The sequence below is a fragment of the Zea mays genome, chromosome 1 (assembly GCF_902167145.1).
Source record: "Zea mays cultivar B73 chromosome 1, Zm-B73-REFERENCE-NAM-5.0, whole genome shotgun sequence".
Taxonomy (NCBI): Eukaryota; Viridiplantae; Streptophyta; class Magnoliopsida; order Poales; family Poaceae; genus Zea; species Zea mays.
Window position 1 is genome coordinate 19,281,560 of NC_050096.1, and position 72,089 is coordinate 19,353,648.

The 72,089-nt window shown below is 44.0% G+C and overlaps 2 protein-coding genes and 2 long non-coding RNA genes across 4 annotated transcripts; 1 reads left to right on the forward strand and 3 right to left on the reverse strand.

Moving 5' to 3' along the window:
• Nucleotides 1-9,548: 9,548 nt before the first annotated feature.
• Nucleotides 9,549-10,224, reverse strand: LOC111590581 (uncharacterized). Its single transcript, XR_002749716.2, has 2 exons — nt 9,983-10,224; nt 9,549-9,887 (listed from the first exon to the last, which is right to left on the reverse strand). It is a non-coding gene; the product is annotated as an uncharacterized lncRNA (long non-coding RNA).
• A 5,424-nt stretch (nt 10,225-15,648) lies between these two features.
• On the reverse strand, nt 15,649-21,993 carry LOC109942806 (uncharacterized). The gene is made up of 2 exons (XR_002265514.3): nt 21,735-21,993; nt 15,649-16,112 (listed from the first exon to the last, which is right to left on the reverse strand). It is a non-coding gene; the product is annotated as an uncharacterized lncRNA (long non-coding RNA).
• Nucleotides 21,994-27,719: 5,726 nt separating this feature from the next.
• Nucleotides 27,720-30,470, forward strand: LOC103631833 (transcription factor bHLH96). The gene is made up of 3 exons (XM_008653611.4): nt 27,720-28,579; nt 28,717-29,133; nt 29,388-30,470. Exons 1-3 carry the CDS (start codon nt 28,121-28,123, stop codon nt 29,505-29,507), a joined length of 996 nt encoding a protein of 331 aa, XP_008651833.1. The 5' UTR covers nt 27,720-28,120; the 3' UTR covers nt 29,508-30,470.
• Nucleotides 30,471-32,057: 1,587 nt separating this feature from the next.
• On the reverse strand, nt 32,058-32,801 carry LOC100274829 (uncharacterized). The gene has a single exon (NM_001149097.1). The coding sequence runs from the start codon at nt 32,667-32,669 to the stop codon at nt 32,274-32,276; it is 396 nt and encodes a 131-aa protein (NP_001142569.1). The 5' UTR covers nt 32,670-32,801; the 3' UTR covers nt 32,058-32,273.
• Nucleotides 32,802-72,089: the final 39,288 nt, after the last annotated feature.

Genomic DNA, 72,089 nt, shown 5'->3' on the forward strand with positions numbered 1-72,089 from the left:
TGGATATGTTCAACTCTAATCGAGTGTGTGTTTGGTTTCACTTGTAATATATTTATAGATTAGAAAATAAACAAAAATCACACCAAATGTCGAAAATATAAATTAGTATAAAACTTGAATCACAAATTATAAGTTAGTACAAAACTAGATCCACGAGAGTGAGAATGAGAGAAGTTCTTGCGCTTGGTTGTTGCTCACAAGATTACAGAATTAACTTGAGCAGTATTATAAGTGAAGAATAAAGCAAGACCTTGAGAAAAGAGAGGAAGTGCAAATCGCAAAGAATTAATCACACAAGACACATCGATTTTTATTGTCGTTCAAACAATCCTCAAATGCTTGTCTACTCCACGTTGTGGTGTGACAAATGACGAGGATTGCAACCAACTCTTTTCAAGTGATCAAATGATAAACTTGAGACCGCAATTCTTCCTTATATTCTCTCTTCACAAGGATCTCCACAACTTGGAGTCTCGTAGTTGTACACGATATCCTCGCTGACACGGACAAGGAACTCGCCAAAGCCACACCATCAACGTAACGTGACAAGTAGCAGCAGTAGGGTACTTGTTTTATCTCGTAGCCTTGTTTCATCGACGTGTCATGTTTAGTTACCACTAGACTAATCCAAATTACTACCGCTAACCTCCCCAAGATTATTGTTGTTATGGGTATAGAATGCATTTTAGAGAACACTTGTTTGCATGTCGTGATTCCTTACTTCTTGGTTCGTACAGTACGTATCAACTTCTGAGAAAATTTGGCGATGATTGATGGTACATTCGCGCGAAGAACCACCTAGATTCCACACATGCTGGTCCGATCGGGGCACCATGGTAATCAAGCCATCTGGATAATCATTATTCGTGACTTTGTCCTAGATATGTTCAACTCTAATCGAGGGTATGTTTGGTTTCGCCTATAATATATTTATAGATAAAAAAATGAACGAAAATCACACCAAATGTCGAGATTATTTTCGTTTTGCACATAATATACAGTTCATAGTTGAACTAGATAAGCAAGAATCAAGTAATCGAGAGAGAGAATCGTGGCGTTTCCTTGAATCTAAGTGTGGTGGGGAGAAGCAAAACCAAACAACGTGTGTGTTTCAATTAAATCTAAATGTGAAATATAATTGATATACACATGAAATTCACTACTCAAACACAAACTGGAGTCACAAATTATAAGTTAGTACAAAACTAGATCCAAGAGAGTGAGAATGAGAGAAGTTCTTGCGCTTAATTGCTCATAAGATTGCAGAATTGACTTGAGCAATAGTATTATAAGTGAAGAATAAAGCAAGACCTTGAGAAAAGAGAGGAAGTGCAAATCGCAAAGAATCAATCACACAAGACACATTGATTTTTATCGTCATTCGGTCAAGCCTCAAATGTTTGCTTACTCCATGTTGTGGTGTCCCAAAGGACGAGGGTTGCAACCAACCATTCTCAAGTGATCCAATGATCATCTTGAGTCCACGATTCTTCCTTATATTCTCCCATCGTAAGGATCTCCATAACTTGGAATCTCTCATAGGTGTACACAGTTTGATGAGAGTTACAACTCTAAGAACAACAAGAGGGGGAGTAGAACACACGCAACAGCAAAACAACACCACAAAGCAACAACACCAACATATAGTAGCAGCAAAGCACTATGTCACTAGAAAGGAGGTTCAGATCGCTCTGGTGTGTCTCACAAATGCGTAGGAGTGAACTACTTGCTCTTGGGATGCTTGGTGTTCTGTGGAGGTCGAAATAGGGGTCTATCTATAGCTCTAAGCCTCCACAAAGTCGTTGGAGTTTTCTCCAAAAATTACTGAAAATCTACTCTCGGGTGGCGCACCGGGCCAGTCCGGTACACCCTCGGACCGGGAATAGGAACGGGTCCTCTGATATCTTGACCACCACCGGATCACCACGTGTCACTTAATCGTTGAACTAATCATTGCACGCCAAAGAGCCGTTGGAGCCGAGGTCTGGTGCACCATCGGACCACTCACTGTATACGGTCTAGTGAATTTTATAATAAAATTTCTAAAGCCGAGCAGTTTGTACGGAGGGAGACCGGTGCACCTTTGGACTCGTCCGTGCACTAGTCCCCCCAAAGCCTTTTCTGTTGGGCTCTCCGCGAACACGGTCCGACGAGGCCCAGATAGCACAACTTAAGTCCTTTTAGCCCAATCTTCTTCAATTCGACTTGGCTTTTTTGGGAGATTTCCTATGTCTTAGACAAACATAATTAGATCATGTTTAACATGCCTAAGTCATAGGTTCGTACCTTTAGCTCATTCTTTTTTTCCTCCCAAGATCCTATTTCAACTCAAAACAAGTCCAAAAAACACTTTTCACAATAAACTCGGTTAGAGAGTGAGCCAAAGTGGTAGAAACATTATAATAGGTACATGTAACATATTTAAAGGTTCAAACCTCATAGTTTTACCCTTTTTCATAGAGTTCATTTCTTGGCCTATTTTTGCCTCATCTAGACTTGGAATCTTCAACTTGCACTCGAGTGAACATATACTCATACTATTAGCACACATGTTAGTCCAAGATGTTGCGTTGGACATTTAATAACCAAAACTCATAGAAATGGCTTAATTGCCCATATTCCTTTCAATAATTATGTATGATTCTAGAATATCATTAACGGTTGAAACTCCAAAAAAGGTTTTTGTAGGGCGGTCAATGGTAAATGATTATTTATTACTCTCAATTCTTGTGTGATGGTCAAAGAACTGAACTAAAGATGAGAATCATATGGTCTGATCCTCAGTGTTCGGTTTGAAGCACCTAGAAATTGTAATAACTAGTTTTTGGATTTGGAGCTATTTATACCCCTCCATTTGGTCAAGAAGAGTGTGCTAGGTGTGTAAAGAGTTGAGACATTTTCTCTAGCCACCAAAAGTGCTTAGAGAATTATTAGACGATTAGTGTAGGTACTTTGCAAAGCGATTAGTGTAGTTAGACATCCGTTTATGCGCTTGCTCTATGTGTAGTCCTAGTGTTTAGTGAGGTCTATATACCTCTTACCACTCGGTGTTCGCAAGCACCATTGTTATACTCTAAGGGATTTGTAGTCTTGCAATATCACAACAACTACATTTGTATTATGGCCATCACCGTGTAATGAAGAGAACAACACCTGCAATGGTTTGGTCGAAACATCGATAGTGAAAATGACAATGACCTATCCGAGAGAGACCATCTTGGTGGCCCACTTATGCATGGGGAAAACACAGATCCTATCCACAGAGTTACCCAATCGAAAGCTTGGTCCGTTCAAGGTGCTCAAACAAGGCCTAGGGGGGAAACATGAGCTTATGAAACCTTGGTAAAAAATACCAAAGTCATAAATGGGAGTTTGCATCTTTATCTCAATTAAGTTTTCAAACTTTATTTATTTCTTACCTAGGTTCTGTGTTTACTTTCATAGTTTATCTTGCTAGGCTAGTGATAGAATTGAAAGTTTGGTTGCATAACTCTTTTGTGTAGAGATAGCAACACATCTAGCAAAACTATAGTTGCACATCTAGATACATTACTTTGTTGCATATGTTTTGACTAATTAGAAATTAGAGGCCTTAGATTGACAAGAAGATTTTTAAGCTACCTAATTCACACCTCCACTTAGGTGTCTGAAAGTCGCCTAGAGGGGGGTGAATAGGCGAAACTTGAAATTTATAAACTTAAACACACACTAAGGTCAGGGTTAGTGTTAGAATTAAATTCAAGTTCGAAAGATTGTTTCTCTTGCTAGGAGTTGCTCAAAGGATGCGGATGACTTATGGGAGCAAACTCAAATCAATACTTAGCAAGGAAACGTTAGAGAGAGGAAAGAGGGCAAACAAATCAAGTGAGAATCAAAGCGAGTAGACACAGTGATTTGTTTTACCGAGGTTCGGTTCCAAAGAATCTAGTCCCCGTTGAGGAGGCCACAAAGGCTGGGTCTATTCCAACCCTTTCCCTCTCTCAAACGGCCACTTAGACCGATTGAGCCTTTTTCTTAATCTCACGGGTCACTAAGACCCCGCAAGGACCACCACACACTTGGTGTCTCTTGCTTCGCTTACAAGTCTCTTGAGAATAAAAAGGGAAAAAGGCCAATCCAAGCAACAAGAGCAACAAAATAACACAAAACACCCTCTCTAAAGTCTCTAATGGAATTGAGTTGATTTGGAGGCTTGGAGAGGATTTGATCTATTGGATGTGTCTTGGAGTGAAGTCTTTCTCTCTTACAATGAATGAGATGTTTAGAAAACTTGGATGGCTTTGAATGAGGTGGTTGGGGTATTTATAGCCCTCAACCACTTCCTAGCCGTTGGTGAAGTCTGCTAGCGATGGGTGCACCGGACAATCACTGTTCACTATCTGGTGTGCACCACGTCAGCGTGTCCATTAGGGTTTAGAGCAGTTGACCGTTGGAGTCGTTTGTCTTCTTGTTGCACCGGACAGTCCGGTGCCCTCTGACTTCTGTCGCGGCACTGTTCAGCACTGTAGCATTTTGCAGATGACTGTTGGCGTGCAGAGAGCCGTCGTTCCGCTGGCTCACCGGATAGTCCGGTGAATTATAGTGGAGCGTGCCTGCATAATTCCCGATAGTGGCATGTTCAGCTGCTGGCTGGCTTGGTGCACCGGACACTGTCTGGTGCGCCAAAAATCAGCACACTCAAAGTCTTGCTCCAATTTTTGATTGAGTCCCTAACTGAATATCTTTCTTGGTTTGTGTTGAACCTTATGCACCTGTGATAAATGATATCTAGACAAACTAGTTATTCCATATGGTTTGTGTTGTACGTCAACCACCAAAATCGATTATAGGAGGTTAACCCTATTTCCCTTTCAGTGTCATGGTCCCTACATGTGGTATCAGATTCAGTTAGTTTAATTTGAACCTTTGGCTTCATCATCGTTGAGTTGACACTATTTAGAGTAGTTGGGATAGGTACCTCTAGACCTCTGTATTTTTATGACACCTTTCCTATTCAAGTGCGAGACTGAGTTGCTACTTAGAAGCTGTTGATCTATGTGTTGAGATGAAACACTAATGAATCCTGAGAAACCAACCGTTAGTGATGAAAAACAAATTCATCTTAATGTGAGAGTTAAAAGCTGTTTGTTTGAATCTTTCACAATAGTAATTTTTAATCAAGTGTTCACCCTAAGAAAAGCAAATGATTTTTTTTTAAATTGCATGAACTCCAGAATATCACAAGCAATGTTCGTGAGCAAAAAATGGCCTAGATAAACAAAATTATTATTCTATACAAATGAATAAAATTGGCTTGTTAGAGAGATGTGTTCACAAAGCTATATGACAAAACATTGCCTAAACAAAGTGAATTAGCAATGAGCTCAATTCTATCGGAATGCCAAAGCTAGATTATGCATACATTGTGAGAAAAATCTTATCTATGCTATCACATAACAAATATGCAAGCATCATAGCTATACTTCACAACAAAGAGTACTTAAGCACAGTGCCCCCGACACTTGTCATTGATAAGTTGGTGGCATTTGAGATATAATGCAAGATGAGTAAAAAGAAGCCACTTCATCAAGTAAAGGCATAGCTCTCACATGTGATGAACATAACCAGATGAAGGGCAAGAAACAAGTTGAAACAAGCTCAAGCTCCTCAAGTGAGGATACATATAAAATTACGACGACGACGACGACGACGACGATGATGATGATGATGATGATGATGATGATGATGATGATGATGATGAACATGATCAAACCTCCACTTCCTCCTCTATTGTTGATGAAGAAACAATCAGACAAATCAAAAGGATGATGAATATGATTCACAAAATGAATCTAAAGTGTGTGCCCTTCCAAGTCAAAGACATCCAATTGACAATAAAAAGAACAAAGGAAGAAATGATGTTATGGATGGGGCAAGAAGGGCCACTTTGTGGAGGAGTGTCCAAACGATCCAACGCCTAAGGACAAGAAAAGAGGTGCAAGGCTAAGGCTCTTACAATAATCAAGATTTGGAATGATTCATTAAGTTAAGATGAAGCCAAATACAAGAAACACAACCAAAAGAATTCATCATTACGCTTCTCGCAAATGCACTATGGCACGAGGTAACACTAAAGAATCATCCTCTAGTGAGATTGAGAGTAATAGTGATAGTGACGATGAAATATCCTCTAATAAAGAACTTGTATAAGCCATTTTTGAAGAAGTTTGCAACAAGAAAAAGTATAACTAAAACTACTAAAATAAAATTTAGTTAGATCAAAAAAAATATTATAAAATTTTTCTTGAACAATATGATTTTTTTGCTAACCTTAATGTTGAACTATCTAATGAAATTAAGCAACATGAATTTAGTGCAAGCACACCCCCACGATGAGAAACTAATTAAGAAAATGATAAACTAGCAAAGTTAGCTAGCTCTCAAGAAGCTTATTAAAAATTACTTTACAAAATATAAACCCTTTTTATAATGACGAACTAACTAACAAGCTTGAGGCTATTCGTAGTACTCTCAAGGCACGTAAAATTTAAACAAATAAAATTGACAAATGACTATGCTTCTTGCAATGATTTGCTTGATTTAGACTCACCATTTTGCAAAATCATAAATTCAAAAAATTTAAGCTTGCAAGTGGTATTGAATGGGAGAGAATTTTATTTAGGATATGGTCAAAAAAGTAAGTGGATTATAGAGTTAGGGGCGCTAAAATGAAAATTCCATAATACAACATAAGGGGACATTTATATAATGGCAAGAGCAATATAAGTATTCAAAGTTTCTTCCAGATGATATTCTTTAGCATCATATGATACTCCATTGCATCCTAGCAAGTAGATATTGTGTTTTTAAATGTTATTTGTTTACTTGTTTATGTTGTCATCATGCACCAGAAAGAGGATATTGTAAGGAAAATTGACCGAATCGGCCATTAAGTTTGGAATTTAGTGTTTGATGATCATTTGGACTAATGTTGTTTGCTAGTATACAAGGTATAGTATAAATGGATGCAAGATGGACTTAGACTTGAGAGGTGTTTGGATTCCTCAACTAAAATCTAGTACATGTCTCATCAAATGTTAGGATGCTAGTTAGAAATATCAAAACTAGTTTAGTATTTATCTATATAATTAGTTTTATAGTTATATTATATTTAATACTCATAATGGATATTCAAATATTCAATGTGACACGAGAACCAAACACCCACTTAGGCAAAGTGATGGTCCGAATGAATAATACCTTAAGTACGACATTAGAATCAGTATTTAAGACACGCTAGACATTAGAGTCTAAGGTAGACAGGTAGTAAGAAGCAAAAGTCTAGACCCAACCCAAAGACAAACAAAATCGACCTGACATGTTAATTAGTTAGCACTGAATAAAGCTAACATCTTATAGGCTATGGTTATTTGGGGGGATGCGTTTCCATTTGACTTCTCCGTATAGTGCGTATCTTTTGACAAAAAATAGCCGTGCAAACGAGACCGTTGGTGATTGATGCTACAATCAGAAATCACCGTATAAATTCTCTCTCCACATACTAGTCTGGTCACCACGTAATAACCTACAGTATATTCATTTGCGACATTGTTCCTGTATATGTTTAGTTCTCTGAGAGTTTCAGTTAAATATTGCTCTGAAATATATATGATCCCTAGCAGCAAACCAGTTATACAGCAGAGATGTGCTTTTCATTCTTCTCTCTCGAAAGATATGGGTGATATGATGATTCTGTCGTCAAATGGATTGTATAGGTTAGTTATAACCCATTGCCCCAAGAAAAGAATTTGTCGGAGCGTGAGAAGCGACACAGCATGTGTTGCCAAACTGACAGTCTGTCCAGAGAAAAGCAATGACATCTCAGGGCAAAGTAAAACTAGTTAGGCTTGAATTAAGAAGGGATCGATTATTTATTGATGTTCGTACAGTTTTAGCAATACAAACATTTCAGTCTCCATCTGCAGAGATTCTCCCTAGAAGAGCTTCCGGACATGACGACTATTAATACCAGAGATAAAAACAGTAGACGCACAGTCTAAACTGTCACAGTGATTTCTTATTACTTAGAGCTAATTTGGAAGCCACAAAACCGGACATGATTGAGGCGGCTAGAATCCCCTACCGAGAGATATTATTAACCCCTTCAATTCCCTCTATTCTACTCTCTTCCAAACAAGTCCTATAAGATACTCAATAGGATAACTCTATCGGCTCCAGATTAACGATAACCATATTTCAATTTAATTATTTTAGCCAATTACTTTTGGGATTGCTCCAGAGTCCAGATTTCAGCTCCAGCGTGGAGATACAGTTTATAATTTAAATTTAAATAGATTAAAATATTTTTTAATCTAAATAATAAATAAAATGACCTATCTAAATATCTTCTAAAGATTCATAACTTTAGCTCCGCAATTTTATAGAACACCTAATAATCTTCTCCACTAACTTCACCAGTTCAAAACACCCCCTAAGCTCAAGCAGCTTTACTAGTAGGGTTACCCATCAAATCTATAGACGTATCTCCGAATTCACCAAATTGGTACAGCATATCAAGGAGTTCTATATTAATCTACTAGCAAAGTGCACATTCATTGTTACAATTTTCATTTATACTTAAATATAAAATATAAAACACAAAAATGTGTATTCTATTGGTTAGGTGAGTGTGAATGTGGTTTTATAGGCAACGACCATAATTTAAATTCACATTTATACATAATTTTTTAGTAATTTTACTATTTAAATATGAAGGGCATGACAACTGCGGAAACCTTTAATATAGTAAAGAAGTGAAGTTTAACGAAGTTGAAAAAATCCATTGTAACAATATTACACAAAAATAATGATATGTTCTTGCTCTTTTTTTCTTTCTTCTATTTTCTTTGTTCTAGTTCCTTCCGGGTCAAACTACTTGACTGTATCATGGTCAGTGACCACTGCCTCATCCTCGCCAGCCATGTCTGAAAATAGGCTCTAAATTTTATATCGTAAAATTTAAAAATCAAATTAATATTAAGATCTATTTCTATTTTAATTAAAATTAATTTTAGACTCAAATAATATTTGGTTCGTCATCTATTATCACCCTTAACCATGTATGGGCCCTTGTTGGCTGGGGTCACACTCGACCACACCCGAGCCCTCATGATCGGCCATGCCCACCACTACAGTAAACGAAGAAATTTTCGACGGCTAAAACCGTCGGACATAAGATAAAGACCGTCGGAGATAGGTTATGTCCGACGGCATTAACTTATCTCCGACGGTTTTAAGCCGTCGAGGATAACGCGTCGGAAATAGCATTATGTCCGACGGCCCCATCGGACCGTCGGAGATAAGATGTCGTAACCGTTTTACCCGCCGCCTGGGCCCACTTCTGTTATGTCCGACGGTTTTAAGCCGTCGGACATAACATACACCTTATGTCCGACGGCCTACACTAAGCCGTCGGACATAACATTTTTCAGAAATTGCACAAAATTTTGAAATTTAAAAAATCTGACATTTGCAATACAAAACAGATTTCATACACATATACACATTCACATTCACAAATATACTCACATAAGTATACACATTCACAAATATAATCACATAAGCATTTACATTCACAAATTTAACATAACGACATAGTTCCAAATGGTTGCAACAAGTGTTTACATAAACATAGTTGTCCAAAATCCAAAATGAACATTATTCGACGGATAGGCTTTCACATGAAAGGTTGCAACAAGTGTTTTACATCATTATCACTCATATCCATCGCCACCTCCTCCGGCTGGACTATGCGTGCTGAAAAGATTGTTCACCCACGAATGTGTTGTGTCGTCTTGACCAGACCCATCTCCAGGTGCGGCAACTGAAGCGGGTGGTGTCTGAAATCCCTATAACACAAGCACATGAAATAGTAACCACTCAGTTGTTCATTTAAACACATAAGACATCTATGAACATGTCACACACGCATATGTGTACATACCATAGGGAATTGTGACGGAGGCGGAGGCGGAGGCGGAGGTGGAGGCGCCAACATTGGCATTGGCAGTGCAAAGTCCGGAGGCGACATCCCATATGTCGGCATCGGGACGCCCGCTTGTTGGGCTAGTTGCTACAAATTATATACAAGTTATTGTTGAGCAAACAAGATACACATCAAGTGTTTTGCAAAATAAGCTACAAAATGTTACTTCAACTTACCGAGAGAAGAGCTTGATTTTGGGCCTGGAGGCTTGCATAATACTCGTCCCTCTTCTTCTGGTACTCGGCTTGTTGTCTCTGGTATTCAGATTGTTGCCTCTGGTACTCCAATTGTTCCCTCAAGACTGATTGATGGTACTCTGCATGTTGACGCAACACCGCAAGCTCTATCTCATGGGCTGCTGATCGTGAACGGGACGACTGTGAAGACGACGATGTGGATTGTCGTCCACGGCGTCTCAGCTCTCCGGAATCAATCGTAGAATCAAAAATACCCAACCTACAAGAGTGAACCATGCACTTAGTATAGTAACTCATGGCTCAGTTGAATCGCAAGCATATGATGACAATTTTGAAAACCAAATCAAATAATCTCACCGTCCATGGGCTTGTCCTCCTGCGCTAGCATATGCTGCCTGAGGGTCGATTGGCTGGCTCCTCCAATCATACTCCTCCCCATGGCGTTGAACCATCTCCTGCCCATACGAAGCCTGGAGGCAAACAATATCAAATATAAGTGCATAACCCCTATGCCATTGCAAACAATATCAAACACATAATAGAGTATCAAAAACTCACTAGACGGTCGGTGGCCGTCTGAGTGCATAACACATCAGGATTCTGAGGATCAGAACCCCTATGCCCTTGCATATACACCTCCACATCCGTGGGCGTACGGCCGGATTTGACTTCCTGTACATAAAAGTTATATTGACACATTTCTATGTGATTCAAAGTTACGACAAACTGTGACTTACCATTCGCTTAGCCAAGCGCACATGACCATCACCGCCGTAGTTGTGGAATGACTCAGTTCCACGGTTTCCCCTGTTCCTTTCGGAAATGGCACGAAACTCAGGGGAAGCCCACCATCTGCACAATGCCCGATAACCGTCTGATCGGGTGGCCATCCACGGCACCGACACCTACATGAAATTTTTTAAATAAAGCAAGCAAATACATGGCTTCGTGCGATATGAGAGGCAACAACCTGTTTACCTCTAGGTATTGCTCCTCCGTCAAGTAAATTGATGACCACTCGGCCTTGGTATTTGGCATCGGTCGATCATCAGCATTTGCTCTGTACCATGCCTTTATAGCCTGAATTCGTGCATAGTACATTGCATCTGCAACGACATCGTTCGCGTTATACTCAAACACGTAACGAGTGTTCATATCATATGATCCATCGTCCGGCAACTTGTACCGTTTCTGCAAAAAACATAGTGTTATCATAAAAGCAAACATATATGGAATAACTAAAATAGTATAAACAAGTCATACCCAGAATGCATCCCAAACTAGTGCATGTGTGTTGCCAAACGTTCTACAGACACCATAGCGATAATGCTCCCAAGTGGTGGCGGGGACAGACTCGCCAGTAGGCAAAGTCACAAGACCAGGCCAGTGCAGACGAACAAGATTACCAAGAACCATGTTCACCTGCCTATAGTGTCCTGTGCCTGTGAACGAGTCGTCGATCCAAGTCCTGCAAACAGAAAACAATGTAGAAATTAAAACATAACTTTCAATAACATTTAAGCAAAGATATGTCACTCACTTTCCACTAGGCTTTATCAAAACCCGAGATTCGGCTGGAAGCTCTGGAGGTGGTCCAACAAAATGCAGATTCCTCGTTCTCTTAACTCGAGAAGTTCCAGACCCAGCTGCAGAATCTCCACCAGCCCCAGAATCCCCACCAGCGTCGTCTCCAGCATCATCTCCCACATTATCTCCACCATCATCTTCAACATCATCTCTTGCATGATCCTCTACCACTGGTTCCTCAATTTCAGCATCCTATGAAACAAATAACTTACATCATACAATATTAAGTAACTCAAATAATGTAATTTAACAACTAACTTACATCTTGTGGAGGCAAATGTTCTGCCAGCGCTCTCCGTCTGCTCATGGTAGAACCTGTGCCCTGAAAAACTGAATCCTCACCCCTCGAGCTGCTCCTCGAGCTACTCCTCGACCCAAGCAAACTACGAGCTAAAAACTTCATTTTCTTTGACATCCTATTTTAACAAAAACAAGTTAGTACATAAATCGACAATAAAATAATAAAATATGCAATAAAATCATAAAATATGCAATAAAATCATGATCCATACTCGTCAATCGTAATCGTAATCAAAATCAGGATCTAGTTGCTTTCGTCGATTTAATGGACGCCAAGTAGCTTTCTTCTTTCACGTACCCCTTCTTTGTGCCACCTCATGTGTCTGGCTGTATTCTTGGAGATGAACAAACGTTTCAACCGAGGTATGAGAGGCATGTAACGAAGCTGCTTACGTGCAATCTTCGTAGTCACGGTCAAACCATCGTCGTTTTCAACCTCAATGAATCTACGCTCACCACATACAGTACACTTCTTCTCACCTGCGGTCTCCTTCCAGAAAAGCATACAATTATTTTCACAGACATCGATTTTTTCGTAGTCCATACCGAGGCCAGATAACAGCTTTTTAGACTGATACATGTCCTTTGGCATCTTGTGATTTTCTGGAAGTACATCACTGATCAAGTTCAAAAGTTCCTTGTAACAGTTGTTTGAGAATGCAAACTTAGACTTAATAGCCATAAGTCGAGTCACAAATACAAGGACGGTCACTTTTGTGTGCTCATGCAACGGCTCTTCGGCAGCTTTAAGGAGCTCGAAGAACTTCTGAACCTCAGGTGTAGCTGGATCCTCAAACTCGGTGGGTTGACCGGGGTTCTCCGAATCGACGGTTAGAAACTCATGGCGTACATCGTCAAGCATCTCTTCCATCCTATCGTAGTCCTCCTCTTCATGTGACTGAACTTCCGATACAATACGAGGAGGTGGGTCCTCACCGTGGTGCACCCACACCTCATAGCCTGGCATATAACCGTTCTTGCAAATATGTATCGACATAGTCCTCCTGTCAAGGAAATTAATGTTCCGACACTTGCTACAAGGGCACCTAACATCGGTTCCAGTCTCTGACCGAGCAAAAGCACGGTCGAGAAACGCGTCAGTCTTGGCAACCCACTCACTTGATAGAGCACCTCTTTTCTTCCAACCTTCATACATCCATCGACGATCCTCCTCCATACTAGATACGAGATGTTAACTTGATTAGTTAAGTTTATCACGCCTCTAATCTAATAAACCATACTAATACAAGGAAAATAATTTAACGGGACCCTAAATCATATAAAATAACCTTATTTCCGAGGGCATAATAATTACCCTCGGAAATTAATAATTTAAATTATATAGACACCTCTACATAACATTATCACGGGTGACAAATCATATAAAATGACTTTATTTCCGAGGGTATAATAATTACCCTCGGAAATTAAAAATTAAAATTATCTAAGCACCACTAATTAAATTTAGGCCCTCGGATATAATAAGATAAACATTATTTAACATACTAACTATTAAATAACAACATTGGAAACTACAAAACAATATTAATATATACAAAATATTAATAATACATTAAATACATTAATATTAAATACCTTACACCGGCGGCCGACGGCGGGCGGGCGGGGCGGGCGTCGACGGCGGGCTGGGCGGGCGTCGACGGCGGGCGGGCGGGCGGGGCGGCGGGCGTCGACGGTGGGCGGGCGTCGACGGCGGCGGCGGCGAGCGGCGAGCGTCGACGGCGGCGGCGGCGAGCGGGCAGAGACAGAGAGAAGAGAGAAGCGAGCGCGCGCGCGTGAAAATGAACCGCGCACCGGGCCAGGACCGTGTTAAAAAAGTTTATCTCCGACGGCTAGTTACGAGGCTGTCGGATATAACCTTATGTCCGACGGCCTCGTAACTAGCCGTCGGAGATAAGTCTATATTTCCAAGAGCCCATGTTGGCCGTCGGACATAAGATAATATCCGACGGCCTCGTAGGAAGCCGTCGGAGATAGAGTGACCGTCGGATATTCATCAGTTTACTGCAGTGCACAAGCTATCCTCGCGTGCTTGTAGTGCCCTCCCCAGTCGATCGTACCCTAGCCCTAGTCGACCAAGGGCATGCCACGTAGCCACCTTCTCATGGTTAGGAATTGCAACAGGTACACATAAGTTTGATAGAATCATTTTATATATGTATTCATAAAAAAAGTCTATTGTCGGGTTATCCATATCTACTCATAGATATAGAATCTTACTCATACTCATATATCCACAACGGTAATTTTACCTGTCGGGTTACACGTATCGTTAAAAAAAGTCTAAAATTAAAATATGCCAATCACTCAAAATATTAAAAAAACACAAGAGTCCAACTTAAGATATTACAAACCATATGATATTACATAACTTTTAGTTAAACAAACAGTGGTTGGAGAAGGATTTTATTTTAGCTAAGATGGACTTTAATTAAATGGTAATAGTGATATGATGCGGCTATATTTTTACCCATGGGCAAGGGCGAACCTAGCGAGTGGTCCATATGGGTTGTGGCACACCCTAAATCACATAAAAGTAGTTAGTATAGTTGTGTAAGTGCTATGTTTTGAACTTGGTAGTCAAGGTCTGAGTCTTACTGATCCCTATTTTTTGTTTCTTTTTTTGACATTTTTTCCGGCACACCCTAAGCATAGCAACCGGGTCCGCCACTGTCCATGGGTACATGGAATGAGTAGTATCCACCTATATCCGTATCCATCTGCCCGATAGGAACATGTTCATGTCTATTAATATATCTGTGGATAAAAAATCTATTTTATATCCATCCTTATATCAGGTAAAACTCGTCACATATTTAGGTTTGAGGTACTCATTACGATTTCTGTCTGTGGTCAAGCCCAAGCCCTAATGGCCTGCCACGCCCGCCTCCATGGCCACGTCTTCTATGGCCTGCTCCCACCGCCCCTACACTCTCAGGGCTGATTTGGTGACCAGTGATTTCGAGGGGATTGAAGTAGATTGAGGGAGAAATTAGTTCATTTCTTCCTTAATCCTTTCTGATCCTCTTGATCTACTTGTCACCAAATCAACCCTCATCGTGGCCATAAGGACCAGGGTTACGCCACCCCTTGGTCGCTAGAGAAAGAAGGAAGGAGGAGAAAATAATATGAGGAGAAGATAATATGAGAAAGGAGGAGGAAAAAGAGGACGAAGAGCTTACACGTGGGGACCATGTGGAAGTGAGATAGAGATAAAGCTGAAGTATCCTGAACACCTTGACGAATCGTTGATTTATCGGTGAGCTGTTCCACGATGGATCATCTAGGTGAATTCTAGATCTATTTTTTAAGTTTGTGGAATTGTCCTGCACTCATAAATTGAAAATAAAAAGGAAATATTTTTTTGAAACAAACTAGTAGTAGCAGGGTTATTAATTGTTAGGCTACCTCCTGCAGTATCCTCTATGTCCCTCTTTTATATTTTTCTTTACATGCTCTTCTAAAAGATTATCTTCTTTATATCTCATTTCTCTCCAACAACATCTTATCTTATATATGTTTTTTTGACGAAGGGGCGAAGCCCACTATTTCATTAGGAAATACGAAAGTTTAGAACAACGACATCCATCGTGATCAAACGATCCGACAGATAGCAACTAGGTCAGATCCCTATCTAGACACCTTACACTATCAACCTAGATAAGTAGAGGGCCTAGGATAGAAGATAAAGTTCGACCTGCGACTAGTAGCATAAGACTTTCTTATTTACAACCAGATCACGACAGACAGGCGCAAAACAAAAGGCCCTGATTCAAGACATCAACCAAAAGAAAGGCTATCTCCAACTCCAGAATCCATATTCCAGCATTGATCACCCAGAAATTCGCCTGTCTCTCGGGCACCACCCAAACGCCCGGCCAAACGCTTCACTTGCTATCTTTCGGATTAGCTTGCTTCCTTGGACCACCATTTTTTGCTCCCTCTTTCTCTGTTGAATAGCCCAGGAATCCAGCCAGAAGCAGCTAAGAAAAATGATGTTAGAAGGATCAAGTATAGTTTTATTACCAAAGCACCAATCATTTCTAGTGCGCCAAATTGCCCAAAACATAGCTCCACAGCCAAACAAAATCAGATTAGCAATCTTGTCTTTTGGTTTACTTAACCAGTTATCACAAAGGTTGCTAATACTTTTCGGAATCACCACCAAATTCAAAGCCACTTGAATTACTCTCCACATATATCTCGCAATGGGACAATGAAAGAATAAATTATCAATGGATTCATCAACACCACAAAAACAACACTCAAGAGAACCATTCCAGTTCCTTTTCTTCAAATTATCTTTAGTAAGAATTTTATTTCTCACCACCAACCACATGAAAATCTTGATTTTCTGTGGCAACTTGGATTTCCACAAAAACTTGTAGGGAATAGAAACTTGATCCATTACTTTCTTTTTGTATAAAGAGTTCACAGAGAAACCTTTTCTTCCTAGACCCCACACAATTCTGTCATCATGATCAGACAAGGAAACATGATTACAGCAAATCATCAACTCATCCAATAATACCCTCAGATTACCAATAATCCTTCTTCTAAACGAGAGAGTCTCAAAATTGGAAACCAAGACAGTATTAACAGAAATGTCTTTGTCATAAGCTAAGTCAAATAAGACAGGGAACCGATCAGACAGGGGCAGATTTCCTATCCAGATACTCTTCCAAAAGCTAGTATTCAAGCCATTTCCCACCAAGGATTTACAGTATTTGTAAAAAAATATCACGCAGACTCAGATTTTTTTCCCAGAAGTGAGAATCTCCTTGTTTTTGCTTGACCGAAATAAGGGGTTTTCCCTTAATATACTTACTGGCAATAATTTGTTGCCATAAACCATTTGAATTTTCAATATTCCAAAGCCATTTAGTTAGTAAGGAATCATTCATAAAATCAAGGTTCAAAACTCCCAAACCTCCCTGACTTTTGGGAGAACACACAAATATCCAATCAACCAAATGAAATTTTTTGGACTGATGCCCCCCTTGCCATAAAAGACGCCTCCTAAGAATATCCACTTTTCTGACAACCGATTTAGGAACAGGGTAAATCGAAAGCATATACAACGGAATATTGGATAAGCAGCTATTTAAAAGAGTTAGCCTACCACCCAGACTCAAAAATCTACCCTGCCACCCAGCAAGCCTTTTCCAATTTTTCAATCATGGGAACCCAGAGGCTTTTATTTATCTTCTTATTATCAATTGGCACACCAAGATATTTCATAGGGAGACAACCAATAGGACAGGTGAAGATATCAGCATACAGATAATCAATTTCCTTAGCTTTTCCAAAGCAAAAGATTTCACTTTTGTGGAAGTTTATTTTCAACCCTGACATGCTTTCAAACAAACACAAAATGAATTTAAGATTTTGGGCACCTTCTAAACAATCTTGGATGAGGAAGATAGTATCATCAGCATATTGGAGGCAACTGCATCCGTTTTGGATGATATGGGGAATAAGACCCTCAATCAGGTCCTCATCTTGTGCTTTATGAATCATACATGCCAAGCCATCAGCTACCAAATTAAACAAAAGGGGAGAGAAAAGATCCCCTTGTCTAACCCCTTTGTGAGTAGTGAAGTAAGGCCCCAACATATCATTACTTTTTATGGCTACTTTGCCACCTCGCACAGTTCTCATCACCCAATCACACCAAGTACTCCCAAAACCTTTTTCCATCATGACATAAAGGAAATGCCAATTCACTTTGTCATAAGCTTTTTCAAAATCAATTTTAAGGAACACACCACTTTGATTTTTCATCTTAACCACATGAAGAATTTCATTAAGAGAGACGACCTCGTCCATTATGTATCTGTTTTTAATGAAACCATACTGTGAGTCACTAATCACAGTTGTGATGCAACTAGCCAGCCTGTTGTTTAGAACTTTGGTGATAATTTTATAACAAACATTCAAAAGACAGATAGGTCTGAAGTTTTTAATGTCAACTGCATTATCCACTTTAGGTAAAAGAATAACCATCCCATAATTCAATCTTTCAATATCAAGATTTCCATCATAAAAGTCCTTGAATAAGTTCCAAACATCCATTTGAATCAGCTCCCAAAAATTTTGAAAAAATTCCGCAGGAAAACCATCCGGACCAGGAGCACTATTATGCTTCATCTCAAACACCACTTTTTTAATTTCATTAATGGTAAAAGGAGCCGTTAGAAGTGATCTGTCAGTGTCAGACAACTGATTCATATTGAGATTAGAAACATTAATACTAGAATGAATAGAAGGGCCAAAAAGATCTTTATAATAAGAAGACGCAATCTTATTGATACTTTTAGAATCATTCACAGAGGCACCGTCATGAATCAAAAAAGGAATTTTAACATGTTGTTTCCGATCTTTCGCAATAAGGTGAAAGAATTTAGTATTCTCATCACCCTCATTAATGAATCTCTCTCTCACAGTTTGCTTTTTTTGCACCCTTCTTCCATAATTTTTTTCAAATTCCAATCCAAATCGAGTTTTTCAATTCTTTCAGCATCTGAAATGCCCATAACTTCACATTTTTTAATCTAAAATGTCAATTTTACTCATCAAATCTCTATTCAGTTTCAAATATCTACCTTCAACATTTATATTCCAACCTTTCAACATTTTCTTGAGACGCTTTGTTTTTTCTTTCCAAATTTCAATACTCTTTTTACCTCTGACAGGCAACTCCCAATTTTTCTCAACCAGATTTCTAAAATCAGGTCTAAACATCCAACACAACTCATATCTAAAATCTCTCACTGAAGGGGGAGCAAAATCAGTTTTGAGACATAAAGGCACATGATCAGAAAAAGATCTACTAAGACCAGAAACATTCACATTATTATAATGTAAATCGCACTCCGGGCTAACAAGAAATCTATCCAACTTTTCATATGTAGGGGGATTTCTATTATTAGACCAGGTATAAAGCCTACCACTAAGCTCCAATTCAATCAGATCATGCACATCAATAATAGAATTAAATAAAGAACTCCACCTATTGGTGCCACCAGGTTTGTTTTATCTGATTTCTTTCTAAGAATGTTAAAGTCACCACCAATCAACATGGGATGAGAGCATTTGGAGCATAAAGCGGACAACTCACTCAGAAATTTCTGTTTTTGGTCATTTTGAGCAGCCCCATAAACGTTAATGAAATTCCAAATAAATTCTGATTCCTTTTGAATCACCAGAATACGAATCATAAATTCTCCCAATTCTTTTTCTCTCACATCAAAGATGTCAGCATCAAACCCTACGAGTAAGCCACCAGACCTCCCATTAGGGGGGGACCAAACCCAAGCAAAATTCCTATTGCCACCAATGAAGTTCAACCAAGAGTCATCAAAGTTTTTCTTGTTGGTTTCTTGCAAACCAATAAAATCAATTCTCTCTTTCCTGATAATATCTCTTAGGAAATCACTTTTCACATCTTTACCCAGGCCCTGACAGTTCCAAATTAAGCCTATCATTCTGAACAACTTTGGGTAAGCCCCTCATTCAGACCTCTCCACTTAATAGGGATATTCCTATTTTTGGGAGGTTTATTGTCCTTTTTTTCTTCCTCACAGATTTTTTCCTGTGGCGAATTTTACGGCCTTTTCTGAGAACCATCACATTTTCAAGATCAGTCAAAGCATTATCCTCTCCTTCATTATGGATACTATTATCCATCTCAGATTCAATAATGGCTGCCTTGGAATTATCAACATTACATTTAACAGATTGCACTACCAGATTTTTTCTAGAAAGCTCTAAAGATTTAATCAGGTTTAAATTTTCCACAGCATCATTAACAGAAGAACCTAATTCAACCCCTATTTTGTGCGCAACATCCATAAGAACAGCATTATCAGTATTAAGAACAGAAAATGGATTGTACGACGTACCTTTGTTAATGAACGCGTCTTTAGCCATTGCTCTTGCTGTAGCCTTATCTGCAATCTTCATTTCATCGTTAGACTCCAACCTGCTGCTCCTCCGAACGCCTTCTGCAAGCTCCCCTTCCATGGATCCTCCTTTCTTAGCTCCAGCTTCCTTACCAGCATCTTCGGTATGAGAAGCATTTATATTCATTTTTCCTTTCTCTTGAGGAGGGGAAGGAATAAGTTCTTCATCCTTGATGAATTCCTCCAGATCTTGGGAATCCAACAGATCAGCCTCACTTTCATTGTAATCATCATCCTCATCACTGACTGTCAAGATATCCTTTGACACATTCAGAATTTTTCCCAGACTTCATACCATCTGAATGTTCAGACTGAAAATCAGCTTCATTACCATGAGTTGAGGGATCCTCTAAGGGAGATTTTCCCTTATCATCCATGCTAGATTTTTCACCACCACTTTTGGCTTTTTTAACAAATTTCTCAAAAGAGGGGTCACCAAAACCCTGTCTATCAACAGAAGCCCTCTTGCCCAGATTTATGGAGTCATCATTCCACCCTTCATCAGTAATATTGTCAATTTTAAAGTAGATGTCATACAGAAAAGGTTTGACACCAACTTTAATGATTGGGGGAATCATGGCAACACTTTTGACATGAACTTTGAATCTCACAATATCTTTAGAATCTAAAGACAAAATGTCCACTTCTTCAACAGCCCTAATTGTAGATCCCAACTCAAAGATAGCCTGGTAATTCTGAAGTTCTTCAGGCACATTTTCAGCAACAATCCAAACAGAGTGGAGTTTGGATTTTGGCTTAGCCTGTGAACTCCAAGACGAAACAGAGATTTTTGCACCAGACAATTTCATTTTCAATTCAGGGAAATTGATCATTTCATCCAGCCTCTCTTGAGAAGGGAATTGCATTAGGAAACCAGAGTGACACTTGGTGGCTTTCCAAGTACGACCCCAGGGGAAATGGAAACCAAAATCCTTCTCAATATCCTCAGCCGAGATCAAGCCCTCAACAACTTTAACCAAACCAATAAAACCGCGTTTAGTTTTTTTCGACAGAGGTTTGGAAAAGTGGGAAGAGTAAAACCCTAACCCATCCGCCGCCATCCCAACAATAGGCATGCAGGGCTTGTTTTGTTTGGGGAGAACGCACTGCACGGTATTGTGAGTTTCTTTGCGACAGATCTCGCACTATAAAGATTTGAAACATTCCCTAGCATGATGCCCATCCGTACCACATTTTTGGCAGAAAACACGACGCACCATTTCATTCTCTTTTTTCAGAATGGGAGGAGGGGGGTTTTGAGAATACCTGACTGACCGCCATCATCGGAAGAAGAGGTAAGAATGTCATCCTTGTGCTCGGGTTTTCCAGTACCCGGCTTCAAGCGCCAGCTAAGACTCCGGTTCTTTCCCCAAGATTGCGACCCCTGAGGGGCAGCTTTAGGACCCCATTGGTCCTAGTTAGGGTTACGATTCTTCGGATCCATCTGATGCGGAGCAGCAGAGCGACCCGGGAGGGGCCACTCCTCGACAACCTCGGGCGGTCGAAAAGGAGAAGAAAACCAACCACCGCTGAAGCTAGAACGCGACGAGAACGGGAGAGACCAAAGACAAGAGAGACGCGACGCGAAATGGGGAAATGAATGCGAACCAACGAAATTGGGCGAAAACCCTAGACTCTTACCAGAAGACGACCCTCCACCACGCGCCGACTCGTCGCGCGTGACACCCTGGGCCACGACCGAAGGCGACCTCCCAAAGGACCGTACTGTGCGGGGGAGCGCGAGGGAGGCGGCCCATGGACCATGGACACAGCGGCGCGGGCCGAGGATGAACAGGAGGAAGACGCCTCTGGAGACCACCCACGCCCTTTCTTTTTTTCCTCCTAGGCATTTTCCTTATCTTATATATGTAGTTTTCGTACATACATATTTTATATCATACCCTCAAATGTCTTAATTATATATATATATATATATATATATATATATATATATATATATATATATATATATATATATATATATATATATATATATATTAGTTTTGCTTAATTTATTGTCCAAAGTATAAAAATAGGTAGAGGATAGAAAAAATCTATATATATAATGAAGAAGTGCGTTCTATATTTATAGAAGGCTTTAAAATATTGTTGAATGCTATATTGGAGAAAATATTTTTTATATTTGAAGTAGAGGAGCCTACAGAGTCTGGCGTTACAGACCGACCTATAATCCTCGCGTGCAATAGCAGCCGAAAAGCCATTAAGAAAGAACAGAAAAAGAAAATAGAAAACTATTTTCTCGGGACCTCAAGAAGACAAGAACAGAACAAATGCGTTGCGACAATCCGGTGTTCTGCCCATGGTTTCATGGCATGTGGGAAATATTTCCGGTGAGCGGTTTCAGTTCTCCCTTGGACTAGATCTAACGTGTGCACATCAACAATTAACAAATTGCAGAGAACATTTTGTTCTTATTCCCCAGAGCATTCGTCAGGAACAGTGTCGAGTAGTTGTCTTTCATAGAGTATTGACAGACTAATGTTTAGTGATTGAGGCAACTTGTCAGCAATTTTCTTGGGAGCACTCCAATGGCTGTTGTGTGCCGTCTTTCTACTCTCTCCGAGAAACAACAGAAACAAGTACACGTTGTTGTGGTATTTTATGTGCAGAAAACCGAGATGTTCGGTCTCAAACTTATTTTTTCTGTCCATGTGCATGACACTTTCTTCAAAAAGTGCAGTTCATGTGCAGCCTGATGCAAAGCAGTAGTACAGTATACCCTAGGATACAAAAAAATTTCCCTGAAAATCTGAAAAAAAGTCACAAAAAGCTTTTTTTTTTTCTCATCTGCACTAGACAGACGAGGAAAGAAGAGATGGCTGAGCAAGATTCGGTCATTCAGAGCAACTTTATGCATGCACCTATGGCTTTCCATTTTTACGCCGATTCCTACCGGACTCGACTTCGGCAAAGGCCGGTTTTCTTCCTCGATGTATAGCCATCCCTGAATATAAAAGATGGTAGTTGTATCACATGAAAGTAGGAATTGTTTTGTGTTGGCCTCAGAATATAAGAATCACATCATATGACAGTCTAGGAGCAATAACTCAGCAAAAACCCAAAGAAGTAGCATCTGTTTCATCAGTTTAATGAATTAGCTCCCAAACTGTCACCAGTTTCATCTAATTTTCATCATCAGCCATAAAAACTCAGTTACAGATTCACAGCCACAGAGTCAAAGTAACATATTACAAGTAACAGATGTTGACTAACATATTCAGAGTAACAGATTGCACCAAAAATTACAGATTCGAAGTTCTCTGTTTAAATGGTCAGATTCAAGACCAGGGATTACAGATTTAGTTCGTCAGCATTACAAATGGACAAGTCATCATCCAACCCAACATACTCATTGTTTGGTATGCACCAAAAATAGTTACATGACATAGGACCAAAGATCAGTGCACAAATAATTGAATCAGAATGATTAGATTAGCATCTAGATTAGATGCCAGTTAGGTCCCAAACCGAATGATCAATGTCGGTGTTTCGAACCTCGCTTCGTCAAATAAATTTATTGTACGTGTTTCGGGCTCCGGACGGTGTGCGTGGTGGACGCAAGATTTATACTGGTCCGGGCAGAACGTCCCTACTTCTAGTCATCGATGACTTGCGCTACCGGCCGGCACCATGAATGATCAAAACTCGTAGTAGAGGTTACAAGCGGGCAAAAGAGGGAGGAGAGGCTCTCAAGTCTCTTATTGTGGTGGAGGTGGAGCTAAGGGTTACAGAGTGGAGTCCTAACTAAGTCTTAGCTTGGCGGCGGGGGCTCCGGCCTCTGGATTCTCGTCGATGCGTCCTCCTCTTGTTCGTTGGTCCTTCTAGGCGTCTTCTCGATTGGGTCCGTCCTTGCATTTATGTGCTTGTCCATGTGTCGGGGGATCCGGGTGTCCGGGGCGTTAGAGTCTGAGAGCCTAAGAGTCCCTTCTTTCTTGGGTCGGCCTTCTCCTTTATAGGCCAAGGAGGGGGTCGGCCATCGGTGGCTTCCTTAATAAGGAGCCACCGGACGACGGTTAAATTGAGTGTTCTACCACGGGGTAAAGCCATGCGTGCTCATGGGCCCTATGGTCGCCTGGCTACCTCGTATTCTTTATAGCAAATGGCACGGACAGTGTGGAGCCTGAGCTCCATCATTAGGGTTATGCCGACCCCTGGCCTTCGTAGCCTGGGGCTCGCCGTGTTGTGCCCTGCCAGTGGTCTGCGCACTCAGGCCTAGTCCCGGTAGGTCATGTGCGTCGCAAGTCGGGGTACGCGGGCCATAAACGTGCCACGATCCAAGGGGTTCGTAGGTCATGAGTGCTCTGTAGTCCGAGGGGCTCGTAGGCTATGAGTGGGAGGCGGATCGGCGCCTCCGCTGTGGCTCGACGCTAGGCGTAGTTAATGCGACCGATCACTTATGATGGGTTGGTCTTGGGCTAGGTGAGGGAACCACTCGAGTGGTTTCCCTTTGGTGCGCTCGGCCCCCCTATCAGACTCCACCACGCCCAACCTCAGACTCGGTGTCGCGGGGCTTGTTCGAGGGTGGGTGCCTCCAAGGTAGACGTTACCTGTCTCCTCTAGCTGACCGATGGGCCTCAGTTGCTAGAGACTTTTCCCTAGCGCACTTACTGATCGATGGGCCCTAGGCACCGGGTCACCGGGGATCTTATCCCGACAACTAGAGTCTACCATCAGAATTACCAGAGTCTAGCACTCATATAAGGTTGCCATGCATTAAGGGGTTAGGAAACAAAAGCTTATCAAGGTGTACTCAATCGTAGTACTCCTTTGTCAGGTAGGAGATTCTCAACCAGAGGTCCTTGTCATCAGAGGCGGAGCGCACCTAAAAAGTAAGGTATGGCAATGGACAAGAGGAGAACCGGAGAGGAGAGGGAGGGTGCCACTGTCCAGCTTAGGTTGAGGCGTGCTTGGTGCAATGACAAAGATGAGGTCTAAGTAGTCAAGAAGAGCGGCACGTCGGCTCAAGCCATGACTCCCTGAGGTCATCGAGGAGGTGCTTAAGTGGTGTGGCATCAGGTTGTTCTCGCGTGTTGAGCAGTGAAGCGAGGAGATGTGATTAGGAAGTGAGGTTTGAGAGGAAATCGTGCTCGTAGAGCTGCATGAGCAACTAGAGTGCCACAGCGACCGACAGGGGCGAGATCACAATGGAGGCATGCGCTCTGGTGCTCGACGCCGGAGAGGGGGGAGGGCAGAGGGCATGGGCAGCCAAGCAGACCACACAGCACATGCGTAGCGGAGCACTGGAGCGAGTAGTGGTTGCCGACTGGGAAGAACAAATAAGGGAGTAGTCCCGAGCGAATGAGCAAGGAGGCAATCTAGTTCTGGGCCACGGCGAGGTATGGCCTACGCCATACTAGGCCATACCGAGCGCTCCGCCACTACTTGTCATCATCAGTCATCTGAACAAACATAAGGGCAGATGCCTTGTTTGTTGTTAGGTAGTTCAGTGCAAATACCAATGCCTCTCTACTAAAACCAGTGCAGTTCATGACTGCAGGGTAGAGGCCAGGTGCAGCTTCATTGTGGTTGCTCTTAGAAACTACCCCAACAAAGGCCCACATTGCATGAGTTAAATTGGATCAAAGGGCAGTAGCATCATCCCTCTTTCTCTTCCCTAGATTAGAGGACTCATGCTTGAACTTATTGTCATTCCTTTCATCATGCTTAGACTTGTGGTCAAACCCATCACCAGGCTTGAACTTGTGGTCAGTCGTATCACCGGCCTCTACATCAACATCTATTGTCTCAACCTCAGGTGGGATTCCTAGAGTTTCATTAGTTGCAACTCCGCTACCAAATATGGTTTGCATTGTAAGGTAGTGTTGTATGGGGACATTGAGGAACTCGGAGTCCTTTGGGTGAGCCTACAGATGTCAGAATATATACAACATCATAGACTAGATCCATGTGAACAAAGCAAGAATAAACAACATCACGGTAGCATACCACATAATCGAAGGACACTGATTACTCAAGTCCGAATAGGCAACTAGATCTTTGTGGTTCAAAGTGAAATAAGAACTAAAACCATGCATTTCACACTACCAACCAATAAAGGCAAATGGGATCCAACATAAATCATGCATTTCACAGCAATGGCCACGAACCACCGAGAGGAGATGGGAGGAGGAAAGGGGAACCGTGGGACAACGTGTATGTTACTCTAAATCTGGTATATCGACTTACCATCAACCATCGGGGACGAAGCGGAGGGTAGAGGCGGCGAAGGAAGATGACAGAGAGAGTGGAAGAAGAGAGGGCGATGCGGCGGGAGGAAGAAAGGAGGTAACCCTAACACGACGCAAGTAGCACAACAGTAGCCACCCAAGCAGCGTCGAGCGCATAGCATGGGCCAGGTCTCCAAAAAAGCAAAAATGAATCTCGTTTCCACGGAGCTAGGGGCACGAGTCTCATTTGGACTCTTAAGGCCAGGCTCAGCAACTACTTCAGGCTACCAAACAGACCACGTTCCTGAACAGCCTACCAAACATGCTCTAAATCTCCTTACCATGCCTTGTTGAACTTGGGAGATGTGTCCTTAGGTACTCAAGAGCTAGTATAAAAAAAAGACCTCGTCTATCAAACCTCTAAATTGTGTAAAAAAATCAAACAGAATAGTAATGGAAGAAGATGTGGTCATCAAGGTTTACACAAAACTCGAGCTATTATAACGTAAAAAAGATGCGAGGAGAACATAAATAAAGAATAAATTAACATGTGAATAGTTACGGATGCGGATGCTGTAGCCTGCGAATGTTCATATGCTGTTGTATAGTTTGTCTTCGTTTTTCTCTATAGTTTTCTTTTTAAACTTCAAACTTACAAGATGTATAGCTGATGCATGGATGCTTACATGCTCTATTTTCCTATCTAATTTTGAAGTGTAAAAATTAAATTAAATTTCTCTCACCATTTTTTTTCCTTCACTTTCTTTAGAATACGGTTGTCTCTCCGATCACTTATCGAGTATATAACTGTCTTGTCCGCTATGTTAAAAGCAGTAACGAAATAGAGATAAGAGCCATAATTGGCTTACTCTATGATCTAACTCATGATTTTTATGTATATACGGCATGATGCTGGTCATAGCTAATAAGTTACGTAAAACTCACGGCCGGAAATCACTGTCTCCTCTTTGGCGCTTCATCCTTGTGCGGTGGGGGATCATCACATGGCCTTCAGTATTCTGCTACCATGCATTCACGCTCCGCGCTCTGCAGCGCGCCAGCACCGCCGCCGCTCGGAGCAGTGTATGAGACGGACGAATAGTAAAGGTCCAGACAGACACAGAGACGGACAGAGGATCGCCTGCGCTGCGAGCCTGCCCTCTTCTCAAATCCCATGGACGTGTTTGGTGTTGCCACGCCGCTCCGGCCACCGTGTGTTCGCAGAATCTCTCGATCCGCGCACCCGCTTTGACCACTCTCTCTCTCTCTCTCTCTCTCTCTCTCTCTCGTAACGCTGATTTTAATAACCCCCGTCCGTACGGATTATTTGAAAACAACTCCCTCCAAACAGCCGAATTTCGCGATCCCGCCCGCGGGCGCTGCCGTCCCACGAACAAAACCACCCGACCGCGCGCCAAATCGCCCGCCGGCTCCACCCGCGGGCCGCGGCACGCAACACGGCCCAGCCAAAGCCCCAGCCCCCTCTTGCATAACAGTTGCATTGCATTGGTTATGGATGGATGGAAATCATTGCCCCGTCCATCCCCCCACGCAGAAAAGCTCGCCGGCCGGGCGCCGGGGCCCCGCCGCGTACGTGTCCGCCTGGCCGACCTCACCCCCGACCCACCCGCCTTATAAAGCGAGCGCCCGGGCACACGCCTCCATCCACCACACACACACAGACACACCACCACACGCCGGTGAGCCGGTCTCTCTCGCCCCCGTGCCCGTGCGCGCCACCTAGCCGTTCGTTCGCATCCATCCGTCCATCCGTCACACGCACACCACCACCAACCCGCGCGGCCGTGTCTATCTGGGTCTGGGATCGAGTAGCAAGCAATGGCGCTGGAGGCCGTGGTGTTCTCCCAGCCCCAGGCGGGCCACTTCGGCTGCGGCCGCGGGGACTCGCCGTACGCGGTGCCGTGGAGCGACCTGCTGCAGGGAGGAGGAGGAGGAGGGTTTGGCGATGTCTGCGCCGCGGGGGAGTGGGTCGACCAGCACGACCTCGACACCTGCTGGGCCGCGCCCACCGTGGGGGACGACTGGGACTGGGGGGAGGCGCTCTCGCGGGACCACTCCTCCTCGGACGCCGCCTCCACGGACCACGGCAGCAGGAAGGCGGCGCCCGAGCCGGCGGCGGGGAGGAGGAAGCGGAGGCGCACCAGGGTCGTCAAGAACAAGGAGGAGATCGAGAGCCAGCGGATCACCCACATTGCCGTCGAGCGCAACCGCCGGCGCCAGATGAACGAGTACCTCGCCGTGCTCCGCTCCCTCATGCCGCCGTCCCACGCGCACAGGGTACGTCCGTACGTGTGTGATAAACTAAACCTTTCGATAATCTCTCTCTGGAATACTAGCTAGCTAGCTCGGCAATGTGTGGTAATTAAATTAACAGCTGTGCTATGATTTATTACCACCATTACCAACCACAACAGGGTGACCAAGCATCGATCGTGGGTGGCGCGATCAACTACGTGAGGGAGCTGGAGCAGCTGCTCCAGTCGCTGGAGGTCCAAAAGAGCCTGAAGCAGAGCCGGGGGCGGCGGCCAGCAGGCGGCGGCGCCAGCTGCTCCCCCCCGTTCGCCGGCTTCTTCAGCTTCCCGCAGTACTCCACCGCCCCAAGCACCACGAGCAGCAGCGGCGGAGAGAAATGCTGCGGCCACGACGCCGCGGCCGCGGACATCGAGGTGACGATGGTGGAAGGCCACGCCAGCCTCAAGGTGCTGGCGCGCCGCCGGCCCAAGCAGCTCCTGAAGCTCGTCGCCGGGCTGCACCAGCTGCGCGTCCCGCCGCTCCACCTCAACGTCACCGCCGCCGTCGACGCCATGGTCCTCTACACCTTCAGCCTCAAGGTAATACTGAATTATACATATTAAAAAAAATCAATACTTTACTGGCTAAATTAATACAACGACGCATAAACACGAACTTTAGTGCTCCGGCCGGAACTACTCCACACTCCAGCAGGTTAGTTTAATTAAAGCCGGTAGAGACAAAACCTGGAAAGTAGATTCTCCTCCGTTTCCAATCTATCTATCTATCTATATTAGCGAAGCCGGTGGAGGGCGATTATAATGGTGGCTTGGCTTTCCCGTTTGGACGGCAGGTGGAGGATGACTCCAAGATGGGCTCTGTCGAGGACATTGCCACCGCCGTGCACGAGATTCTCGGCAGCATACAGCGGCAGCAGCAGGAGGAGGAGGAGGAGGAGACCGCCGCCATGTGAAACTCTGCACCACCTGCATGTCCGGCAGGCACACTGCCATCCTGCCAATGGAATCCATTGCCTGTGCATGTGATGACTGTGATTGCGCCCCCTTGCTAGGCACAGACACCTGAGCCTGCCATGATGCAGCAATACTGTCCCAGTCCGGCCGTGGTCGCAAAGAATATGCTATGAGAAATCTTAGGCTAGCTGTAATCTAAGCACCACCTCCCTTCTGGAGTGAGAGCACTTGTGTAGATTATTGACAGATACAGCTGATCTGCCCTCTCGAGCTACATACCACTGCGCGCTTACATACGCCGTCGTTGGCGTTAACAGGTCTCGACTCTCGAGCCTGCCTGCCAGACAGAATGATGGCTCGGCCCGTGATCTATATATGATGTGCTTACTGTGTATCAGTAGCTGCTAGCCCGCTACCATATACTACTATATACACACCACTACTTCATCCGGACATGCGTGCGTTAACTACACCGCGGCAGTCGTCTCCTTGTTCTGTCTCTCACCATGCAGGATCAGGAAGAACGAATGTTTCAGTAGCCTGTAGCACACACGTACGTCAGTGAAAAATGCGTCGGCGTACACGGCGGACAGCATGAGGTGAGCCTGTGCTAGGGGCGAGGCCACTGGAGGAGATTCCATTGACGACCATGAAACAGCATGACCGAAGGACCCAAGGACGACGGCAGTAGTCTCGTGTCGTCCTCCTCCTCCTCCTCCTCCTCCTCCTACTACAGCCTACACAGGTGGTGGGATTTCAGAAACGTATGTGTTCATTTTCACGCGCACGGCCTCTCGGGCCATGCAAGCAAAAAAAAATGTACTGCCACTCGGAAAAATTGCTGAACCGTACACGTTTTGCCTGACTGACACTTGGATGGTCGGAGCAACAGGGTCAGAGAATGCACTCGATTGTATTGTATGTTGCCCTTTTCAGGCCCAATACAACGGAGATTTCCCTTTTCTTGCAAGGCTCAGTCAGTGGTTCCATGAAGGAACGAAAGGGCCAAATGTCTCTACTTGCCTGGCGTGCTTTAGCTGGATCACACGTACGCACGTGAAATGAGTACACCCAACCCAAGTTTTCTTCGTCCTCGACTCAAGTGCCGGTGCCTTGAAAGCTAAGCTTTTCTCGCTTCCATCAACCTTGACGAGAAGAGGAGATTTTGCTTGCTCGAGCAGGTTACCATCACTTCAGAGCAAAATGATACTCCCTTCATACTTTTTTATTCGTCACGTTTTAGTTCAAAAATAAATTAAAGAAAGATAAATATTCAAGAACGAAGTTAGTAAAAATATGTACGATAGTCTCCATGGAAACTTTCCAAAGCTCGCACTCTGGTTCATGTCGTCATCGGGTGAAGACGTCCACTATGGTTTTACTGTTTCGACCTTTGGAATATTCCTTTTTGTACTTTGTGACGTGGTAGTGGGGGAGGAGAGGCGAAAGGGACGCAATTCTGAATGCTTATGGGCCTCTGCAGCGAAAACGAAGCCCAGTCAAATCGTGACACCACCGTACGGCTTCTGTTTAAGGCCTTTCACTCTTCAAACTGTTGGGCCTAATGAACCACTACTGAACTTTATTCGGCCCATATGTGCGCCACTTTGTTCTCTTTGAGTCTTGAGATCCGTTGAGCTCGGCTTTCCAAAACAAAGCAAAGACGGAAAAGAAATGAAGGCTCTAGAGAAAAAGCTGAAAGCTAAAACATTCAGCATGAAGACAGCATGAAAACATTCAGCAGGAGGCATGTCCCGGGGCCGCACTTGAAACCTTTTTTTTTTGTAATCAGATTTTTGAAGTTTGATGAAGTTTATATAAAAAAAACATTGATATTTTTAACGAATCTAATGGCCCATATTTGTTAATCATAAATGCTGATTATTTTGTAAACTCGATTACATCAAAATGATTTAAATCGGATTGTGTTATTTTTCAGATGCAGGAAGTACTGCTCAAGAAGGGAAAAACTGGAAGCACCGCTCAAGACAGCTACAGCCTACAGCTGCAGCTATTTTTTACATAGCAACAGCATACTACATGCTAAAGTAAACGCGTCACGTACTCACATGGCGGCTGCCAGGTGCCAGCCGGATCCCGGAGAGCAACGATAAAAGCAAAAGAAAAAAAATCGATTACTGTATCTACAGAACACAAGATGCCAAAGACACCCCCAGCAGCATCTTGTGCAAGCATGTGAACTTTCTGCGCTGTCGAGAAGGGGAAGGCCAGTGGTGGCCACATGACTCAAGATGCTCTCCAGCATGAACACAGCTGTCCAACAATCACATCAGCTGCCGGAACAATTCCAGATTTCAGATGCTGTTTTATAGATGATGTAGATTTCCCAAGAACAAGCCGCAGCGTCAGTGAAAAAAATGGAAGATGTCGCGGTCTCAGCTCCTGGTTGCAGAGAGCAAGAGCATACAGTACAGCGCACACTGAAGATACTACGGAGAAGAATGAATGTAGTAGTCCAAAGCGAACACATCTGCTTCGTGCAATCGTGTGTAGTATACTAGTAATATGACAAGGGACAACGTGACGTACTAGAAACAAATGAAAGAATTCCATTAATAATCCTCTGGATCATGAATCATGATATTCATATGTAACAGCCCATCGCTACCCCCACTAGAATCTCTCACATAACCTCTGCTCTCTCAGTATCTAAGAAAGAATCACCCACGACCCACCCACACACACACGCACAAAAGTAAAACACGATAGTATAAACAGCACCGCCCGACGCCGCGGGGAGGCGTCTAGAACATGACGGCGGCTGCGACCGCGCCGGCGACGGCGACGAAGCCGAGGGCGGAGGCGCGCGAGGCGGCGCCGCTGCCGGAAGGCGCGACGGTGGGGGCGCCGGCCGGGGTGGTGGAGACGGACGAGGTCGGGGCCTTCGCGGACGGCGCAGAGGCGGCGGGGCCCTCGGTGGGCGGGGCCGGAGGAGAGGCCAGCGGGGACGGCGCCGCGGCGGTCGGCGGCTTGGCGGCCGGCGCCGGGGCGGTGGCCGGGGACCGCACAGGGGGTGGCGGCAGCGGGGCCATCCTGGGCGCGGCCTTGGGAGCTGTGGTCGGGGTGGCGGCCGGGGCCTGCGCCGCCGCGACGACGGCGAGGAGGGCGACGATGGCGGCGACCACGGCGAAGCGAGCCATTAGGATAGTTGCGGCGGCGGAGGAGGAGGAGGAGATAGACTCGGCTAGAGATGCGGCTGGAGAAGCGGGCGGTTACTGGAGAGTGTGATTTGGGATTCTCCGGTGAATGCTTGGACTCGATCTGCGAGTTGTGAGTTGGAACCGATGGGCGGGGCGGGGTATTTATAGCGGGCAACGGGGTCATGGCCCATGGGCCATGGCCTCTCGGCGACCCTTCCGCGGGCCATGACCTCTCGGCGACCCTTCCGCCCCGGCTCTCTCTCAGGTCGGTTCACGAACAGCTGTGACGTTGGAGGCTCCCTGACGCGTGGGGTCACGTAACGTTGGACCGGGCTGACATCCAGCGAAGGCGGCGAACGAGTCGTTGAGCGGCGCCGTCCGGTTTGACGCTTGCAGCAGCGGCACCGCGTCGCGGGTGGTGACGTGGGGTGGGGGACCGCTGGAGGACGGTGCCAGTGCCTGACTAACGAGTAACGACTAGTTTCCGCGTGCAGGTGGTGCCACCTTTGCCGTCGGATGCGGAACGGACGCGGGGAATCGGGGTGGTCGGCGTCTTTCGTGGCTAGATTACCGGGGTGGCTGGCTGGGTTTCCTTTGGCCACGCCCACGCGCCACAGCCGGACGACAGGTCGGTTTGAATTGTTTATTCACGCTTTACGAGTAGGAAGTCCAGCCTCAGCACATCTGTATTTTAAAACCTCGTCGCCACTGGCCTAAGTGCCTAACGGTATAGAAGATTTTTATCTTCATAAAACTATAATCTAGTTCTATAAAATTTATATTAATATAGTACCATTATTAGCGTCAACTGTATAAAACCTCGTCGCCACTGGCCTAACGGTAAACTTTATAAAACCTCGTCGAATCTGGCCTAACGGTAACGGGCAGGAACCAAGAGAAGGCGTTGAGAAAGGCAATAGGATCGGGACACCGGACATATGCAGCTGGGATCCGAAGGGATTAAAAATTCTCTCCGTCTTTGGGCCTGTTTAGTTTTCCTAGACTAAAACATAAAGGCTACAATCTAAAGGCATGTACAACCTAAACACTGCTGCACGGTACTCCAAGTATAAGACACAACTAAAATACTAATAATACACTGGTCATGTCTAAAACATGTGTCTAATGATATTCATTGTACCAATCAAAGCATTCAATAAATTAAAGTGACCAATCAGCTAGTCTCCTGTCTCGAACATAGAGCTAAGACAATGTGTCTTCGTCAAGATACATGTCTTGAGTTTTTACATTCACCCCCCTAAACACACTCTAAGACACAACTTAAGACATCCATCGTACATGCCCTAACCAATTTTTTAACGTAATATAGGTAGGGCTGGGCAAAAAACCCGTAACTCGAAACCCGAACCCGAAATACCCGAAACCCGAATTTTGTTCGAAAATTTCGGGTAGCAACTTGCAAAACCCGAATTTATTTTGGGTAATTCGGGTATCACAATCGGGTACCCGAATTACCCGAACTTTCATGTGTCATGTACTCATGTCATGCTTAATTATTAATTTGTAAATCTATAATTATGTGTAAGTGTGTATAACTTGTGATTGTAGATTGCTTGTGTTTTATGTGTCCATGTATATCATTATTCAAACTATATTTTTATACTAATTTAATAGGATGTATGTGTTTTTATGAAGCCGACACAATAGTTCGGGTAGTTTGGGAATACCCGAACCCGAACCCGAAATTCTGGGTACCCGAATTTTCAGGTATTGCAAAACCCGTTGTAATTTCGGGTATCGATTCTCAAAACCCGAAATTTTAAAGACCCGAATTACCCGACCCAAAATTTTTGGGTAACCCGAACGCCCACCCCTAAATATAGGGGTGGAAACGAGCCGCTCGGCTCGGCTCGTCCATCTGGCGAGCTCGGAAAGCGGCTCGGCTCGCGAGCCAATGAGCTTAGCCATAAAACGTAAATCTTCTCTCTAAATAATAATATAAAATCTTAGAAATATTTTTAATAACATATTTTAAATTAGTAAAATGATATATCACAAATATAATATAGAAAATAGATTATTTTTATAGTAATCTCAAATAACATAAATTATTGTCTACTCGATACTAATATTATATGCTAATTAAGATTTTATGTAACAAACGCTCGGCTCGCTCATTTCACGAGCCACAAAAATAGGCTCGGCTCGGGCTCATTCTGAGCGTCGAGCCGGTCCGAGCCGAGCTGCTGCGAGCCCGAGCCAGCTCGTCGAGCTTGAGCTTTTTTCCCAGCCCTAACGTAATATCAGGAGCTCTGTATTTTAATTAATAAGAAGAATCTAATTGACCTAATTTTAAAGAAAATTGGACCAAAAAAGTACACAAGGTGAACAGCAGAGAAAACCAAAGGAAGACCCTACAAATGACCCAGACAACAACAACGCTATACACAAAGTCCATCTAGAGTCATCGTTGTTTATCTCAACACAGGGGACGAGCAACTCCAACTCTCCAGGACGGTTGCACATGGCCAAAGGAACTCGACGATGCCTACACTCAAATACCGGCACACAATGAGGAAGACAATGGAGCGCCATCGCTGCTAAGCCTCGACATACCCCATGTGAGGCAGCTCCGATCATTCACCATCCAATCTCGATCCTCCGTCTTGCCCCGACTTTTGCCCAACCTTCGAAACAAACAAGTCCACGAAGAAAGGGGGTTCGCCTCATGTTATCGTTGTCGAGTCACATTCTCTAACATAGCAGCTACGACTTCACGATGCAAGACCCTACCTCCACCCGCATACCGGGCGTCGAGAAGCGAAAGCAACTACTGAAGGCAACGTCGTGGCTGAGACGAACTTCAGCGGCGAGTCCTCCAGGAAGGGAGTGACCTCGGGGCCGCCATCGTCGCTTGTCTACCGAGCTTTCGCCCATGTTGCGTGTCACACTATCGCGCGTCACACAGAACCGAGTAACACCTTGTCGTGTGCGTCACACTATCGCGCGTCGGAGCCTATGTAGGACCATGGCTGCCACCACCCGGCGCTGCCCCCTGGCCTGGGGCACCGAATCCAACCACCATGGCAGAACCAGGCCGCCGCACCGCCGCGGGGCACGAGCAATCACACCCACAACCATAGCCCTTGCCAGCGCGCACAAGAGCTTGCCTACGCACACAGACCCACGCCCGTCCACACAGAGGACGACGGCACCAGCCATGACCACCAAGCGCCTATCGCCCAAGCGGCTGGCCCCAGCTCCTTCCGCTGCCACGACAACTCGCACGGTCAGCTCGTTGGCATCTCCCCATTGGGACCTAATCTGGTGCCCGAGCCACCGGCCACGACGATGGCAGCGCTCGTAGATACCATGCTGAGGCGGAGAAGGATAGCTGGGGAACACGACAGCCACCAGCGGAAGGAGAAGCCCAAGGAGGCGAGGGAGAGCACTCCTCGCCACCGCCGTCTGTTAGGAGTAGCTGCTATGTGGGGCCATTGCCAGGAGACAAGTGGGTTTTTGTAGCTATAAAAGGACAGTTGTATAGGGCCTATAGGCTAAGAGAGATATCAATTACCAATTATCAGAATAGAAACACTATTATCACATATCCTCTCGTCTTCTCCTTCCCTTGACCCCCTTTCCACGTTACTGCTACTTTCTCTCTACCTGTTATCTCTCTAGAAGCTTCTGTGTTGCTAACATTTGGTATCAGAATAGCACAATCCTGGATCCTCATCCGCGTTCGATTGCTGTGGTCGGAATGGAATCCGCGATGCAGCAGATTTTGGAAGCCTTGGGCCAGATGGAGGAGCGATTGATGACAACGCTGGGAAGCAGATGCGACGCGATCGAGCACCGCAGCACGACGACCGTGGAAAATCTGAGGGGCCGCCGCGTAGGGCTGGGCGCTGGCGCACGCGTGGTCGTCGACAACTTCTCCTTTGACTCGTTCTAGGGCCCCACCACCACTTCCTCCGTCGCCGCGCCGCGGTACGACGACGACGCGTTCGGCTCTTCGGCGACCTCGGCGTACGATGACGAGTTCGGCTCTTCGGCGACCTCGGTGTACGATGACGTGTTCACCACTGTCGCCCGCTTCGCGGCACCTTCTCCTTGCCACGACGACGACCTGCTTGGTGCGTTTGGGATTTTCATCCCCGACCGCGAGGCGCTCAACGGCAAGGCGACGGCCCACAACCGCTTCGACACCGCACCGCGCATGGAATCGGAGTCGGAGTCAGAGTTCCTCACCTCCCTTGCTGCCCAGGCTTCCTCGGCCGAGGAGGCCATGGTCACGGCCGCGGACGCGGGGAGCCCCGCAAGGCTCAACCCGCGCTACCCGTGCCTCCCCGAGGGCGCGGTGTTGTTCCATCGGGATCCGGACGAGAAGGTCATCATCGACGGGACGGAGTTGTCCGGCGAAGTCCACCGCCTCTGTTTCTCCTTGTCGTCACCAGACCAGGCGATGAACCCCGCCACTCGGAGTCAGAGGCGATCCGCTGGACCCTGCTCGTCATCAAGTTGGAAGCGCGGCACGTGCGACTGCGTCAGGACTTGCGTCGGCGTCGACGTCCCCGTCGCGCATTCTGAGCTCAAGGTGTTCGACCAAATGCTCAGCCCATGCTTTGATGGAGAGCCTATTTTCGTTGAGGATCCCAACTACTCCATCCCCGACTTCGTCAACATCTCGTGCCACGACAACGACTCCGTGCAAGGCCTGCAGCTGGAGCGGCTCGACCTAGCGGGGAGAGCGTCCGACCTGGGCACCCTCGCCGTGCTCCCCGGCCTGCACACCCTCCGCATCTCCGACAACGTGCGCTCCGGTGCGTTCTCCAACATATCCACGCTCGCCGTGCTCAACATGTCAGCGGAGGTGATGGGGTTGTCCGAGTCGGGAAATGGCGGGAACGAGCATCCGCAGGAGGTAACAAAACCCTCCACCGCGTGGTGCGCTAGCATCTCAGCCGGTGGCGTCCATCGCCCAGCCTCCACCATGTCAGGGCTGCACGCGCGTGCCTCACGCTTCGCGCAGCCGCCGCCCATGTGAGGCCTCGTCAGGATCGCTAAGACGAACGTCCACCTCGACGCGCACGAACCGGTGGCTAGCTCACAGAGCTGGATTTTTTCCAGCAAGCACGAGCGCCCGAAGTACACGTACATCACTGACAGACAACATGCATCTACCCAGATTGATGCTCCAGCGGTGTTTGATGAAATGCAGCAAGGTGATACTTCAGTTGGTGTCGTACGTGATGTTTTCAACCCGTGCCTCAGTGAATCTGGTTTCGATAAGCATCTGACCAGGGCCATCTTCATCGACCTTGACTCAACTAACGTTGGCACTGGCTTCGGGTTGTGGTCCAGCGGGGCTAACAACAAGAACACGTCCATGGTTGAGCAGATGCCGAGGTACGGGGTCTTCAGGTCAACCAAAGTCGCGAAGGTGATGGAGGCCATCGATAGGGGTTTATTTGTGCCACCTGGGAGCTCTCCCTACCACGATAGCCCCTTGCTGCTTGGGTACAATGCCACCTTATTAGCACAACACATGCATGTGGCTTGCCTGGAGCTCCTCGAGAAGAATCTTCAGCCTATAATCTACATCTGGGATGCAGGCAAATAAGAGAGTATTGAAGGTAGAACTCTACACTGGGTTGTTGCTCATGGCCGTCTTAGTGCTGTTGAGGCTCTTGCAAAAGCAAATGTGGACCAGGATTCTATGCACAATGAAGGGCACTCGACACTCCACTATGTTGTTGTTTATGAAATAGAATACATTGCAGTGGCAGAAGTGTTCGTCAAGCATCATGTCAACCTTCAGATCAAGGACAAGGTTCTCAACTCCTTGCCCAATATACAACCATGGCCACCACCCATGTTGTTGGTGATACTTGCTGATGGCGTTCAAGTCAGACCTCTACCATGGCCATCTTTTTACTGTCATGCAGGAGGAGTCTACTACGGTGATGTCTGCATCATTCCTGTCTTAGTACACGGCACTAATCCAGCTCGTTTAAAGGCACAAACAATTAGCATACCTATGGAGTTTGAGTGCTTGGACTATGCATGGCCTCCGGCAAATTGGTGATTATGGTCAACGGCTTGAGGGCAAGCCGCATTTCAAGCGGTGGGGAATATTAGGAGTAGCTGCTATGTGGGGCCATTGCCAGGAGACAACTGGGTTTCTGTAGCTATAAAATGACAGTTGTATAGGCTAAGAGGGATATCAATTACCAATTATCAGAATAGAAACACTATTATCACATATCCTCTCGTCTTCTCCTTCCCTTGACCCCCTTTCCACGTTACTGCTACTTTCTCTCTACCTGCTTGTTGGGGACTTGTTCTCAAATGCTATGAATTAAGAACAAGGCAACATAAAATGTTAAATGCTAATGCCCTTCGTCCAACGAAGCATTATTCCTTTAAGGATTAATGGACTTTGGACGAAGGTTGAAGACAGTACGATTATGAAGGTTAAATCTTCGTAATTGAATTCTAACAGATTGTATAAAGTAACATAAAATATGAAGTATCAAGGGTAAATAAATCATAAGCAAACAACATTATTTTCATATTATATTCATTTAATGTATTTAAGCATTGGATACAATTATACCTCAGCCTTGGCAAAGATTGATTCACGAATGATGCGGTTGCAAATATAGGAATGTGTGAACAGTAAAGGAATACTGTTCACTATTTATAGGCACGGGACACAGCCTGTGGGGAATTACAATTATGCCCCTCATAAGGGATTACAACAGTGACTCAAACATTTATGGACTAAAAGGTCATTCTACTTTTAAGTTGGTTTGTAATTCCGAAGCTCCATGAAGAGGAACCTTCGGCCATCACATGCGAACAGCATCATCCGAAGCTGCTTCTTCCTACAAGACCTTCGGCGACGAAGCATAGTCCCAACAATAGCCCCTTCGCGGTGCTAGATCGTTTTTCGTAACGAGCTTGATCCGTGAAAAAAGTCTCTTAGGCTTCGGGAAGCCGAAGGTCAGAAAAAACACCTTCCCTGAGCTCGTTGTCGAGAAACGATTTATTTTCCGAGCGCGTAGCGGTCCCACCTTGCAGAGTTAGTATTTGGTCTCTGCGGTCCACCGCGCAGCGGGTGCAAGCAGTCGTTCGCCTGGTGTAAAAGTCCTGGCGATTCGCCTTCTTACCTGCATCACTATATAAACAGACGGGTAGGTGTGAAGTTACCACAACATTCATTGCTATTTGCACTGTTTTGCTGCCAAAATTTTTAACCATAGCCGAAGCTTGACTCTCGCAATCAGACGAAGCTCCAGTTTGAAGCCTACTTTGTCAAAAGAAAAAACTTCGGAAGAAAAAGTATTTAGTTCCAAAAATTCAGAATTAAATGGCCAGAGTGCGTTCTACTGCTAGGGTTGAGCGTGAGGGAGGCGAAGCTGAAGGATCGGAGACTGTTCCCATCTCCGAAGCGATGCAGCGATCCGGACTGGTAACCTCGGAAGAAATCCCCGCTGCTGAAACAGAACAGGCAACTGCTGAAGCGGAAAAAGGAAACATTGAGGAAGCTGATTCCGAAGATGATTATTATATTGCCATGCCAAGTAAGCCTAGCCACTTGGACTTCGGAAAGTCGACTGTCTCTAAGGCTGATTTCTCCAAGATGGTGAAGTCGGGTTATTTCAGTGAGAGTGAGAAGAAACTACTCCGCTTCGGGGGGGAAGAAACTACCCCGAAGCCAGAGAAGGATGAAATAGTCATTTTCAAGAGCTTTCTAAAGGCTGGGTTGAGATTCCCCCTCCATGGGATTATTGCAAATGTATTGAAGAAGTTTGGGATCTACTTTCATCAGCTGACTCCTAACGCTATCGTTAGGCTTAGTGTTTATATCTGGGCCCTCCGAAGCCAGGCGGTGGAGCCATTTGCCGACAGCTTTTGTCGAGTTCATGAGCTGCATTATCAGACGAAGGCTAGAAAAGATGGATTACATGACAACTTTGGTTGCTATAATTTTGCCTATCGGAAAACCACAAAGTTTCCTGTAATCAGCTACCGAAGCAAATGGCCGGCAGGCTGGAAGTCGGAATGGTTTTATGTGAAAGTTGACAAAGACAAAGAGAAGCTGGTTCAAAGCCCTCTTGAATTGATCTTCGGAGAAACAAGACCGCGATGCCAAATGTCACTAGAAGGTCCCACTTGGGCTGCACTGGCTGAGTTTAAAATTATTTCAGAGTATATCAGCACAAGAGACCTGGTTCAAGAGTTCTTGGCCTTCAGGGTCTTTCCTACTTCGAAAGAATGGGAAATGCCGAAGCTAGAGGGGGAGAAGAAAGAAGGGGAACTTGTGCGGTTACCCTACTATTACAAGTTTAAGAAATACTTTAAAACACCTTGCCAAGAGTGGCTGGATACAATTGAAATAATGTGCAATGAAATACTCGGTAATTACTCCAAAAAAGAAGATCAGTTGATGACTGCGGCCTTCGGCACCCGTCCGAAGCGAAGACTAAATCGAGTGCTGGACGCCTTGGGTTTTGAATACCCTGACTACGAACAACTGAATAAAGTTGCCGAAGGCCGGAAAAGGAAAAGGGTAGCCGAAGCTTTAAATGAAGATGAGAAAGAACCACCAAAAGAGAAGAAAATTCCAAAGAAGAAAAAAGTATCATCTCCGAAGCGAAAAGTATCCGACGAAGAAGAGACTCCCGCATCACGCTCTGCCACTGACGTGGAAGAGATTTTGAAGGTAATGACTGAATCCCTGCCTGTGAAGCTAAGTCCATTAGGTCCTCAACTGACGAAGTTTTTTCAGAAGGAAAAGGAGCCCGAAAAAACGAAGAAAACAACTAAAACAAAGAGACAAAGAATAATCGCAGTGACAGAAGTCATTGACAAGACACCACCGAGTGCTTCAGCTCAGAAGATACCAGCGGCTGAGGAAGTAACAAATATTGAAGCCGCACCTTCGGAGATCGCGGCTACCGAAGCTACCTCAACCGAAGATTTGAACTTGGAAACCACAATTGAACACATCGACAAAATGCTGCTAAACATGGACACAGAAGAAGCTACTACTGCCGCCGAAGAGACCATGGCCACAGCGTCTGGGAAAGAAGATGAAATAGCTGACGACACTTCGGAGGACGAAGCCTTCATGTTTCAAAATTTAGTTGGACAAGAATTGTCAAAAACCGAAATAGAAGAGCTTAAAGAATATGCCAAATCTTGCGGATATAAACCAGGAGCACTCCTCTTCGGGGGTATTGACGATGAAAAATTAGACTGTATCCGGGATCAAACTGGAGCTAAGATTATCGGTACTCTATCAAAGAGTATCGGTTTTCCGAAGCTGGAAACGGATATTAGCCGCTACCGACGACAACATATCGTTGGTAGTTTATTTTATTCCAATTTCAAGGTGAACTACTTTTCCCTTGACTTTCATTGTTTTTAATAATGAAGACATTTCTAACGAAGGTTGTTTATGTGCAGAGTATGCTATTGAGTAAGGCTTTGAAAATGCAGCAGGATCTGGAAGACAAAAAACACGAGGTTATAATTGAAAATTTAGAGAGCAAAATAAAAGAGCAATCAGCTACTATTGAAAAGAAGAACTTCGAGCTTCAGACAACTGAAGGCTTATTGGCAGAAGCCGAAGCTAAAATAGCAGAATTGAATACGAAGCTTCTCTGCCAATCTGAACAGTTTCAACAAGAAAAGCAAGAACTTAATGCGAAGCTTGAAGCAATTGAAAGGGAAATGTGCCCTTGGGCCATTTCTAAGTATTTTGGTGATTGAGTGCCAACTCAAGTGCTTAAAATGTGAATTCATGCAATGGATGAACAAAGTACAAATCAAGAGCAAAGGTATGTTTCTAAGTCTTAGTACATTGGTTTTGTGTACTAATATACTTGTCTAAGTATTGGAAACAGGAAGAAAAAGAAAAAGAAAAAGGTGGCTGTGTACAGCCAAGGGGCTGTTTCGGTCTGGGGCACCGGACTGTCCGGTGGTGCACCGGACAGTGTCCGGTGCGCCAGGCTGCCTCGGCCGAACAGGCCGCTCTCGGGAATTCGCCGACGGCGTACGACTAAAATTCACCGGACTGTCCGGTGTGCACCGGACTGTCCGGTGAGCCAACGGTCGACTGGGCCAACGGTCGACCGCGCGATCTGCGCGGGACACGTGGCCGAGCCAACGGTCGGGAAGGGGCACCGGACTGTCCGGTGTGCACCGGACATGTCCGGTGTGCCAACGGCTCCCGCATCTGCAACGGTCGACTGCGCTGTTTAAGGAAGGAAATCGGGCACCGGACAGTGTCCGGTGTGCACCGGACTGTCCGGTGTGCACCGGACTGTCCGGTGCACCCGACGACAGAAGGCAAGTTTGGCCTTCTGGAATTGCTCTCAACGGCTCCTAGCTGCCTTGGGGCTATAAAAGGGACCCCTAGGCGCATGGAGGAGAACACCAAGCAACCTTAGAGCATTCTTGATCATCCACACTCAGTCTTTGCGCATTCATTTGTCATTCTAAGTGATTCGAGCTCCGTTCTAGTGAGAACTTTGAGATAGTCTTTTTGAGCTCGATTCTTGGCCGTGTGTGTGCGCATTTTGCTGTGGATTTGTGTGTGTTGCTTCCCTCCCTTACTCCGTATTTCTTTGTGAATCTCAAGTGTAAGGGCGAGAGACTCCAAGTTGTGGAGATTCCTCGCAAACGGGAAATTGAAAGGAAAAGCATAACACTGTGGTATTCAAGTTGATCATTGGATCACTTGAGAGGAGTTGAGTGCAACTCTCATCCGTTGAGACGCCACAACGTGGAGTAGGCAAGTTTTGTACTTGGCCGAACCACGGGATAAATCACTGTGTCTACTCTGTGTTGAACTCCTTGTGGTTATCATATTGTGCAAGATCTTCTTTCTAGCCACTTGGCATTAACTGTGCTAACACTTAATCAAAGTTTTGTGGCTTAAGTTTTGAAGTATACAGGATCACCTATTCACCCCCCCTCTAGGTGCTCTCAATTGGTATCGGAGCCGTTCTCTTCAAGAAAGGGACTAACCGCCCGAAGAGATGGATCCTAAGGGGAAGGGAATCGTGATCAACGACAAGGAAAAGGAGTCCTTCGTCAACGAGCCAAAAGATGATAAATCCAACGACTCTGGCTCGAGCCACAGACGTAAAGATGGGAAGAAGAAGAAGACAAGGCGCATCAAGGAGATCGTCTACTACGACAGCGATGAATCCTCTTCTTCCCAAAAGGACGACGACAACGACTACAGGAAGACGGTCAATTCGAACTTTTCATTTGATTATTCTCGTATTCCACATAGTTCGAATTCGCATTTGCTTTCCATTCCTCTCGGCAAACCTCCACACTTTGATGGGGAGGACTACGGATTTTGGAGTCACAAAATGCGTAGTCACTTATTCTCTCTTCATCCAAGCATATGGGAGATTGTAGAGAATGGAATGAAATTTGATAGCTCGGATAGTCCTATGCTTATAAATGAACAAATCCATAGAAATGCACAAGCTACTACTGTTCTTTTAGCATCTTTGTGCAGGGAAGAATACAATAAGGTGAGCGGCTTGGACAATGCCAAGCAGATATGGGACACCCTCAAGATCTCTCACGAGGGCAACGACGTCACCATGCTCACCAAGATGGAGTTGGTAAAGGGCGAGGCTCATATTGGAAAGGAGTGGGATTCGGATTGCTCCTCGTCCGACTCCGACAACGAAGGACTCGCCGCCACCGCCTTCAACAAGTCATCCCTCTTCCCCAACGAGCATCACACGTGCCTCATGGCTAAGGAGAAGAAAGTAAGTACTCGAAACTCTACTTATGCTTCTTCTAGTGAGGATGAGTCTAGTGATGATGAAATAGACTATTCATGCTTATTTAAAGGATTAGATAGATCTAAGATTGACAAAATTAATGAATTGATTGATGCTTTAAATGATAAGAATAGGCTACTAGAAAAGCAAGAGGATCTCTTGTACGAAGAACATGATAAGTTTGTAGAGGCTCAAAAATCCCTTGCATTAGAAATTAAGAGAAATGAAATGCTTGCTTGTGAATTGTCTACATGCCATGATTCAATTTCTAAATTAAAGAGCATCAATGATGACTTAAATGCTAAACTAGTAGAAGCACAAAAATCCAACTCTTGTGTTGAACATGTTGAAATTTGCACTAGGTGTAAGGATATTGATATTAATGCTTGTAGTGAACACTTAGTTTCCATTTCAAAACTGAATGATGAATTAGCTAGTCTGAATGCCCAACTTAAGACTAGCAAGAGTGAATTTGAAAAACTAAAATTTGCAAGGGATGCCTACACTATTGGTAGACACCCCTCAATTAAGGATGGGCTTGGCTTCAAGAGGGAAGCCAAGAACTTAACAAGCCATAAAACTCCTATCTCCACCAAGGAGAAAGGGAAGGCTCCTATGGCTAATAGTGTTAAGAAGAATCATGCTTTCATGTACTATGATAGGAGATACTCTAGAAATGCTTTTAGAAGTAATGATGTTTTTGATTCACATGCTTATGACTCTTATGCTATGACTGCTTCTAGTTCTCATGTTATGCATGGTAGAAATGTGTTTAGAAGAAATGTTGTTCACCAAATGCCTAGGAGAAATGTAGTTCATAATGCTCCTAGGAAAGTAGTGAATGAACCTTCCGAAATTTATTGTGCTCTAAATGCTTCCTTTGCTATTTGTAGAAAGGATAGGAAGATAGTTGCTAGAAAATTAGGGGCAAAATGCAAGGGAGACAAAACTTGCATTTGGGTCCCTAAGGATATTTGTGCTAACCTTGTAGGACCCAACATGAGTTGGGTACCTAAGACCCAAGCCTAAATTTGCCTTGCAGGTTTATGCATCCTGGGGTTCAAGCTGGATTATCGACAGCGGATGCACAAACCATATGACGGGGGAGAAGAAGATGTTCACCTCCTACGTCAAGAATAAGGATTCCCAAGATTCAATTATATTCGGTGATGGGAATCAAGGCAAGGTAAAAGGGTTAGGTAAAATTGCAATTTCTAATGAGCATTCTATCTCTAATGTATTTTTAGTAGAGAGTCTTGGATATAATTTGCTATCTGTTAGTCAATTATGTCATATGGGATATAACTGTCTATTTACAAATGTAGATGTGTCGGTCTTTAGAAGAAGTGATGGTTCACTAGCTTTTAAGGGTGTATTAGACGGCAAACTTTATTTAGTTGATTTTGCAAAAGAAGAGGCCGGTCTAGATGCATGCTTAATAGCTAAGACTAGCATGGGCTGGCTGTGGCATCGCCGCTTAGCACATGTGGGGATGAAGAACCTTCACAAGCTTCTAAAGGGAGAACACGTGATAGGTTTGACTAACGTGCAATTCGAAAAGGATAGACCTTGTGCAGCTTGTCAAGCAGGTAAACAAGTGGGAGGAGCACATCACAGCAAGAATGTGATGACCACTTCAAGACCCCTGGAGCTGCTGCATATGGACCTCTTCGGACCCGTCGCCTATCTGAGCATAGGAGGGAGTAAGTATGGTCTAGTTATTGTTGATGACTTTTCCCGCTTCACTTGGGTGTTCTTTTTGCAGGATAAGTCTGAAACCCAAGGGACCCTCAAGCGCTTCCTCAGGAGAGCTCAAAATGAGTTTGAGCTCAAGGTGAAGAAGATAAGGAGCGACAACGGGTCCGAGTTCAAGAACCTTCAAGTGGAGGAGTTCCTTGAGGAGGAAGGGATCAAGCATGAGTTCTCTGCTCCCTACACACCACAGCAAAATGGTGTGGTAGAGAGGAAGAACAGGACGCTAATCGACATGGCGAGGACTATGCTTGGAGAGTTCAAGACCCCCGAGCGTTTTTGGTCGGAAGCCGTGAACACGGCTTGCCACGCCATCAACAGGGTCTACCTTCACCGCCTCCTCAAGAAGACGTCATATGAGCTTCTAACCGGTAACAAACCCAATGTATCGTACTTTCGTGTATTTGGGAGCAAGTGCTACATTCTAGTGAAGAAGGGTAGAAATTCTAAATTTGCTCCCAAAGCAGTAGAAGGGTTTTTGTTAGGTTATGAATCAAATACAAAGGCGTATAGAGTCTTCAACAAATCATCGGGTTTGATTGAAGTCTCTAGCGACGTTGTATTTGATGAGACTAATGGCTCTCCAAGAGAGCAAGTTGTTGATTGTGATGATGTAGATGAAGAAGATGTTCCGACGGCCGCTATACGAACCATGGCGATTGGAGAAGTGCGGCCACAGGAACAATTGGAGCAAGATCAACCTTCTTCCTCAACTATGGTGCAACCCTCAACTCAAGACGATGAACAGGTTCATCAACAGGAGGCGTGTGATCAAGGGGGAGCACAAGATGATCATGTGATTGAGGAAGATGCGCAACCGGCACCTCCAACCCAAGTCCGAGCGGTGATTCAAAGGGATCATCCTGTCGACCAAATTTTGGGTGACATTAGTAAGGGAGTAACTACTCGATCTAGATTAGTTAATTTTTGTGAGCATTACTCCTTTGTCTCTTCTATTGAGCCTTTCAGGGTAGAGGAGGCCTTGCTAGATCCGGACTGGGTGTTGGCCATGCAGGAGGAGCTCAACAACTTCAAGCACAATGAAGTTTGGACACTGGTGCCTCGTCCCAAGCAAAATGTTGTGGGAACCAAGTGGGTGTTCCGCAACAAACAGGACGAGCACGGGGTGGTGACAAGAAACAAGGCTCGACTTGTGGCAAAAGGTTATGCCCAAGTCGCAGGTTTGGATTTCGAGGAGACCTTTGCTCCTGTGGCTAGGCTAGAGTCTATTCGTATCCTGCTAGCATATGCCGCTCACCATTCTTTCAGGCTGTTCCAAATGGATGTGAAGAGCGCTTTCCTCAACGGGCCGATCAAGGAGGAGGTGTACGTGGAGCAACCCCCTGGCTTCGAGGATGAACGGTACCCCAACCACGTGTGTAAGCTCTCTAAGGCGCTCTATGGACTTAAGCAAGCCCCAAGAGCATGGTATGAATGCCTTAGAGACTTTCTAATTGCTAATGCTTTCAAGGTTGGGAAAGCCGATCCAACTCTTTTTACTAAGACATGTGATGGTGATTTGTTTGTGTGCCAAATTTATGTCGATGACATAATATTTGGTTCTACTAACCAAAAGTCTTGTGAAGAGTTTAGCAGGGTGATGACGCAGAAATTCGAGATGTCGATGATGGGCGAGTTGAACTACTTCCTTGGGTTCCAAGTGAAGCAACTCAAGGACGGAAACTTCATCTCCCAAACGAAGTACACGCAAGATCTGCTAAAGCGGTTTGGGATGAAGGACGCCAAGCCCGCAAAGACTCCGATGGGAACCAACGGACACACCGACCTCAACAAAGGAGGTAAGTCCGTTGATCAAAAAGCATACCGGTCAATGATAGGTTCTTTGCTTTACTTATGTGCTAGTAGACCGGATATTATGCTTAGCGTATGCATGTGTGCTAGATTTCAATCCAATCCTAAGGAGTGTCACTTAGTGGCGGTAAAGCGAATTCTTAGATATTTGGTTGCTACGCCTTGCTTCGGGCTCTGGTATCCAAAAGGGTCTACCTTTGACTTAGTTGGATACTCAGACTCCGACTATGCTGGATGTAAGGTCGATAGGAAGAGTACATCAGGGACGTGCCAATTCTTAGGAAGGTCCCTGGTGTCATGGAACTCTAAGAAACAAACCTCCGTTGCCCTATCCACCGCTGAGGCCGAATACGTTGCCGCAGGTCAGTGTTGCCCGCAACTACTTTGGATGAGGCAAACCCTCCGGGATTTTGGCTACAATCTGAGCAAAGTCCCACTCCTATGTGACAATGAGAGTGCTATCCGCATGGCGGAGAATCCTGTTGAGCACAGCCGCACAAAGCACATAGACATCCGGCATCACTTTTTGAGAGACCACCAGCAAAAGGGAGATATCGAAGTGTTTCATGTTAGCACCGAGAACCAGCTAGCCGATATCTTCACTAAGCCTCTAGATGAGAAGACCTTTTGCAGGTTGCGTAGTGAGCTAAATGTCTTAGATTCGCGGAACTTGGATTGAATTATAGCATACATGTGTTTATGCCCTTGATCAGGTTCATTCTGCATTTTGTTGCTTATTGTGGTGCTCAAGTTGTACAAACACTCCCTGGACCTCACAAGTCCGTTGCAAAGTGATGCACATGTTTAGGGGGAGATATGTTACAACTCGACCCTTTGAGACTAACCATTTGCTTGAGTTTGCTTGATTTAGTCTCGAAGGTGAATTAAAAGGGAAAAGGTGGACTTGGACCATGAAAGACTTCCACTGCACTCCGATGAGAGGGTAACTTATTCCAAGTTCATCTTTAGACTCTTATTGCCTCTTTGTACTCTTATTGAAGATTTTGGTGAGGCAATGGGGTTAAAGGGCCAAGATTGTTCCCGTTTTGGTGCTTGATGCCAAAGGGGGAGAAAATAAAGGCCAAAGAAATAAATGGATCAGCTGCCACTTGAGAGATTTTGAAAATAGTAGAATAGAGCTTTTGTTTTAACAAAATTCTTTTATTGTGTCTCTTGTCAAAAGTTGGCTTCTTGTGGGGAGAAGTGGTGATTATGGGAAATAGGGGGAGTTTTTGAAATCTTTGATCAATCTCTTTTGGAATAACTCTCTATATGCTTTAACATGTGTGTTTGACTTAGAGATAGAGATTTGAGTTTGATTTCAAAAACAAACCAAGTGGTGGCAAAGGATGATCCATATATGCCAAAATTGAATCAAAATCAATTTGAGTTTTATTTGAAGTGATTTTGCACTCGTTCTAGTTGCTTTATGTTGTGTTGGCATAAATCACCAAAAAGGGGGAGATTGAAAGGGAAATGTGCCCTTGGGCCATTTCTAAGTATTTTGGTGATTGAGTGCCAACTCAAGTGCTTAAAATGTGAATTCATGCAATGGATGAACAAAGTACAAATCAAGAGCAAAGGTATGTTTCTAAGTCTTAGTACATTGGTTTTGTGTACTAATATACTTGTCTAAGTATTGGAAACAGGAAGAAAAAGAAAAAGAAAAAGGTGGCTGTGTACAGCCAAGGGGCTGTTTCGGTCTGGGGCACCGGACAGTGTCCGGTGCGCCAGGCTGCCTCGGCCGAACAGGCCGCTCTCGGGAATTCGTCGACGGCGTACGGCTAAAATTCACCGGACTGTCCGGTGTGCACCGGACTGTCCGGTGAGCCAACGGTCGACTGGGCCAACGGTCGACCGCGCGATCTGCGCGGGACACGTGGCCGAGCCAACGGTCGGGAAGGGGCACCGGACTGTCCGGTGTGCACCGGACATGTCCGGTGCGCCAACGGCTCCCGCATCTGCAACGGTCGACTGCGCTGTTTAAGGAAGGAAATCGGGCACCGGACAGTGTCTGGTGTGCACCGGACTGTCCGGTGCACCCGACGACAGAAGGCAAGTTTGGCCTTCTGGAATTGCTCTCAACGGCTCCTAGCTGCCTTGGGGCTATAAAAGGGACCCCTAGGCGCATGGAGGAGAACACCAAGCAACCTTAGAGCATTCTTGATCATCCACACTCAGTCTTTGCGCATTCATTTGTCATTCTAAGTGATTCGAGCTCCGTTCTAGTGAGAACTTTGAGATAGTCTTTTTGAGCTCGATTCTTGGCCGTGTGTGTGCGCATTTTGCTGTAGATTTGTGTGTGTTGCTTCCCTCCCTTACTCCGTATTTCTTTGTGAATCTCAAGTGTAAGGGCGAGAGACTCCAAGTTGTGGAGATTCCTCGCAAACGGGAAATTGAAAGGAAAAGCATAACACTGTGGTATTCAAGTTGATCATTGGATCACTTGAGAGGAGTTGAGTGCAACTCTCGTCCGTTGAGACGCCACAACGTGGAGTAGGCAAGTTTTGTACTTGGCCGAACCACGGGATAAATCACTGTGTCTACTCTGTGTTGAACTCCTTGTGGTTATCATATTGTGCAAGATCTTCTTTCTAGCCACTTGGCATTAACTGTGCTAACACTTAATCAAAGTTTTGTGGCTTAAGTTTTGAAGTATACAGGATCACCTATTCACCCCCCCCTCTAGGTGCTCTCACGAAGTCCGACAAAATTCAGATTTGAAAAAATTATTGGCAAGCCTTCAAGACAAATGTTTGGAGTTTAGCAATAAATGTATTCAACGATTAAGAAAAATCTTCCACTCAGTCGGGGCTAGCAGTGGGAAGTTCACTCCGTCAACTGAAGATTTACCAAAGACCTTCGAACATATTGAGGGTGAAATTGATGAGCTTGACGAAGTTATAGCCGGGCACGGTGACTTCTGTGCCTGGGTAGCTTCTCGGGGCACTGCTGCAGCTTTCCTGAAAGCTGGCTGCGATCATGGAAAAATTGTTAATAGGCCCAATTTCACTCTATCACCATCAATTTTAGATGATATTCCTGACCTGCCCGAAGCATTTCTAATAGATTTGTAAAGATGATATGGACAAAAGGCGGGCGAGAAAAGGCTGGAGACGAAGCTCGGAGTCATCTTGAACCAGTAAGAAATCATACCTTGTGTTTACCTTTTCCTTCAAATTTGGTTTTGACCCTCAACAACTTAATTCATGTAGGATGACGAAGCCGAGACCGATGCTTAAAGAATGTGACGCCGAAGCTGAGGCCCCATGAAGATCAATAGGAGTAGACTGTAGAAAAACTCAAGAAACTTTTGAAATAACTTTTGTAAATATGACTAAACTGTTCTTAATGAATTCTGTTCATACCTTGTAATATGCTCTTACCCCTCCATTAATGTATGAGGTGCTTTGATGTGGACGAAATTATCTTTTTGAGCCGAAGGCGAAAAAAAACACCTTCCCTTCTTTTCGTACACAGCGAAGCATAAAAACAGCTTTTCCTTTTTTCCGAAGCTCTTCTTTTCGTACACGACAAAGTACAAAAGACAGTCTTTTCTTTTTCGCCGAAGCAACCACTTATGCTATGATGACGGTTATCCTACATATGCCTAGATGAATGTTTATGAATGCAAATGTTATGATGTAATGTGGTGTGCAAATGAATGTCCAAGCACATATCCAAAGCCATAATCACAACCGTTATTTCCTTAGAAACAATCACATATCAGCGCTGACTTTTCGCTGTAAGCCTCCCTTAGGAGCTTCTTCGCCTTTTACTTCAGCGGAATCAGCGTTGACTTTTCGCTGTAAGCCTCCCTTAGGAGCTTCTTCGCCTTTTACTTCAGCGGAATCAGCGTTGACTTTTCGCTGTAAGCTCTGCATTCCCTTTGGAACGACTTTGGAGCAGAAAACTTACACTGCGCCCCCTTTGGAGCGACTTCTTTAGTAGCTTCGTCATGCTCCGCATCCCCTTAGGGACGGCTTTCGAGCTTCTTCCCTGTTTCTTTTCAGCACTCGATGGTGCGTTCTCAGTTTTTACATTTACATCTTTGGGGGATTTTTGCTCTTATGGAGCTAAAAAAGGAAATTACATGTGATGGCCCCATTAAAAACCTTTCTCCCCCTTCAGAAAGGAAAATGGTGCCATGAAAGAAAAAATAAAAAATATAAAAAATTACATCAAGTTATACATAATATCGCCGGAGCTCATCCGCATTCCAAGATCTAGGAATGTCGTTGCCGTCCATATCCTTCAATCTGTATGAACCGGGTCTTGACGAAGATACTACCAAAAAAGGTCCCTCCCATTTCAACTGCAACTTGCCCACTGTATCTGGGTTAGCCACTCTCCGAAGCACCAAATGTCCTGGCTCAATATTCTTTAGCCAAACCTTTCTATCACGCCATTTGATTGTTTCGGCTTGATATTTATTGATGTTCTCCACAGCTTGAAGCCTGATTCCTTCTATAGCATCTTTTTCCACAGAATAATCAGCTTCAGAATATGATTCTGCCGAAGCTACCACTCTTATTGATCCAGTTTTAGCTTCCTCCGGAGTTATTGCTTCGTCACCAAACAATAATTTGAATGGAGTAAAGCCTGTTGACCTTGATGTTGTTGTGTTGTGGCTCCACACCACTTTGATTAATTGATCTGGCCACTTTCCCCTGGGTTGATTGAAGATTAACTTCATTATTCCTGTCATTATGATGTCATTGGCTCTTTCAACAAGTCCATTTGACTCCGGATGTCTAACTGATGCAAAATGGATCTTCGTGCCAATTTGATCACAAAATTCTCTGAAAGCTTCGGAGTCGAACTCTGTTCCATTATCTAAAGTGATGGCCTTTGGTACTCCGAAACGACAAACAATATTCTGCCAGAAAAACTTTTGAATTGTGGCCGAAGTTATGGTGGCTAAAGGCTTTGCCTCAATCCATTTAGAAAAATATTCCACGACCACTACAACATATCTTAAGTTTCCTTGGGCCGGTGGTAACGGACCTAATAAGTCAAGGCCCCACCTTTGCAATGGCCAAATGGGTTGTATCAGCTGAGTTAGAGATGAAGGTTGTTTTTGATCTCTTGCACATTTCTGACAACCTTCGCACTTTTGAACTAATTCCGCTGCATCCGAAGCTGCCTTCGGCCAAAACCCTTGACGAAAAACTTTTCCAAGTAACGGCCTAGATCCAATGTGAGATCCACACAGGCCTACATGTATTTCTTTCATCAATTCTATGCCTTCGGCTCTGGATAAACACTTGAGTAATGGAGCACAAACTCCATGTTTGTACAACTCCCCTTCTATCATGACATATGGACGAGCTCTTGCCTCTATCCTCCTGTTATAAGTTTCGTCATCTGAAAGGAAATTGCCCTGAAGGTAAGAGATGATCTCCGTTCTCCAGTCCTCACTATTAACAGGAGATATATTGAGGACTGCTCTTTCAAGAAGTTCCACTGAAGGTGCTTTTATTGTTTCGAAGAACACATCCGAAGGTAAAGGCAGCCCCTGTGCTGCTGACTTAGCTAGCAAATCAGCATGCTCATTTTGTCCTCGAGGGATATTTTTGACAGAAAATCCCTCGAAGGAGGCTTCAATCCTTCGGACCGTGTCTAGATATTTTTCAAGCTTCGGATCTTTAGCCTTACAACTCTTGTCGATATGACCCGAAACAACCTGGGAATCAGTTTTAAGAATGGCCCTTCTGATTCCCATTGCTTTTAACTTCCGAAGACCCAAAAGCAGGGCTTCGTACTCAGTAATATTGTTTGTGCAACTAAAATCGAGTCTTGCCGCATAACAAGTTTTAACTTTGGATGGTGAAATCAACACAGCAGCTGCTCCTGCTCCGAAGGTTCCCCAAGACCCATCGCAAAACACTGTCCATACTTCGGCATCTTTATTTGTTTCTTCATCCTGAGCCCCTGGCGTCCAGTCAGCAATGAAATCTGCCAGCGCTTGAGACTGGATTGAAGATCTATGCACATAATCAATGCAAAATTCATTGAGCTCTACAGCCCATTTTCCAATCCGTCCGGTAGCTTCTCTATTTCTCATAATATCCTTCAACGGCTGCGAAGAAGGTACAACAATATTGTATGCTTGAAAGTAATGCCGAAGCTTCCTGGATGCCATCAAAACAGCATATAACACCTTCTCCAACTCTGTATAGTTTTTCTTTGATACACTAAGAACCTCAGATACAAAATATACTGGGGCCTGCTTCTTGACTTGGCCATCAAGCTTCTCCTGGACAAGTGTTGCACTTACCGCTGAGTGCGAAGCTGCCACATATAACAACAAAGGAGCCCCTGGTGTTGGTGGAGTTAGTGTTGTTAGGTCTGTCAAATATTGCTTCAGTTCCTCGAAGGCTTTTTGTTGGCTTGGTCCCCATTGAAAGACTTCGGCTGATTTCAGCACTTCGAAGAATGGTAAATTTCTTTCTGCTGATCTGGATATGGATCTATTGAGAGATGCCAGCCTCCCTGTCAGTCTTTGGGCCCCCTTTTTTGTATTTGGTGGCTCCATTCGAAGTATAGCTTCAATTTTACTTGGATTAGCTTCAATTCCCTTTGTTGAAACCAAGCAACCAAGAAATTTCCCCTTCTTTACTCCAAAGACACATTTTTCTGGATTCAACTTTAGACCAGCTTGTCTAAAACTGGCGAAGGTCTCCTGCAAATCAGCAATGTGATTTTCTTGTTTCGTGCTTTTTACAATGATATCATCAACATAAGTTAGCACATTTCTGCCTATCTGAGACTGAAGAACCTTCGCAGTCATTCTGCTGAAACTTCCTCCAACGTTCTTGAGCCCCTCAGGCATCCGAAGGTAACAATATGTTCCACTAGGGGTTATGAAACTGGTCTTCGGCTCATCCTCCTTCTTCATCCAAATTTGATGATAGCCTGAATAACAATCTAGAAGACTCATAAGCTCTGATGAAGCTGCTGCATCAACTAAGGAGTCTATCCTTGGCAATGGGAATTCGTCCTTCGGACAGGCCTTGTTGAGATCCGTAAAATCGATACACATTCGCCATTTGCCATTGGCCTTTTTTACCATAACAGTGTTAGCTAGCCATTCTGGGTACTTTACTTCTCTGATAACTCCTGCACTGAGGAGTCTTTTGACTTCATTCCGAGCTCCTTCGGCCTTGTCTTCAGACATTTTCCGAAGCCTCTGCTTTCTGGGTCTGAAGGATGGGTCAACATTGAGCGAGTGTTCAATAACATCCCTGTTAACTCCGCAAAGATCATCGGCTGACCATGCAAAAACATCTTTGTTGTTGAACAAAAACCTTATCAAGGTTTTCTCCTGTTCTTCGGATAATTGGGAGCCCAACATCACCTTCTGCTCTGCTATGTCCTCACATAAGAGCATGGGCTTCGGCTGATCTGCCGAAGCTGCTTTCTCTCTTCTGAATTTGTACTGTTCACAAGCTTCAGCTCCATCTATATTATGGATTGCTTTTGAGTCAGTCCAGTTTCCCTCGGCCCTTCTGGCAGCTTCCTGACTTCCATGAATAGCAATGGGTCCTTGATCCGAAGGTATCTTCATGCAAAGATAAGCAGGATGAAGAATTGCTTCGAAAGCATTGAGGGTGCCACGACCAATAATTGCATTGTAAGGGTATTCCATGTCAACAATGTCAAACACAACTTGCTCAGTTCTGGTGTTGTTAATGAATCCGAAGGTCACTGGCATGGTGATCTTGCCCAGTGCTACAATCTGTCTTCCTCCGAAGCCACAGAGAGGGTGTGTAGCATCATGAATCTTATCTTCTGGCTCTTGCATTTGTCTGAAGGCCTTAGCGAATATAATATCAGCTGCACTGCCTGTATCAACCAAAACATTGTGGACCAGAAACCCTTTGATAACGCAAGAAATAACCATAGCATCGTTATGAGGAAAATCCTTGAGCGGAAGATCCTCTTGGGAGAAGGTGATTGGAATGTGGGACCATCTTGACTTGATGAAGGGTCCCTGCACTCCAACATGTTGTACCCTTCTCTGCGCCTCTTTCTTCTGCTTTTTGTTGGCTGGTTCTGAGCACGAACCACCTGTTATCGGGAGCACCAGCTTCGGGGCCGAAGCAACTCCAGCTTGATCGTCAATTGAAGCCATCAGCTCAAAAAGTGGAAGTGAGTTGACCGGAGGTGGGCGCCAATGTTGGGGACTTGTTCTCAAATGCTATGAATTAAGAACAAGGCAACATAAAATGTTAAATGCTAATGCCCTTCGTCCAACGAAGCATTATTCCTTTAAGGATTAATGGACTTTGGACGAAGGTTGAAGACAGTACGATTACAAAGGTTAAATCTTCGTAATTGAATTCTAACAGATTGTATAAAGTAACATAAAATATGAAGTATCAAGGGTAAATAAATCATAAGCAAACAACATTATTTTCATATTATATTCATTTAATGTATTTAAGCATTGGATACAATTATACCTCAGCCTTGGCAAAGATTGATTCCCGAATGATGCGGTTGCAAATACAGGAATGCGTGAACAGTAAAGGAATACTGTTCACTATTTATAGGCACGGGACACAGCCTGTGGGGAATTACAATTATGCCCCTCATAAGGGATTACAACAGCGACTCAAACATTTATGGACTAAAAGGTCATTCTACTTTTAAGTCGGTTTGTAATTCCGAAGCTCCATGAAGAGGAACCTTCGGCCATCACATGCGAATAGCATCATCCGAAGCTGCTTCTTCCTACAAGACCTTCGGCGACGAAGCATAGTCCCAACACTGCTATCTCTCAGAAGCTTCTGTGTTGCTAACACCGTCCTCACAGGGATGCGCGGGAAGTGCCACCACCCTGCTCTGGCAGCGACAAGACCATGGGCGGGGTGGAGTGGCAGCTAGGGTTTATCACCCGGACGATGCCAGCCTCCCTTGGTGCTTGGAGTGCACAAAGCCCAATCTAGCCAATTTTAAGGGCTAAAGTACTAAACACAAAGGCTAAAATGGGCTAAAAGAGTCTAGCCCCATTAGCCCACCTCGTGGACCTAAAGTGGGCTAAAACCTCGACCTTTCCACCTACTCTCCTCCCCACTCACTACCGGAATTTGGCTCTTTGCCGAGTGCCAAATTCTTTGCCGAGTGTTTTATTTCGGGCACTCGGCAAAGAGCTCTTTGCCGAGTGCCACGCAAAAAACCCTCGGTAAAAGAAAACACTCGGCGAAGAAGCTCTTTGCCGAGTGTTTTATTTTTGACACTCGGCAAAGAGTTTCTTTGCCGAGTGTCTTTTTTTGACACTCGGCAAAGAGCTCTTTGCCGAGTGTCACAAATACAACACTCGGCAAAGAGCTCTTTGCCGAGTGTTTTTTCTCCAACACTAGGCAAAGACAATTTAAAAATCACATTTTAAAGTAGTAAATTAATTTAAATGAAAAAGTTTTCAACTACAAATTTGTATAACTCATCATGATGTACAATTTATATATTGAACATTTCTTCATATGACAAAATAAAAATAAATTTGTTCATAAAACCTATATCTCTCTCGTAGTTTATGAAACTACGAGAGAGACGTATAGAATTTGTGCATATTGTTAGAACCATCATCTGAGATAAACAAATTACCAAACAACCAAAATAAACTTTGTATATCTTGAGAAGTTATAGAAGTTTATAGTTGACAACTTTTTCATTTGAAGTCATATTGTCAACGAAAATTACGTCTGAATTTAAAAAATTTAAAATTTGAATTTTGAAAACGACTTCGAAAGGAAAAACCACCAACATGAAAGTTGTAGGTATTAAAGAGTTATGAAACTTTATAGTTGACAATGTTTTAGTTTGAAATCATCTTGTTATGCAAAACTATGTTTGAATTTTGAAATTTGAATTTTTCAAACTGTCTCGGATGGAAAAACCGCCAAAATAAAAGTTGTAGGTCTTGAAATGTAATGAAACTTTGTAGTTGACAATTTTTTGATTTGAAATCATCTTATCATTGAAAATTTCGTGTGAAGTTTTTAAATTTAAAATTCAAATTTTATAAACGGTCTCGGATGTAGAAACTATTAAAATAAAACTTTTAGATCTCAAAAAGTTATGCAACTTTATAGTTGGTCACATTTTCAAATGAACTCATTTAGTGCCTTAAATAATCAAATTACTCTCGATTTGTTATAGTACATGAGGAATGGAAACGTAATATAAACATAATTGGTGTAGTAGTGTAGTGGTATAGGAGGGTATGCGCGAGAGAGAGGTTGTGAGTTCGAATCTCACCATTTACAAAACATATAAGTTTGATTCAAAATAATAGTGAAAATGATAGGACAATGGGTAAGGTAATAGGGTAGGGTTGGAGAGTTATTCCTAGAATTTAAAAAATGTTTTGCTGTTTTTTTTAATTTTTTCGATTCTTAATTTGCCGAGTGTTTTTCTTTGCCGAGTGTTTTTTGACACTCGGCAAAGAACCCTTTGCCGATGAAATCTTTGCCGAGTGTTCTTTGCTGAGTGTTACACTCAGTAAAGCCTTTGCCGAGTGTAAAATAGCCTTTGCCGAGTGTCTTAGACACTCGGCAAAGAACGCGATTCCGGTAGTGACTAGCGAACATGCAGCAGCTAGATATTTTGGCGCAGGGTATTTTGGTCTTTGTAGACAACATTAATTGATTTAGTAATTGCTTTAGTCAGATGATCAAAACAGGGTGGGTTAAATTTTAGCCTCTAAACTTTACCCTTTAACTTTAGAACAGGGAAACCAAACATGCCCTTACTCATTCGAAGCACGAGTTTTATGCATCATATGTCATGCGTGAAACACTTATATCTAATTTTATCCTCTATGTCTCGGCTAACAAGCAAGCTAAGTTTACCTCTTGTATACGCAACCGACCATCCTTGTATATGCCAACAATAATTCGTCAGTCCACGATGCTTTTCCCGCCTCTGACTCGTTAGTTAGTGGTAAATCACGAGTTTCATGTGTCATGCATTACATGCCCATATGTTTCCCCGCCCCTGAGGCTATGAATGGCCCTAGACCCGTCAGCTATGCATCGTGCGTCACGCGTGAAACATGTAGATATGTTCTTCCCCATCACGTCTCACCTAACAACCAGATAAGATAAACCTTACCACTCTAGACACAACCAAGTATGCAACCACCACGAGAGCTTCCTCCTCCTCGTTGTTGTTGTCGTATATTAACTCTCAACTTCTCATTTGTTTCCCAGTCATCGCCTCCTCACTTAGATTCTTCCACACCACCATATAGAACATCGAGCAGACCATCATGCTAGCCCCAGACTCGCCAGCTAACGCCGCCGCGCCCGAACCATGACGCCGCCTTTACCTTCCGTGTAGGCAATCACTTCGAACCGTTGTCGCGTCTATCCGCCGTTATGTGTCTCTACAGCAGTGGGGCAAGAACAACCAAGGGAGAGAAGGCAGGGGCGTCGTCGTTGATGATGTGTGGCTGAACATCCAAGGGGAGAACGAGAAGGAGGCACTTCTGATCCTAGGTTTAGTTTTACATTAGTTGTTACAAAGAAATTGCGAGATATTAAGATCAATAATAATATATGTATTGCCTGTTTTCATGTAATCGTTGTACGCTAATATTTGACTAAATATTTATGTGTCGTCGTAATGCACGAGCATTACACTAGTTGAACATTAATTTCCTTTGATCCTATGTAACCGAATAATGTGCTTAACTTTAGCTCTCCATTTGTAGAGATGAAAACGTAGAGTTATCCGGATATTAATTTTTGGTCTTTTTTATTGCGAATAAACAAAATATAGAATCTACTATGTAATTTCATATTCTTGCTTTTAGCATTGAGCTTATAAATATTTATAAAAGTAAACCTCAAATTTATCACATATATATTCTCAAATGATATATATATATATAAATCAGATACTTTTTCACCTTTATGTTTTCACCTTTTTGTTGTAGGGAGCAAATAATGCACCAACCAATTAATACAAAATTTTATTTTATTTAATAATGTGTTTGATAACATAAGAAAATATCCAAACAATTCGGAGATATACTTCCGTTCCTATCTCTTTAGCACATAGGATCCAAACATGTCCTAAACCCTAAATTTCTCGGGCAGTTCCAATTCCGACGATCAATGTAATATAGTTTTGTGATAGTTTTGGTATGCCGCCATATAAGCAAATTTGCTAATCTTTACTCATTTTAAAAACATGAGTTTTATGCGTCGTGTGTCGTGTGTCACGAGTGAAGCGGTTAATGTAGATCTATTTTCTTCCTCACGTCTCGCCTAACAAACAGGTTGAGAAAACACTCAAGCCTAACATGACACGAAACCACCAATAATGCAACGCTATCAGATAGTATCACCTCGCTAACTTAAAGAGGACGAGCAATCGAGTCAACTATAAAAAAGGTAGGTCTATTTTCAACTCGTACCTTTCTTAGGTTTTTGGCTAAGATAAAGTGTAGTATCTGATATTTGGGTCATATGTTAACTTTAATTTTAAAAATATTTTTTTATGAAAAGGTTTTATTACTGAACCCTCGAATGTTATATAACTATTGCATTGTATCATCAAATATTTTATGATCAATAAAACCCTCGAATGTTATATAACTATTGCATTGTATCATCAAATATTTTATGATCAATAATCGTTGCAATGCATGAGTATTGTAATAGTGTGAAACTTGCAAGGGTGGTAGAGACGAAAATCGTTTTTCACGTGAGAAACTGGGTGGGCTCATCCAGCCAGAGCTCAAAGCTCACGAAACAGCATGTTGCGGTTGGGCAAGCTGCAAGCCGAGTACGTCATTTCTGTCTTGTGGGTCCTATCTCGGACATCGTCGTCGACCTCGAGTCTCGCCGTGTTTCCATTTGAGCAGCCCATCATATCCCCTCTCCCCGCACTCGAGTGATGTCGGTGCCCGGATCCTTACGTGAAGGTCAGGGAAGACGCAAACGGTGTGATGCTCTTTACCATGGACATCCTCATGCTCGGCATAAACAAGTTGTTCGGCTGGCAGCCCAACAGTGTTTTGTGTCCAAAGATGATGCACAAACCAGACAAGCCGGATCCGGTGCAGACCTCCATGGATCTGAAGAAGAATGTCATGGCACCGGGTCGGAGGTCGGCCATCCCTGCACCTGTCGCTCGGAAGCCATCATAGAGCCTTGTTCGTTTGTATAGAATTGCACCTGGAATCGTTACAGCTAATCAAAGTTTATATAAATTAGAGAAGCAATTCGATTAGAAATCGTTCTGACCCACCAATCTGGCACAAACGAACAAGGCCTAAAATGGATTAAGATGTATTAAGGGAGGATTTGATCTATTGGAGATTTAAACAATCTCCAATCCTTTTAAAACACTTCAATTCAAAAGTATACAAACTAGGAGATCTCGCCTCTTATGGACAGAAGAACATCGGCCACAGTGATGCATGTCGGATTATAAATTCAGATTAAATTAGCTACCGAGGCAAGGCAAGATATGAAATGGATAAATAAAAAATACTAAATAATTATTTAATAAGATGTCTAGGTTTATACAAAGATATTCATATCTTGGGATAAGAATAATTTATTTGCGATAAGAACCATTTCATATCTTGGTAGGGATTTGTTAGAATATTTGGGATAAGAACTATTTATTTAATATTCTATAAATTCTAACTCCTAAGGCTCATGTTTAAGTTATGAGTTATGTATGAGTAAGTGGGTGAATTATGATTGCTAACTTATGGCTTGGTAAGTTACTGGTAACAACCATTTTGATGGTGTGAGTTCTTAGTAACGGTCATTTTTTTACCATGATGGTTATTGGTGGCTGCCATTAAGCTATTTGTTAGCACCTCTTCACATTTTCTCTTGCGCCTATATAAGAGCACACAACTCTTCAATCGACAGTGTGGAAAATATACTCGTTTTGTTTTCGCTCTATCTTTCACGGTTGAGTTGTCTCCGAAGTATTCTCCATCCCAAATCTTTGCGTGCACGAAGAGTTGGGGGAGCTGCCACTCCGAAACCACCCTTCGTCGAGACATTAGTCGGGTGCGCCAACGACTAGGTTTTTGTGGAGCGCCGTTATGACAGTTCGCTGGTGGTGTTCATCTTCTTCCCGGAGAACATCATGCCGCTCATATTGTACGTCTTGTTCTCGGAATCCTGCTGCTGGAATTCTTTCCAGAGGACGTTCGAGGGACTGCACTGCAAACATGAGCCTGCATCGAGCCCCAATCGAGAACATCGAACAACGCACTACGTAGACTAGTGTAATGGAGCGAACGGTGCTGAAAGCATCTAGGCCCCTGGTTGGTTTTAGTGATTAATGACAACATATTGTTATATGTGACTAACGTGTGTTTTGCAGAGACAAATGGTAAGTTAGGTCGCATTACAGGTAGAAGTACTACAACGGTGAAAACAATCTCGGAAATAAGAACTCGAAGCGACGGCTAAAACGACGAAACAAAAGGTGAAGGACTATGGAGTCCGAGTGTCAAGGAGATGTGGACACTCGTGATTTAGTTAGGTCTTTTATTCTCTTTTAGCCGTACTATAAAGAGGGGTTGTCGATGAGTAGTTTGACCAAGAGAGTTCTAGTGTAGTGTTGGTGCACAATCACACTCACATACAGTGCTAGGTGTCACTCTAGAACTCACTCACAAGTTAGAACGAAAACCGATTTTAAAATCAGCAGAAAAACAAGAGGTAGGGTTTCTGGCCCTGGGGCACCGGACTGTCCGGTGTGCACCGGACTGTCCGGTGCACCCTCTGCCAGGTGCGGCCAGGCTTGCCCGTGGGAGAGCCTTCTCCACGCAGAAACCCGAGAGCGCAGGTTTTAGAATTGAATTATAGTGGCGCACCGGACAGTGCACCGGACTGTCCGGTGTGCACCGGACAGTGGCTGTTCACTGTCCGGTGTGCCATGAGTCCAACGGCCACCTGTCATAACTAGCCGTTGGAAACGACCGTTGGCGCACCGTTGGCGCACCGGTGGCGCACCGGACTGTCCGGTGCGCCAATGCGCAGAAAGTTGCTGGTAACGGCTAATTGGTGGGTGAGGGCTATTTATACCCCCTCCATCCACCATATTCAATGTCTTGCACTCCACATTTATTCCAGCACATTGCTAGAGCATTGCAAGCACCAAAAGCCTAGTGAGGAGATTAGAGAATCTTAATCCGCGTTTGTTCCTCATTAGTGCTAGCGAGAGCCACCTAGAGCACACACCACTTGCATTAGGCTTCTCTTGGTCAAGCGAAAGTCTACGGCTTGTTACTCTTGGTGATCGGCATCACCTAGACGGCTTGGTGGCGTTGGGAGCTCGGTGATCACCGTGAAGATCTTGTTGGTGACCCGACTCAAGTTTGTAAGCGGTCTCGAGGGATCCACCGCGCCGGAGTGACAAAGGATCATCTCGTAGTGAGCACTTGGTTCTTGCGAGGACCAAGGGGGAGCGATACCCTTGCGCGGGTGCTCCAACGAGGATTAGTGGAGAGTGCCGACTCTTCGATACCTCGGGAAAAATTGGAGGAGTCTTCTAAACCTTGCTTTACATTCCACACTTAATTCAAGCACTTTACATTGTGTATTTGTTTAGCAAGTATTTGAAGTATTGTCTTAGCATTGTTGTATTTCTAGTATTATATTTTTAGTGCTAGTTGTTGGGGTGAAGTTGGGCTCTTGCTTAGCTCTTGCTTAGGTTTTAATTAGTGTTGATTTTTAGAAAAGCCCAATTCACCCCCTCTTAGGCATCGTGATCCTTTCAATTGGTATCAAAGCCTTGTTGCTCTTAGATTAGCTTAACCGCTAAGAGTTACGATGTCCGGTGGGGATGGACCTCCTCCCGTTTTTGATGGTGACGATTTTCCTTATTGGAAAATTCGTATGGAAGCATATTTAGAGGCTATAGACATTGGTGTCTATAAAGCCGCCACACAAGGATTCCCCGAACCTAGAGATCCCACAAATCTTGTAGGTGATGAGTTCAATTATGAGAAATGGAATGCTAAGGCCAAAAACACCCTTTTTAGAGGCCTTTGCAAAGATGTGTTCAATAGAGTAAGAAATCATAAAAATGCTCATGATTTGTGGATGGACATTTGTGCCCTACATGAAGGAACGAGAAGTGAGCGTGAGGAGAGATATCACATAGCCATGAGAAAGTTAAATTCTTTTGAAATGCTTGCTAATGAAAATGCCAATGCCATGTACTCACGTCTCAATATTCTTGTAGAGGAAGTTAATGGATTGGGGCTTACTCAAATCTCACAACCGGATGTTGTGAGGAAGATTCTCAGTGTCCTCCCAATAGACAAATATGGACACATTGTCACTGTGCTACATCAAATGGATCTTTCAGTTACCACACCTACACAGATTTTGGGAAAGATCAATGCTCACGAGATGTACATGCACATCAACGACAAAGAAGAATAATCTTCCAAAAGAAAGGATTTGGCTCTCAAAGCAAATCATGAAAGAAAAGGAAAAGCAAAAATACAAGTTGAGGAAGAATCCTCAAGTGATGATGACCTTGATGCTAACATTGCCTTGATGGTAAGGAAGACCACCAAGATGTTGAAGAAGCTCAATAGAGAAGGCATCAAATTTGATTCAAGAAAGAAGAAATTCTTTTCCAACAAAAGAAAGCCCATTTCTGAGATGGATTGCTACAACTGTGGTGAGCTCGGCCATCTTGCTCATCAATGTAACAAGCCCAAGAAGAACAAGTTCAAGGGCAAGAAAGAAGATGACAGCGATGATGAAAAGAAGGAAAAGAAATTCTTCAAGAGGAAGGATGGGAAGCAAAAGAGGTTCCACAAGAAGAAGAATGGAAAGACATATATTGTTGGTGACTGGCTCACCAACATTGAGTCATCAAGTGGATCTTCTTCAAGCGAAGAAGAGAATGATGAAAAAGTTGCTGCCATCGCCGGGGACTTCTCTTCACCACCACCATCGCCATCATCGACTTCTCACCTATGCCTCATGGCTAGAGGTGAACGGAAGGTACAAAATGATATTAATATTACTGATGATAGTGATAGTGATAGTGATGAGGAATTTGCTTCACCTTCATATGATGAGTTAGCTGACTTGCTTAAAGAATATACTCAAATCATTAGAAAGTCAAAAGCTAAATGTGATAGGTTGAAAAATAAAAATGAATCTTTAAATGCCAAATATGACATAGTTATGAAAGCTAGTGAAGAAATGAAAGAAGAAAATAAAACTATGTCATCAACTGTAAATGAGCTCTCAAACTCCCTAAAAGATGCTAAGGATAAATGTGACAAGCTAAATGAAGCTAATAGGGAGTTGCAAAATAGACTAGTAAAAATCAAGGAAGACTATACTCAAATTAAATTTGATCATGACAATCTTCTTGTTGAAAATGAACTTTTATCTTGCAAAACACATGAGGCTATTAACCCTGTTGTTAAGATTGATGTAGCAACCTCATGTGATGATTTGAGTCAAGGAGAGCAAACTAGTCTACAAGCTGAATTGACTGAAAAAGTTGAAGTCCTGACTTTAGACAACCAAAAATTGAAGAAATACTTGACTGATGCAACTACTAGAGGAAAGGTTGCTATTGAGAACAATGATTTCAACAACGAGTTGGCAGTGGATAATCAAAGGCTTAAAAATGAGGTCAAGAAACTAAAAGGTGAAAATGAACATCTTGCAACAAGTGTGCAAAAGTTCAACAAGGGTCAATACCTCCAAAATGAGATGCTTATGAACACTGTCATGAAAAACAACAAGAGTGGTATTGGATACAATGCTTTTGTGCAAAAGAAAGCTACCACTCAATACAAGCCAAAGCAGACTCACAAGCCCATCAAATGCTTTGAGTGTGGAAATGAAGGTCATTTTGCCCACAACTGCAAAGCCAAACCACTAACTCCCTTGCCTAGGCACTCAAGACCATTTGCTTTCAATGCTCATTATGTTCTAAGAAAGGTTGCGAATGGAAAGGTCAAAGTTACATTCCTAGGTCCACCAAACAAGAGTAGACCTAGACAAATCTGGGTTGCAAAGTCCTTGATTGAGAGAGTCACTGGTCCTATGCAATATAGGGCCCTCAAAACTCAAGCTTGAATTGTCTGTGGATGTAGGTGAACTACAAGACCGGTGGGAGTCATTGGGTTATTGACAGTGGATGCACACAACATATGACAGGCAACCCACGGATGTTCACCTCACTTGATGAGAATGTTGATGGACAAGATAAAATCACATTTGGAGACAATTCAAAAGGAAAAGTGCAAGGACTTGGCAAGGTGGCAATTTCAAATGATTTATCAATATCAAATGTTCTCTTAGTTGCACCTTTGAGCTTCAATTTGTTATCAGTGGGTCAACTCTGTGATCTTGGACTTCAATGCTTATTCACTCCAACAGAGGTTATTGTATCAAAAATGGATGATGAATCAATGGTGTTCAAAGGATTTAGATACAACAATCTCTACTTAGTGGATTTCACTTCAGAAGATGCGGACTTAAGAACTTGCCTCTTCACCAAAGCTTCACTTGGATGGCTTTGGCATAGGAGGCTTGCACATGTTGGGATGAGCACACTCAAGAAGGTATCAAAGAAGGACATGGTTAGAGGATTAAAGGATGTGGTGTTTGAAAAGGACAAGCCTTGTAGTGCATGTCAAGCTGGGAAGCAAGTTGCTAATACACATCCTACTAAAGCTTTCATGTCAACATCTAGGCCACTGGAACTACTTCATATGGATTTATTTGGACCTACAAATTATGTAAGTGCCGGTGGCAACCTCTACTGTCTAGTGATTGTTGATGACTTCTCAAGATACACTTGGGTGTTCTTTCTCCATGACAAATCTGAAGTTGCATCTATATTCAAGAAGTTTGCCAAGAAAGCACAAAATGAATTTGATTGCAAGATCAAGAAGATTAGAAGTGATAATGGCAAAGAATTTGACAACACCAACATTCATGAGTACTGTGATGAAATTGGGATCAAACATGAAGTATCTGCAACATACACACCTCAACAAAATGGAGTTGTTGAAAGAAAAAATAGGACCTTGATCACTCTTGCAAGAACAATGATTGATGAGTATAACACACCGGAGAGGTTTTGGGCCGAAGCTGTCAATACTGCATGTTATGCATCAAACAGGCTATTTCCTCATCGGCTACTTGCGAAGACTCCCTATGAACTGCTAAATGGGAAAAAGCCAGACATCTCCTTCTTTCGGGTGTTTGGATGCAAATGCTACATTTTCAAGAAACGCCATCACCTAGGGAAGTTTCAAAGACGTTGTGATATTGGTTTTCTTTTGGGTTATTCATTAAAGTCCAAAGCATATCGAGTATTCAATCATGCCACTGGCGTGGTAGAAGAAACATATGATGTGGAATTTGATGAGACTAATGGCTCCCAAGGAGCACTTGAGAATTTTGATGATGTAGGTGATGAACCACTTAGGGAAGCAATGAAGAACATGCCAATTGGAGCTATCAAACCAAAAGAAGATGAAGAAGAGGTGCAAAACATTGACATGCCTTCTTCATCAAATGTACCACAAGATGATGAAAAAGATGAGAGGCATGCAAATGAAGATACATTTGTCTCTCATGAACAAGCAAGGGTACAAGCCGAAGATGTTGATGCTCCAGGATCTTCTTCCCAAGTGGTTAACAGGAGAAATTCATCACTACTTCAAGCTCATCCTCAAAACCAAATCATCGGGAGTCCTTCACAAGGGGTTATTACTCGATCCCATAGACATGCTTCTTTTATTGAACATCACTCCTTTGTTTCTTGTGTTGAGCCTACTTGTATAGATGAGGCGCTACAGGATCCGGACTGGGTGAATGCCATGCATGAAGAACTTAACAACTTCACCCGTAACGAAGTTTGGACCCTGGAGAAGCCCCCACAATATGCAAGAATCATTGGAACAAAGTGGGTGTTCAGAAACAAACAAGATGATCAAGGTGTGATTGTAAGGAACAAGGCAAGACTTGTTGCAAAAGGATTCTCTCAAGTTGAAGGCTTAGATTTTGGAGAGACCTTTGCACCGGTTGCTCGACTGGAAGCCATCCGTATCCTACTTGCATATGCATCATGCTATGATATAAAACTTTATCAAATGTATGTAAAAAGTGTATTTTTAAATGGCTTCATAAATGAACTTGTATATGTTGAGCAACCACCTGGATTTGAAGACCCTAGATATCCTAACCATGCTTACAGGTTGTCCAAGGCGCTATATGGGCTAAAGCAAGCTCCAAGGGCTTGGTATGAGCGCCTTCGCGACTTCCTCATCGAAAAGGGCTTCAAGATCGGGACCGTCGATACAACTCTATTCACAAAGAAGCATAACAGTGATATTTTCATTTGTCAAGTATATGTTGATGATATAATCTTTGGCTCGACAAATGACTATCATTGCAAGGAATTTGGTGAGTTGATGTCGAAGGAGTTCGAGATGTCAATGATTGGTGAGCTAACGTACTTCCTCGGCTTTCAAGTCAAGCAAATGAAAGATGGTAACTTTCTCTCACAAGAGAAGTATACCAAAGACTTGTTGAAAAGGTTCAACATGGAGAAGTGCAAACCAATCAAGACCCCCATGCCTACAAATGGACATCTCGACCTAGATGAGGGAGGTAACCCGGTTAATCAAACTCTCTACCGTTCTATGATTGGTAGTTTATTGTACCTTACCGCATCTAGGCCCGATATCATGTTTAGTGTCTGCATGTGTGCTAGATTTCAATCTAATCCTAAGAAAGCTCATCTTCGCGCTGTTAAGAGAATTCTTAGGTATCTCAGGCACACCACAAGCGTTGGTCTATGGTATCCCAAAGGAGCTACTTTTGATTTAATTGGCTATTCCGATTCGGATTATGCCGGTTGCAAAATTGATAGGAAAAGTCCTTCTGGGGATGCCATCTGCTTGGTAGATCACTAGTTTCATGGACATCCAAAAAGCAAAATAGTGTTGCCTTGTCAACCGCCGAAGCGGAATACATTGCCGCAGGTGCTTGTTGCACACAGATTTTATATATGAAACAAACTCTTCTAGACTATGGCGTAGTTCTAGAAAAGGTACCTTTGTTGTGTGACAATGAGAGTGTTGTTAAAATTGCTAATAATCTTGTACAACACTCTCGCACCAAGCACATTGATATCCGTCATCACTACCTTAGAGATCATGTTGCTAAAGGAGATATCATTTTAGAAGGAGTGAGGTCGGAAGATCAATTAGCGGATATTTTCACTAAGCCACTTGATAAGACCCGCTTTTGCATGTTGAGGAATGAACTAAATATTCTTGATCTCAGAAATTTTATGTAAAATGTCAAATGGTGTTGTCAAGCTTGCATTACATGTTTAAATTTCTTGTATTGCATCTAGGGCTTGTCTAACCTAGTTGAGATAACTGCCAACAAAGCGAGTGAAAAAGCTTAACTCGGATCAAACTTGACAAGTCTTAGTTTTAAGCTTTTAGCACTTAAATTCTTACTTTTTATGATTGTTGGTTCTTGAAATATGCATGAGGCACTGCACTTAGGGGGAGTATTCAAAACTCAAATCACTCATGAAAACCCCTAGTGTAAGGCCAAAATGCAAATTTCACCATTTGCCTATTTTCTCTAAAAATCATCTAGCCTATGCAAAATATTTTGAAAATTATGAGAAAAGTATATGAGGGTACCAATACCTGTCCCAACAAGTGTTATTTTGTGTGTTTATAAGTTGGGATTTGGTTTGGTTGGGAACTAGATAGAAATTCAAAAAATCCAAATTTTCCCTCTGTCTAGGCTCACCGGACAGTCCGGTGTGCACCGGACACTGCACTGTGCAATGTCCGGTGCACCGGCAGCCGCGCGCTTAATTTCCATTCTCTTGTGCGCTGTCCGGTGGTTCACCGGACAGCTACTGTGCGCTGTCCGGTGTGCACCGGATAGGCACTGTAGACTGTCCGGTGCGCCCATATCGCGTTTTAAAAAACGGCCTCCAGCCCGAGACCGAGCCAGAGGCTCTCTTCTCCCTCTGTGCTCTCTGCTCTCTCGCGGTCTCTGGCGATCTCCACCCCTCGCCGGTGACCATCTCTCCTCTCCGGCGATCTGCTCTCTGGCGACCTTGTCCATGTGCATCATCTCTCTCTAGTGAGAATCCCTCTCTCTCTTTCCCCCTTTACTCTCTGTTCATGCCACCAGTGAAGCACCCATTTCCACCCTTTGTGCCCAATTCCAAATCTTGTGAATCCTAGTGAATCCATGTTGTACAATGTGTTCCTTTGTGGCCCTTGAACATTCTTGCAGGTTCCTAGCTCCTTCGGGAGGGTTTTCCCACCTCAAATGGCATTTTCCCCGAAACCCTAAAACTCCGCCCTCCACGTGTTCGGTGAAATGCCCAAACCAGCTAAAAATGCTCCAATTGAACCCAAATTTTTCAGGCACCTTCACAACATCTCCAGTAACATATTCACCAAATTTCACGCCCATCCGATATTCCAGGCTTTAATTTCACCTAATTCCCCGTTTCGAGCGATCGTTTCCGAGCCGAGTGCCCAAATCTCTTTTTCTTCGCCTAAATTCAAACCAAGCACACACTTCACTCATATTCACCCATATAAACCTATTCGTGAAGTATTGGCTCCATTCCATGTCATTTTGTGCCTCAATTCGAATTCCAAACCTCCTATGGCACATTTTATCGTTCAAACGCCGTTTGACCTCTCGATCGCCTTATCTCTCATTTTTTGTGCCATATTTCTCTTTGTATGTATTTATTCACATTTCATATACTTATGACTATGTGACTAATACGTGCTCACCTCTTCTGTCATTTCAGTGACCTTGATTGCCCGTGTGCCGTCTCCTGTCCTGCCTAGATCGTCACCTCTCGTGTGAGCTTTCCAGGTAGTCATCTCATTCTTTGCTATTCTATCGGATATTATCGACCTATGCTTAGTCTCTCTCTCATTTGCAGTCATCAGATTCAGGATGACGCGCACGAAGAATGTGTCGACGCCAGGGGGAGGCGATGATGAGGATCCTCGTCGCCCCTTCAGGCAGGTCAAGGGCAAGACAATATATTTGGAGCAACAGGAAGGCCGCAAGAAGCGGCGTACGGACAGAGCAGCTCGTGCAGCGGCAGCAGCAACAGCAGACGCTGCGCAGGCCGAGCTAGGGGATCAGCCACAGACTCCTTCAGATCAGATTGCGTACCGTGTTCGTCGCCTCGCCTCCCGGTCTCGCTCCTCCACTCACACCACTGCTTCCACTCCACCACCCACTCTGCCTGCTCCCGTCACCCCTATTGCGCCATCCACCACCTCAGCCATACCCACTACCTCCACTACACCAGCTTCCACTGCTCCTCCTACCGCTCCCGCTTCAGCTCCTCCTATCCCTCCACCTCGATTCCGGGAGCGCGATGAGACTGAGGTACGACCCCTTGCTGCGGATCCCAGACTTTTTGACCTTCAGCGTGCTACAGCGGCACGGGTACGTAGGTTCAGATACGTACCCGTGGAGTCTTGGTTACCGGCCCAGAGGGACCCTGCAGCAGTTGACCTTGAAAGGGAATTAGGCTTACACCTATTTTTCTAAATTGATTTTGGTGGTTGAATTGCCCAACACAAATAATTGGACTAACTAGTTTGCCCAAGTCTATAAGTTATACAGGTACCAAAGGTTCACAATAAGCCAATAAAAAGACCAAGTAAAGGGTTCAACGAAAGGAGCAAGAGACAACCGAAGGCACCCTGGTCTGGCGCACCGGACTGTCCGGTGCACCACCGGACATGTCCGGTGCACCAGGGTTCTCCACGCGCTGAACTCCTCACCTTCGGGAATTCTCGGAGCCGCCACGCTATAATTCACCGAACTGTCCGGTGTACACCGGACAGTGTCCGGTGCTCCAAGAATGAAGCGACTCTGAACTCACCAGCTTCGGGAATTTGCAATGGCTAGTCCGCTATAATTCACCGGACATGTCCGGTGTACACCGGACTGTCCGGTGTGACAACGAAGTAACGACTACTTCGGCGCCAACGGCTACCTGCAGGCGC

Excerpts from the sequence above, each read along its gene's own strand:
- LOC103631833 (XM_008653611.4), top strand. The coding sequence starts at position 28,121 with ATGGCGCTGGAGGCCGTGGTGTTCTCCCAGCCCCAGGCGGGCCACTTC. Across the intron at positions 28,580-28,716 it reads CGCCGTCCCACGCGCACAGG|GGTGACCAAGCATCGATCGT; the intron begins GTACGTCCGTAC and ends CAACCACAACAG. Across the intron at positions 29,134-29,387 it reads TCTACACCTTCAGCCTCAAG|GTGGAGGATGACTCCAAGAT; the intron begins GTAATACTGAAT and ends TTTGGACGGCAG.
- LOC100274829 (NM_001149097.1), bottom strand. The coding sequence starts at position 32,669 with ATGGCTCGCTTCGCCGTGGTCGCCGCCATCGTCGCCCTCCTCGCCGTC.